This window comes from Silene latifolia, chromosome 11, assembly GCF_048544455.1.
Source record: "Silene latifolia isolate original U9 population chromosome 11, ASM4854445v1, whole genome shotgun sequence".
Classification (NCBI taxonomy): domain Eukaryota; kingdom Viridiplantae; phylum Streptophyta; class Magnoliopsida; order Caryophyllales; family Caryophyllaceae; genus Silene; species Silene latifolia.
In genome coordinates, this window is record NC_133536.1 from 163728989 (window position 1) to 163801077 (window position 72089).

Genomic DNA, 72089 nt, shown 5'->3' on the forward strand with positions numbered 1-72089 from the left:
ATACGACACATATCTCACCTCTCACCTAGCCCACATATCAAGCTATAATTCCAAGTCCTTTCCCATGCAACCCACGTCCAAACTCCTTCACAAACGTCACGCAACAAGCAGCCCCCCATTTTTCGTTCTCCAAACCCAGCCCAATCAAACACTTCCAAACCCGCTCCAAACGGCTACCAAACCCGTTCCCATGACCACCCATCTACACTTGACTATCCTAAACATATTATCATGCCTTGTCCACCAAGAAAACACACCCTAAACAATCGAAAAAGCTGCTGGACAGCAGCTATGCGAAACAGACCCAAGCTGTTGTTCACCCTTCGAAACCCTACTTTAACTCCCTATAAATACCTCCCCTCTGCCATACATTCATTCCTCTAAGTTCTCCCCACATCATACTGCAAATAACAACCATCAATCATCCAAAAAAACCCTAAACTAAAGCCGTGACAGCCGCTTGAAAACAGGGACACAAATCTTGTTTTCGAGTTTCTGTCATGGTCTTTGGCCTTGATTCTCATGTACAAATCCTATTAAAACTTCTGGTTTATTTCCATATTCACAAAGTTCAGTCTTTCTAGTTTCCAAAACATCTTTCGGATTGAAAAATCGTTGAGAAACGAAGTCGTGGTGAGTGATTGAAAATCGCTGCTCAAGTCTGCCTTTTGAACGTGTTGTTTCGTGATTTCAAAATTCTATTTCAATTGTCTTCGTCGACGACGGCCCCTCGAGATAAAATCTACGATCGATTATGATCCAAGACGGTGTCAACGATACATGTAGGTTGAGGGTGCATCAAATCTTCCTTCTTGCCCTTTTTATTTTGTTATTTTTATTTGTTTTTCTATCGCTTATTTTATATATTATACATCGGCTAACATCATTAATCAATCTAACTTAGTTTTAGCCTTTTTGTTTACATTTATTTTATTTGTTAAGTCATAATAGTTTAAGTTGTTTTTTGTTAGTTTGTATTGTAATTTTGTATCATGTATATAGGTTTTATTTTAATTGAGTCAAAATAATTTCGATAGTTGTTGTAATTAGATCGAGTTGTAATTTATTTCTCGTTGTGTCGGCATGAAATGCCTGGGTTGTAATAGGATAGATCCCAATGGCTCCCCCATTCCTCCTAAGCCGTGTTTGCGCAACTTTTATTTCAAATCAACCAACATGCTAAAACAACTTTGACAAAGTCAGTATTCATGCATTAAACGACATAGAAATTATTGTCACATGTTAGGGTTTTAAAACGATGTTTGCATATCATATATCGTAGTAGCTACGACCTTGTTTGAAATCCGATACTTGACTTAATAGAGGCCGTTATTGACGGGCGGGGTTAGGTGTCCTTATGGGCTTCCTAACACGTACCCTCACCCCTTACTCAAAATCTATGGTTTGTGGATCCGTCTAAATACCATTGGATTACGAGAGTCATTCAAATCAAGTGATATAGGGTACAAGTCCTTATCTTTAATCACTCGTAGTCGATTGGCTTTATGCTTTTCGATGAAAGGTGTAAAGTTGACTTGAACGGTTCCAAGTTCCCATAAAACTTGGTGGCGACTCTAATTTGTCTTAATTCGATTCGAAAGAACCTCGAGTCGATAATGCCTAGTGTGGATCCCGCGGGCGTTGTCCACAGGTACGCAGACCAGAGATCAACCGAGTTTGTTCTCGTCATTTCCCTTAACCCATTTTTCATATTTGTAATCGGTTTTTACCATTTCAAGTATTTTCGAAACCCTTTTGTTTCATTTCACATGTTTTAACCATAAAGCATTTTTCACCCTTGGTTCTTCATACCATGACGGTTAAATCCGTGTTTCGGTGATAATATTTGGTTAATGACATTTAAGAGGTATTTTAAAGCCTTTTATTTCATTTCATTACATTTTTCAAACAAACATATTAGTCACCAACACAAAATCATCCTTGGATCCATATACCATGCCGGATTTTAACCCGGGTACGATGACGAGTATCGACTAATTACATTCAAAATGGACTTAAAACAATTAGTCCATAATCATTTTCAAAACTATTCATGTCAAGCTTGTCAAAACCGAGCCCGACACCGAATATTATCAAATAATGATGGTTATTCGAGTCTAGTTCTTCAAATCAACAAATACGGTCTAAACGACCCTTTCAAAATCAAACCGGGTTCAAATGCCCACTTTTAACACGTTTTATAACGTTTTCTAAATAGTCAGAACACGGCATACAGCCGTTGGCTAACCCGCGCCTCAAGCAGGCCTTTTCTTTCTCATTTTCAAAACCAGAGGGAGGCCCCTTACACCGCCGGCTAGCTCGCGCCTCTTATAGCCGTCTGGTACAGGGCCTGTTCCCTTCCAGCATTAGTCTAGGACTATCCCGACTCCGGTTAACCCGGATATAGGACGTATCAGATGACTATTCAACCCACATTTGCAAAATGCCTTACTAAGACAAATGGATCGTATTATGCACCCTAAACCTAATACGGTAAATGGATGTTTAATTTCCGTCTTGCATGCAAATCAATCATTAATCCAACTCGACATCTTATACTTGATACTTGGATTAAATTAACCGACTTAGAAAGCTCTCACATGTTAGGTTTAATTCATTAGATGCGCATTCATGCATTTAAACCGTTTTATCAACTTTTGCATTCAACCAACCAAGATCGATCAGTAGAGGCCGCTAAACGCGGGCGGGATTGGGTGTCTGATTAAAGGGCTTCCCAATACGTACCTTCACCTCTTACTCAGAAACTTTGGATAGTGGACGACCTTATCCAGGGCGTACGAGAGTCATTCTAGAGATAGGATGCTAAAGAGGGACGATTTCCTTATCTTTAGTACGTATGTCAAAACGCTGCTTTGTTCTTCGATTTGACCGAGGTATAAAGTGGAATTCGAACGGGTTCCAGGCATCCCACAAATGCTTGGTGGCGACTCCGAACATCTCTAATCGTTTCGAGACCCTTACCGAGACAAAACCGACCGATCTAAAAACGATCCGGTCGAAAGCACCTTTACGCCGCCGAGCGTGGCTTTCAAAAAGACCGATGCACGTCCGCAGATCGAACCGGACCTGCAAGTGGGCCATGTCCACAGATTGGCGACTCCGCTGGGGAGAACTAGGACACTTACGTCTTTGTGATCCCTAGATGGTGAGACTCGAACGAGGTCTTGGTTGGAATGCATTAATTGATATTACGGTCACGGTCGGGTTCCTTGTCCGGGCCCACAACCTAACCCTTTTCGACCAATTGGCTCGTCCCGTCGGCGTGAGTTTTCTCATCCCCGCGTTTCGAATCCCGATTGAGTCAAGCATACCATTGACGTTACACATTTCTGTTTCATCAAAGAGCTTTCATCACTTTCGAGCACGAGGCTAAGGCACCTTCCTTACACATTTTGTTTGGATTGGTATCCCTCTCGCAAATCGGGGTTTGATTGCTTGGTGTGTAACCCACCCTTTTAAGCCAAAACCCGTATCAGCATGATGCATAATATAATGAAACTGTGAGTGCTTATGTGCTACTTGATCATAAGTCCTTCTGTGTCATTTGCAAACTTTCGACATCACCTTTTTGCGCCGTTATAATGGCCATTTCAAACCTCGGTCTTTCGCCGACCGATGCACGCCTTTCTAGGCCGTCGTAATGACGATTTTCAAACTCGGTTTTGTATAACCATTTCAACACACCTTTCTAGGCCGTCGTAATGACGATTTTCAAACTCGGTTTTGTATAACCATTTCAACACGCCTTTCTAGGCCGTCGTAATGACGATTTTCAAACTCGGTTTTGTATAACCATTTCAACACACCTTTCTAGGCCGTCGTAATGATGATTTTCAAACTCGGCTTTGTATAACCATTTCAACACGCCTTTCTAGGCCGTCGTAATGACAATTTTCAAACTCGGTTTTGTATAACCATTTCAACACACTTTTCTAGGCCGTCGTAATGACGATTTTCAAACTCGGTTTTGTATAACCATTTCAACATGCCTTTCTAGGCCGTCGTAATGACGATTTTCAAACTCGGTTTTGTATAACCATTTCAACACGCCTTTCTAAGCCGTCGTAATGACGATTTTCAAACTCGGTTTTGTATAATCATTTCAACACGCCTTTCTAGGCCGTCATAATGACGATTTTTCAAACCCGGTGTTGTATAACCATTTCAAATCACTTTTTTTACTCCGTTATAATCGCCGCGTCTAGACACGGATTTTAACCCGTTTCGCGCCGACAATGCCTCTTTCAAAACCCGAGAAAAGCACACACCCTTTTCTCGAGACACTTTCGGGATCCCGAGGACCATGCACCGTCCCCGAGACCTCTTCAAGCATTTCAAACTCGATTTTCAAAACATACAATTTTGAATTTCAAAACCGTCTTGGGAAACAATATACTGTTTTCCGAGCCGACTCAAACTCAAACCGTCTTTTGCAAATAAACTTAAGACAACCCTTTTCAACTGATCGACTTGCAGAGATCTCTATCTTCGGAAGCCGCCCTTTAAAGCGACAAATGAATCTTTTGAAAATTTCTATTTTCGAAAACTTCAGTCCACCATTCCAATTCCGCCTCGTGTCTATCGAGTCAAAGCAAACGTACTTATGGGTCTTTACTTATGAGTCGTCTCACCACGAGACCCGTCCAATGGCGTCACGCCGTCATGTTGGAACCGTGTCAAAGGTTCGGTCAAACACCGTCTGATCGATGCCATTTCGTGTTCACAATTAAACATATGTGGTCGTTGGTCAATGGTCGATACAAAACACAATTTATACTTCACAAACAACTCTACAATTAGTAAAGAGGCAAGTAAAGGTCGGATCCCAAGGGACGGGTATTGAAATGAGAATTCTATTGTAACTAGTAGTGTCTAAGGGGTGTCACAAATTGGGTTGATGTAGAAGGTTACTAAACTAAAATAGCAATGAAAATAAACTAGCAAGATGAATAAAATAAGGGGTGTAAACAATTGATTAAAAGCACTAGGGTGTCATGGGTTCATAGGGGAATCATGGGATATGATCATACAAACATGTTCTCAAATTATAAGCAAGCAATTATTGTTGTGATGGATTGAGTTGGGTTATATCTTACAATCCTAGGAAAGTTTGGGTCCCGGAGCCGAATCGATTAGATTGTACAACACCTACAAGTCGACTTAATCTTTCCTACTCAACACATGCATGGTCTAACAAGACTCGAGTTGGGTTATGTCTTACAAGTCAAGTTGAAGGGATAGAAGATGATAGTAAATGCAAGGATTCATAGGCTTAGCATTTCATCAAATATAACATGTGCATGTATTAAGATCAAAACAAGCAAGCAAATAAGATATGAAAGCATATTAATTTAAGCATGAATCATTCCCCATGTTGGTTTCCCCTAATCACCCATTAAACCCTAGCTAAGAGACTACTCACTCATTATCATATTGATCATGCTAGAAAGGTTGTCAATCATACTAACATAATGAAACATGATGAATAAATGAAAGTAATTAGCAATAATTATAAAGGGATTAAGAGATTATACCTACTAATGATTTCAATAATAAAGCAAGAATAATAGAAGTACTTGAATCCTAGATTGAGAGGTTGTCAATCTCCCAATAATAACCCAAATAATCTTCAATTACCCAAAATAAAGTAAGAACAAGAAAGAGATTAAAGAACTAAAACTTGGATTAAAACTTGATTAATACTTGATTACAATATTGAAGAGAGATTTGATTGATATTAACTACACTAATTATTGATAATAAGAACATGCCCCTCTAATTAGACTAATGGGGTATTTATAGTGAAAATTAGGGAGGATGCATTAGGGTTAACTAAGGGCTAAACTAGTAATTACACTTTTTAAGTTGAGCAAGGAGACTCCGGTATTTTCTGAGAGAAGGGCTTCTCTAATCGTAGCTTGAAGAATGAAAACGTGCTGTACTGAAATCCGTGCGGATGGGAGTCGGGACGGCCGGATCTGGGCTGAGGAATCCGAGCGGATCCTTGGGTAAGACGCTCGGATTGGCGAGGGGGAATCCGAGCGGATTCCTTTGAGGGACGCTCGGATTGGGCTGGAAGGACGGGCGGATTGTATACAATCCGTTCGGATTGTCTGGCAGCGTCAATTCTTCTTCTTTTCTTCCCTTTTCTTCATGAATTCCTTGGGGATTTCCTTGGGGACTCAAGGATCCTTTTCTCAACATTTCTCTTCTACTATGCTATGTACAAAGGCCTTCTAGTCTTGTCTCTCCTTGATGCTTGGTCATTGAATACAATCAGTTTAGCCTCGTTTTGCCATGAAAATGCAAGATTCTTACTCCTTTCCTACCAAGGGATCAAAATCTCAAAGAATATGCAAAACAAAGAACTAAAGATAAGAAATGACCCAAATAGGCACTAAAAAGCATGCAAACAATGGTAATTCGGGGGCTAAATATGCGCCAATTATGGTCACATCAAATATCCCCAAACCGAACCTTTGCTCGTCCCGAGTAAAGAGGTGACAAAGACTAGGACCAATACTAACCTAACCTAATAATAATAGCCGATATGAGACAATTAGCGGGTCTCACTCCGCCCCTTCAACTCACAACAAGACAACCATGAGGTAGGATGCCTTCTTGCAAGGCAAAGTGGGTCTTGCCAAAATGGCGACACATCCAAACATTAAGCACACAAAAATCACATAATGGATGCATCTACAAAAAGAATAGCCACTTTCCTCATCTAAGTGGCGGAAATTATCTACAAGGGAAGCAATTCAAGGGTACACAATCCTTCATAGATGCAATTTGTTCAAACTACTAGGCCTAGAAGGATACCAATAAATCACCTCCAAAAGGTGTCAAGCTAGGGTACCTTTGTCCTCAATCGTTAAATGCTTTTGTCAAGAGTAGACTCCCTTTGGTGTTAGAAACACTGGAGGATCGCGGAATTCCCCCTCTTGCCTAGACAAGAAGAAGGGTCGTCCCCTCTCTACCATGCACAAAAATGGATACGATGGATAAAGGGATCGATAGTAATTTGAGTTTCCTTTTGGGAGTTTGCTTTCATTTTTGTTTTTCCCCCCAATTTCATTTGGCATTTGACATTTGAGAACACTTTCTTGCCATTTCTTTTTGATTTTTGGCTTTTCAATACTTGACAACTTTTTTGCATTTCTTTTTGAACATTTTCAAAGTCACCCCAATTAGTAACGAGGGTGCCTTGTATTTGAAGCTTAGGAGTTCTATTTTGCTCCTCTTTTCATTTGATGTATTTTTGCAAACTTTCTTTCACTTTTCATTTCATTGAACTCAAATTGATTTCTTTTTGTGCCCATTCCCTTTGATGACAAAAATGTGGTAGAACATGGATGAATGATAGAAGTATGCATGGTTTCAAGGGTCACCTTGGAATAAACGGTAGCCAAGGAGTTATCACACCACAAGGTACTCTTGACTAGGCCTTAAACCATGGGTCAAAGGATACTAGCATGACACATCCTAGGGTGTTTTACAAGCATTCTAACAAGCAAAGTCTTAAGAATAAAAAGCATCTACTAGGGCCTATATACACTTGTCAAGCTTCCCAAATAGACGGTTTCACAAAATTTTTCTAACATGCAAACTACATGCCATGATGCAACTAACATATACACATCCTAATGCAAATGATTCTACCAACTAGTATGACATATAATCTAAGTGCAAGTCCTAAGTTCACATTGTTTTTACCGCATCAATCAAAATAAAGCCACATAGTCATTAACATAAAGAGGAAAAAGGAGATTGGAAAGATCATACCATGCGGTCTTCAATATCCTCATGTCTCGGATGTGGCGTAGTCAATCAAAGTGAACAAGGATAAACAAACACAATATATACAAGACAATATATACAAAGGAAATGAACTTGTTTTTGGTTTTTCAATTTTTCAAATTTTTATGATTTTTTTTTTGAAATTTTTCAATTTTTATGGTTTTTGAATAAAAGTTAAGTGTTAGAATTCCCATCCCCACACTAATATGGGCATTGTCCTCAATGGCCAAAATGATGGAAATTATGCAAAGATGATGCATGATTTCTATACTAAATGCAATTCTACACTAAGCTATACTACATGATGCATGGTTTTTGTTAAGACGGAGAGGATAATTTAGATTACCTCCCGTTGTGTATGCATTAACTTCCCCAAACCGAATAAGACACTATTGCTAATGTCAAAGCATGGGTATAGTTCATGCACACACAATGCTATGCATGAAACTAGATTGTCATTTTGGATTTTCAAAAATGGGAACAATAAAGAACACCTCAATGGAACCGAGGTGTGAGTCCTTTGATGTTGCTAGGACTAAACCAACAATGATCAAAATGAAATAAAATACAAAGAGATATAGACAAACCGTGGGAGAGTAGGAGTCTCCAAGGCTAGTCTTCCATCATGCTATTATCATCACCACTTCCCTCATGAGAAGCGGTCACATTGCCACTTTCCTTGGCACTTTCTTTATCACTTTCTCCATCATCATCTTCATCATTATCTTCACCATCTCTTTCTTCATCTCCACTTGCTTCTTCCTCAATATTATCATCAATTTCTTCATCATTTCCAACAACCTCATTGTCTTCCACCACGTCCCTTGATGCACCCGGAAATAAGGCTTCTCTATCCGCCCAACTAGGCAAAGGACAAGATGGATCGAGGAGTCCTTGCCTAGCTAGATGTAAGAGGGGAGGATATTGAGCCAAATAAGCATTCTTCCGATCTTCATAAGCTTGCTTGTGCATGGCTTGCATAAGAAGAGTTACATAGTCTTTCCCAATTTCAACTCCTTGCGGTTTGAACTCTTCATACACAAAGGGGTAAGGCGGTATAACAATGGAAGAGGAGGGAGTTTCATGATCACCCTTTTGTTGTTGAATGATGTACTCGGCTTCCTTGGATAGGGGAAGTAAATAGTTGGTCCGGTGGACACTAAGACGGCAAATCTTTGCGGGTAAAGTAAATGATCGAGCCTCACTAGTAAGCCACCCATACTTGGTATCAAGGGGATTGTGAGCAACCCACTTAAACTTGTTGATCATGATGGACATATCAATAAGATGGCCACCTTCCTTTGCCTTGTACTTGTTATCCTTATTGAAATTAGGATCAAAGTGCTTGGCTAGGACCGTGACAAGGCCGCCATTAACAATAACGGTTGTACCCTTCTTCCCACTATCTACATGGAGCCATCTATCAACCAATAGCCTCAAAGAGTTGTAAGGCTTGGTATGAATTCTTCCAATATTCAAAGTTGATTCAAGGAGAATAAAATCGAGTCCTGTGAAATGATTGGTGTCTTTCCTAGCAATTATGGTATTTCCCACAACTTTGTGCCATACTCTTATGCCCGGATGATGGACCAAAAGAGCACGACAAGCATGAAAATCTTCAAATTTCTTCCCGGAGATTGCCTCCCAAAGAGGCTCGGGGGCATACTTCCCATATTGCTTATAAAATTTCGGTTCATCGCTAAGACCCAAAATTTCACCCAATTCCGGAAAGGTAATGCGTCTACTAGTGTTAGCTAGACGAAACTCAATATTTTCCCTATTCTCAACTTTTGTCACTTTTAAAGAACTTAAGAATTCCAAGACAAGGGAGGGGTATGTTACTTCCTTCATTTCAAACAATTTCTTCAAACCCATGGCATTGAAAAAGGCTTTTGTTTGTTCAAGAACACCCAATTTCTCCAAAGCATCTTTACATATGAATTTGGTGGATTGAATTTGTTTCATAGCAAACTTGACAAATGTATTTCTATGGGTATCGGAAATGAAAGTTACCTCCGGAAAATGCAAGAGTTGATCGATTACCGGAGTAGAAGGTGATGCTTCCATAGAAATTTGTTGTTGTTGTTGCACTTCCAAGTTTGGTGTTGATACCACCATTGCCAAAGCTTTCTTTGCTTGTAGAGCTTTTTGCCTTTGAGAGAGAGCCTTTGCTTTTGGTGCCTTTGTTGCCTTTGTTGCTCCCTTTGTTCTTGCCATTTGATGAACTAACCAAGTAAAGAGTCAAAAATCTTCAATTTGTAGAATGCCCAAATCGATTTGAAGGTGAAAGGCTTTTCCTTTATGAAATCAAAAATCGACTCAAAGGTGAAGATTTTGTTCTTGGTTTTGATTGTTATTGAAGATGGAGTGATTGATTTGTTGTTTGAAGGATGGTTTGATTTGATTTTGGTGGATTTTGTTGAGGGTTTTTGTTTTTGAAATGGAGAGGATGAGGGTTTTGATGTTGTGGGTAGTGTTTACGAATGAATGAATGAATGAATGAAGGTGGGATGGGTTATAAAGAAGTCGAGATTTTTCAAGACGCAGGGACAATCCGTGCGGATTAGGCGCAATCCGTGCGGATTCTACAGCTTCAAAATTTTCAAAATCCCGCCTAGAGACGGGCGGATTACGGGAATCCGCTCGGATTCTTCCGTGATGGGACGGGCGGATTTCGTGCGGACGGACGGATTCTAGTCCGAGATTTTTCTTTGTTTTTCTTCACCGCAAGACGGGCGGATTGTTCACAAGATGGACGGATTACGTGAGAGACGGCGTCTTTCCGTAAATCCGCTCGGATTCTTTGACGATCAAGAATTTTTGCAATTTCAGCTCACTCGGGACGGACGTCTTCTCGGCAGGACGCTCGGATCTTCTTTCGACGGGCGGATTCACGAATCCGCTCGGATTGGTCCTTGTGTACACGGATTGATTCCCATCCGTGCACAAACGCATTCCCTTATCCTTCTTTCTTTCTTTCTTTCAAATCTTGTGTTCTTCATTGTGGGGGCACTACTAAGGCATGAATAGCCTAGGCAATTGCCATCCCCACACTAAGGTAAAGCACTACACATCAATTAAAATTGTTAATCCCTCCCTCACTTCTCTCTTTTCATGACAATTATTTTGATCAAAGTAAATAAAAATCCAAAAATGACAAAAATGCAATACAAAAATTGAAAAGTAAGTTAGGGAGTTAGAAATATTTACAAGTGGTGGTTTAGGGAGGACTCCACCAAACTCTCATTCTTGATGAGATGTCAAGGGGGCATGTTCAAGGTGTTGTTGATGTTGCTCAACACCTTGAAGAAGTAATCAAAAGCTTGTTCATTGTTATGGTAGAGGTCCTCAATAGACCGTGGCCCTTGTTGTTGATCATGATCGATGGCATGCCCAATGTAGGGATTAAAGATCCCTTCAAATTCGTCGTCCCAAAGACCACAAACTTCATTGAGTTGATCATTGAAAATCTCTTGCTTAGATGGAGACAACTCTCCCAATTTCTTCTCTTGGCCAATGAGGCCATCATCTTCTTCCTTGGTTGATTTTGATGAGCTTTGCAAGCTCTCCTTGTCACAATTCACTTGCTCTTTGAATGGAGCATCTTCAATTTTCTTCCTCCATTGGAGTTCCGATTTCTTCCTTTCATCTTTCCGGCTATAATGATCGATCATGAAACATGGCTCATGCAAACGAGGAGCTCTCATGGTCTTGTCAAGATTAAAAGTTATGCTTTCATCTCCCACTTCTAGAGTGAGCTCTCCATGTTTCACATCAATCACCGCACCCGCGGTGTGTAGGAAAGGTCTTCCTAAGATGATTGGAATGTTGGAATCTTCCTCCATATCAACAATGACAAAGTCCACCGGGATGAAAAACTTCCCAATTCGCACGGGGACATCTTCCCATATCCCTAATGGTGTCTTCGTCGATCTATCGGCCATTTGAAGAGTGATATTGGTGCATTTAAGCTCTCCCATTCCCAACCTTTTACTCACCGAGTACGGCATGACACTCACACTAGCCCCTAGATCACATAAGGCTTTGTTGATCGTTGTGTCGCCAATGGTACACGGTATTGAGAAGCTTCCCGGATCCTTTAACTTTGGAGGTGAACTTCCTTGAAGTATTGCACTACTCACCTTAGTGAAGGCGATAGTCTCAAGTTTCCGGATCGACTTCTTCTTTGTGAGGATATCTTTCATGTACTTTGCATAGGCCGGAACGTGATTGATTAATTCCGTGAAAGGAATTGAGACTTCTAAGTTCTTCACAATTTCCATGAACTTTCCAAGTTGATCATCAAATTTGGGCTTGGCTTGACGACTTGGAAAAGGAAGTCTAATCACAATGGGCTCCTTCTCTTTGGCTTTGTCTTCATTTTTCTTTGAACTTTCTTCCTTTGATGATTCCCCTTCTTTGGGACTTTGCACAATTTCTTCCTTTTCACTAGCTTTCACAACTTCATCCTCAACTTGCTTCTTCGGTGCCTCATATCTTGTACCACTTCTCAAGTGAATGGCACTAACCGTTTCATGTCTAGGGGGATTACTTTGAGGTGGTAATTGCCCCTTTTGTCTTTGTGAGCTTGAAGATGCTAGTTGAGTCAATTGTGTTTCCAACATCTTGGTGTGAGCTAGAATGTTGTTGATGGTGGTGTCTTTTGCTTGGCTATCTTTTTGCATTTGGGTGAAAAATTCTTGTTGATTCTTTTGCATTTGGAGGACCGCTTTTTGGACATCAAAACCTTGGTCATTGTGGTGATTGTATGGATTTTGATTTTGGTAGCCTTGGTTTTGATTGTAAAAGGGTCTTTGATTTTGATTTCTCATGGGTGGTGGAGTGTATGTTGTTTGAGGGTTTTGAACATTTTGGCTTTTGTATGAGAGATTTGGATGGAACTTGGTGTTTTCATTGTAAAAATTTGAATAAGGGGTACCACTTTTGTAAGCTTGGAAAGCATTAACTTGTTCGGTTGTTCCCCTACACTCACTTGAGTCATGACCCAAGGTTCCACAATTCTCACATATCCCACTTGGGATTGATGAGGATGCCGTCATGGCATTGACATGATGCTTCGATGATTTTGAGTTTTCCTCAAGTCTAGCCATTGCTTGTTCAAACTTCAAGTTGATTGTGTCAATGTGAGCACTAAGTTGAGCACCCAATTGAGTAACGGAGTCCACTTCATACTTTCCTCCTCTAGTAGCCTTGCGAGGTCTACTATATTGTGAATTATGGACCGCCATTTCCTCAATCTTGTTCCATGTTTGATTGTCATCAACTTCGGTGAACATTCCATTTGATCCCATATTGAGAATGTTCCTTGAATCTTCATATAAACCATTCCAAAATTGTTGCACTAAAAACCATTCGCTAATTCCATGGTGAGGACATGAGCGACAAATACCTTTGAACCGCTCCCAAGCTTCATACAAAGATTCTTCATCCCTTTGCTTAAAACCCGTAATTTGAGCTCTTAGCATGTTAGTCTTTTCCGGTGGGTAGAATTTTTTGTAGAAAGCTAGAGCTAACTTCTTCCAAGAATCTATTCCAAGGGTGGCCTTATCAAGGCCCTTCAACCATTGCTTTGCGGTGCCGATTAACGAAAAAGGAAATAAGACCCATCTTATTTGGTCTTGAGTCACGCCCGTTTGAGAGATAGCTTCACAATAATCGCAAAAGGTTTCCATATGAGAATGAGGGTCCTCACTAGGCATTCCCCCTAATTGGCTCCTCTCAACTAGTTGGATGAAGGCGGACTTGGCAATAAAGTTTCCGGTAAGATGTTGTGGTGTAGGAGTACCATTTGGTAAATCCTCCTCGGTGGGTATAGAGTGTGACGAGAATTTAGGCATTGTAGGTGGATTTTGTGTGGTATTGTTTAATGGGTTCTCTTCTCCTTCTATTGCGAAAGGATTGACAAACTCACTAGTGGGTTGAACAACTTCACCAACACCTCCCAAATTCCTCCTAACAAGTCTCCTATTATTCGTCAAGGTTCTTTCGATTTCACGGTCAAAAGGTAACAAATCTCTTTGTAACCTTCTAGACATGCAAAATATCAAACAACTAGAAAACAATTAGAACAAACCTTGAGGAGTTTTACTTCCCAAGGTGAAAAAGACACAACTAAAAACAATAAAAGAAATCTTAAATCAATTAAACACCGTCCAAACAACGGCGCCATTTTTGATCGATGCCATTTCGTGTTCACAATTAAACATATGTGGTCGTTGGTCAATGGTCGATACAAAACACAATTTATACTTCACAAACAACTCTACAATTAGTAAAGAGGCAAGTAAAGGTCGGATCCCAAGGGACGGGTATTGAAATGAGAATTCTATTGTAACTAGTAGTGTCTAAGGGGTGTCACAAATTGGGTTGATGTAGAAGGTTACTAAACTAAAATAGCAATGAAAATAAACTAGCATGATGAATAAAATAAGGGGTGTAAACAATTGATTAAAAGCACTAGGGTGTCATGGGTTCATAGGGGAATCATGGGATATGATCATACAAACATGTTCTCAAATTATAAGCAAGCAATTATTGTTGTGATGGATTGAGTTGGGTTATATCTTACAATACTAGGAAAGTTTGGGTCCCGGAGCCGAATCGATTAGATTGTACAACACCTACAAGTCGACTTAATCTTTCCTACTCAACACATGCATGGTCTAACAAGACTCGAGTTGGGTTATGTCTTACAAGTCAAGTTGAAGGGATAGAAGATGATAGTAAATGCAAGGATTCATAGGCTTAGCATTTCATCAAATATAACATGTGCATGTATTAAGATCAAAACAAGCAAGCAAATAAGATATGAAAGCATATTAATTTAAGCATGAATCATTCCCCATGTTGGTTTCCCCTAATCACCCATTAAACCCTAGCTAAGAGACTACTCACTCATTATCATATTGATCATGCTAGAAAGGTTGTCAATCATACTAACATAATGAAACATGATGAATAAATGAAAGTAATTAGCAATAATTATAAAGGGATTAAGAGATTATACCTACTAATGATTCCAATAATAAAGCAAGAATAATAGAAGTACTTGAATCCTAGATTGAGAGGTTGTCAATCTCCCAATAATAACCCAAATAATCTTCAATTACCCAAAATAAAGTAAGAACAAGAGAGAGATTAAAGAACTAAAACTTGGATTAAAACTTGATTAATACTTGATTACAATATTGAAGAGAGATTTGATTGATATTAACTACACTAATTATTGATAATAAGAACATGCCCCTCTAATTAGACTAATGGGGTATTTATAGTGAAAATTAGGGAGGATGCATTAGGGTTAACTAAGGGCTAAACTAGTAATTACACTTTTTAAGTTGAGCAAGGAGACTCGGTATTTTTACGAGAGAAGGGCTTCTCTAATCGTAGCTTGAAGAATGAAAACGTCTTTGTCTTGAAATCCGTGCGGATGGGAGTCGGGACGGCCGGATCTGGGATGAGGAATCCGAGCGGATCCTTGGGCAAGACGCTCGGATTGGCGAGGGGGAATCCGAGCGGATTCCTTTGAGGGACGCTCGGATTGGGCTGGACGGACGGGCGGATTGTATACAATCCGTTCGGATTGTCTGCGCAGTCAATTCTTCTTCTTTTCTTCCCTTTTCTTCATGAATTCCTTGGGGATTTCCTTGGGGACTCAAGGATCCTTTTCTCAACATTGCTCTTCTACTATGCTATGTACAAAGGCCTTCTAGTCTTGTCTCTCCTTGATGCTTGGTCATTGAATACAATCAATTTAGCCTCGTTTTGCCATGAAAATGCAAGATTCTTACTCCTTTCCTACCAAGGGATCAAAATCTCAAAGAATATGCAAAACAAAGAACTAAAGATAAGAAATGACCCAAATAGGCACTAAAAAGCATGGAAACAATGGTAATTCGGGGGCTAAATATGCGCCAATTATGGTCACATCACCGTCACGTCATAAATCGAGTCAGCACCGAGGGACCATACACGGTCACCCCGTCTTGTTGAGTCGATCTTGGTCTCGTCCTCTGTGTCGTCTGCGTTCAGTCTTGGAACTGTGTCGGATTGAGTTGTAATGTGAGCCGTTTTTTTTCTGTCTCAGAGCTATGGCCCCGTCTTCAGCTTCGTCCAACAACAACAATGATAACAACAGGGATGTCACGACTGATCAGCTAGCCAGCCTACTTACCGCTCTTAAGGTCACCCTGGATCGCGTCGAGACCCGTATCGACGCATTGGAGAATAAGGAAATCGGGGAACATAATACCCCACCTCTGACTGAGACTGAGAAGAGGCTGAAACTTTTGGAAGAACAACTCCTAGCCCGGGGTAACAACATCCACTTTGAAAATAACCGAAGGTTCGAACCTGTTGGGGACCAGTTACCCGACAACTTCACCCTGACTGATGTGCCTAAGTTCAAGGGAGTGGAGGACCCACTCAACCACATCCGTGCTTTCAAAGACTACATGGCCATTAAGGGGGTCAAACAGGAACGTTTTACCAGGATCTTCCCATCCTCTTTGGAGCCAATTCCTCGCCAATGGTACTACTCCTTGGACCCGGAAAACCTTACCACCTGGGATGAAATCGCAGTTGAGTTTGCCAAATAGTATGCCGACAATGTCGAGATCCAGGCCAACAACTATACTCTCGAGGTGTTAACCCAAAACGAAAAGGAGGGGTTCACTGAGTTCCTAACCCGTTGGAGGATGGTGAGTACTCAGTTGGTCAGTAAGCCGAGTGAATCAACGCTGGTGGAAAAAATTTTCAACAACCTCCGCCTAGTTTATGCCAACCTGCTGAGGTATCAAAATATCAAAACTTTTCAAGATCTGCAGATTCTGGGGACACGTATTGAGGACGACCTCCGAAAGGGTGTCTTAGCAAAGACCACAGGTAGGGGTTATCAAGGATCCACCTCAACCGGATCTCGCCCTTACGGTCAGACAAACAAGATTGATGAGGTCAACCTCGTCGAACCATCCGCCAAGAAAATTGAACGCCCCCAGAGAGTGTTCACCAACATAGGGTCAACTTATGCAAGTGCCTTGAAAAGGCTCATGGACTAAGGGAAGCTACAACCGATCGGGCCCACCCCGGACCCGGCCGACGCCAAGAAATCCCAATTTTGGAACCCCAACGAAAATTGCTTCAAACTCAAGCACCTCATTCAAGACATGATTGAGAAGGGAGATTTGCCTATACCCCCACCAACTAAGCCAAACAACAAAACTAATCTTATGGGAATTCACGCCATCTCTGACGATGAGCCGACCCTAGATTGCTCTCATCTCATCTTGCCAATTGACGACGAGGTGAATGTTCTGGAAAAGGATCCTTCAGACGGAGTGTTCGTATTCAGTGCTGCCACTATGCTCACTATGTTTCACCAAGTTGAGGAGGCCATTGCCAGCCTTTCTGAGAGAATCACCCAACTCGACGACGCCTACCGTCGACTCATCTTCAATCCCCCAGCACCACGTCCGAGGGAGAATTCCCCAAGCATTCAAAACTACCCACCCCAGGATGGATTGCTCCCGCGACCATTCTGGCATAGGCCCCACGAAAACCACCTTCAAAATAACCACCTTCACGAGAATTACCCTCAAAATAACTACCCCCACAAAAATCGCCCTCACAAAAATATTCCCCACAAGAATTACCCACCGAAGAATACCCCTCCAAGGTATCCTCGAGACCCTGAAATTAACGGCATATGGCGGGATGATGTTGAGGATGTCTATGTCGTCCCGGGGAAGGAAAAGCGGACGAAGGAAATCAGACATCTCACCCGGTCCGGACGTCCCTATCAGAATCCGAGCAACCCAGCGGCCGTTCCAACAACGAATGACCAAATCGTCCCAGAAACGGACACTCAACCAAAGGCTCCCGAGAACTCAATCCTGAAACAGCTTCAGAAAGCGAAGGCCGAGATCTCAATTTGGCAACTGATCGCAACGTCTTTTGAGCATCGACAGGCCTTGCTGCAGGCCTTGGGAAAATTAATCGTGCCCTCCACCTCTTCCCCAGAAGAAACAGTGGCACACATGACAAGAGACCCCCCCTGATCTGAGCAACCAGGTCGTCTTCTCCGACGAGGATATCCCCCTGTTCGGAGCCAACCATAACCTGGCCCTGTACATCACTGTGCAATGCCTCCAAAAGAACATACCAATGGTCCTCGTGGATGACGGTTCCGCCGTGAATGTCATTCCTCTCAAAACTGCCCACAGGCTGGGTATTAAGGAATCTGATTTAATCCCAACGAATCAAGGAGTACGCGCCTACAACGGCACTCGTCGCAAGGTCGCCGGGCTTATCACTCTAGCCGTCGCAACCGGGCCACTAGAAAGACAAACCAGTTTCCAAGTGGTCGACATCGACGCATCCTTCAACATGCTCCTGGAACGTCCCTGGATTCACGCCGTCAAGGCGGTCACCTCAACGCTCCACCAAAATATCAGGGTCCCCTTCAACGGGAAAACGATCACGATCCCTGCTTCCCCAATCAAAGCAGTCATGAGAAGAGGGGTAGCCTCCCAAGCCATTGAGGAGGACGACAATGAAATGTGGGGTTTCCAAGCCGTGAACGCCATAACTGATGAACTAACAACCTCTGAATGTGACCCGTTCGCCAGCCTCACGATCAACCGTATCATGATGCGTCAGGGTTATTTCCCGGGTTTGCCGCTCAATCCGTTAAAAGGCCCATTGCCTCCCTTGAAACAGGCTAAGGTCCCCAACATTACCTTTGGGCTAGGATACGAACCTACTGACAAAGACATCCAGGAGATGAACCTCCTAATCCGAAAACACAAGAAGCACGGAGTCATCCTCCGTCCCTACCACCTGACTCTCAACGGATACTTTGTCCCCGAGGGAGAGTCTGAACTCTACCACGACTTTCCGGATCCTATCTATGACTCTGTGGCGAAGGCTAGATACCCGGGAGTGAAAGTCTTCCAGGACTGCTACTTTATTCCCGACAACATCGAAGCTGCATCAACCGAGTCCAAACCGTCACCATGCCTCGACGGACAAGCTGTCACACTACTCTTTGGGGAAGATAACATCAAACGCCTCAACTATGAGGAAATCATCAACATCACCCTGAAAGACAATCAGTTTGATCCAACCGCCTTGATCTCCGATACTGACCCGGAGAAAGCCACCCAGGGCTGGAGGAAAACCATCAAGTGGACCGATCACCTAGGCCGCATTCTTAAGATAACAACTAGAGAAGGCCTTATGTTCAAGGAGGGAGGTGATGAAGGATCCGAGTCTGAGTCCGAGTCGGAGTCAGAGTCTGTTATAGCTCCTAACACTCCAGATGTCCCAGTCGAGGTCCCCTTCCCACTGTTTTATCACAAAGTCGTGGCTGATTCAGAGGCTGAGTCTACTAAGGTCACCCCCATTCCAATGAAAGGTTACAACCTGGAGCCTGTTCCAGGGGCCACTTCCTCTGTCGTGTTGCCTCTGACTGACCACGAGATGTCTGTCCTTTCCGAGCTTTTCGCTCGTGTCAACTTAATGAACGCTAAGTTTGCTTATGACTCGTCTCATTTTAACTGCAATGCAATTATGAATGATTATGAGGAATTTGACTTGAGTGATTACCCACCTCACTTAGCCAAAGAACTTGACAAACGGGAAACCAGAACCCCCATCATTGAGGAAACCGAGCCTATTAACGTAGGAACCGACAATACACCTCAAGAACTTAGGATAGGGACAACCCTGGACCTCTCGGAAAGACAACAGTTCATTGACCTCCTCCACGAATACAAGGACGTGTTCGCCTGGTCTTATAGAGACATGCAGGATTGACAGAGAAATTGCGAGCACCGGATACCCATCAAACCCGGTCTAAACCTCGTGAAATGGCTACGCCGGATGCGTCCGGAGTGGGCCTTAAAAATCAAAGAAGAGGTGGACAAACATTCAAGGTCAATTTGGGTTCATCAAAGTGTCCGAATACTCTGACTGGGTGGCCAACATTGTGCCGGTACCAAAGAAAGACGGGCGAATTCGGGTTTGCGTCGACTTCAGGGATCTGAACAAGGCAAGTCCAAAAGACGACTTCCCTTTGCCGCATGTTGACATTCTGGTAGACAACACTGCCGAACATGCTCTCCTATCATTCATAGACGGGTATGCCGGGTACAACCAGATTAAAATGGCTGAGGAAGACATGCACATGACTGCGTTCACTACACAGTGGGGTACATATTGCTACACGGTCATGCCTTTCGGCCTCATCAACGCCGGAGCGACCTATCAAAGAACCGCTACCACTCTCCTACATGATATGATGCACAAGGAGGTAGAGGTATATATCGATGACATGATCGTCAAATCAAAAGAACGGGACGACCACATCTATGCCCTTCGGAAATTCTTCGCTCGTCTGCGAAAATATAACATGAGACTAAATCCTCATAAGTGTGCATTCGGGGTCACCTCCGGAAAACTCTTGGGACATGTCGTCAGCAAAAGAGGCATCGAGATTGATCCAACCAAAATCAACGCCCTTCAACAAATGCCTCGGCCTAAGAACGAGAAGGAGATTCGGGGATTTCTCGGTCAGGTCCAGTACATCAGCCGATTCATCGCCAAGCTCACTATGATTTGTGAACCGATATTCAAGAAGCTTCGCTCCTCCGATCACACCGATTGGGACGACGACTGTCAGAAGGCGTTCGACAGGATAAAGGAAATCCTATCCAAACCTCGTGTCCTCATGCCACCTCAACCGGGGATTCCTCTATCCCTGTACCTGACTGTTACTAACACAGCCATGGGAGCAATGCTAGCACAAACAAATGGCAACGAGGAGCGAGCCATCTACTACATCATCAAAAAGTTCATTGAGTACGAAACAAGGTATACCGAGCTGGAAAACATGCTCAGCTACTCGGTCCACATCTACTCCAAGATGGACCCAGTCAAATACATCTTCGGAAAACCCGTACTAAACGGAAGGCTGTCTAGATGGACACTCATGCTGTCTGAATTCGATCTCAAGTTTGTACCTCTCAAGGTTATCAAGGGAAGAGCAGTCGCCGACTTCCTAGCAGAAAATCCCGTCAGCGAGGATCCAACGACCGACACATGGTCACTTCCTGACGAGGACATCCTTTGTGCCGACTCCGACGCATGGGACCTATACTTCGATGGTGCATCTAATCTGAGAGGCTTCGGGGTAGGAATCCTTCTAATATCACTAGAGGGAGAACATGTTCCGATCTCGGTCAAGCTAGACTTCGCCGTCACCAACAATGCCGCTGAATATGAAGCATGTCTCATCGGCCTACAAGCAGCCATCACACTTGGCATCAAGAGACTGAGGGTCCATGGCGATTCCTCACTCATCATCAATCAGGTATCCGGATCATGGAAAATCTGATCTGACAGCTTGGCTCCCTACCAAGCAAAGATCAGTCAAGAGGCCGAATTCTTCGACCAAGTCGACTAATTCCACTTGCCGCGAGAGGAAAATCAATTTGCTGATGCCCTGGCAAAACTTGCCGCGCTCGTCAACATACCGGACGACATGACATCGATGCCCCTATGTGTCGAGAGAAGGAGCGAGCCAACACACATTTGTGCTATTATCGACGACGAGGAAGACCATGATGAACCTTGGTACCAAGCCATCCTCAATTATTAAACCAAAAACGAATTCCCTCCTAACTCTGATCAAAGGGGACAAAGAGCCATCCGTTTACTTGCATCACAATTCGTGATAAACCAAAATCAACTCTACAAAAGAACACCCCAAGGAATTCTCCTCCTTTGCATTGACCATCACAAAGCCAAAAAAAGTCATGGGAGAGGTTCGCGACGGAGAATGTGGCCCTCACATGAGTGCAATGATGCTTACACGGAAAATCATGCGGCTAGGTTACTACTGGACAACCATGGAAGCCGATTGCCGTAACTACGTCAAACATTGCCACGATTGCCAAATCTTCGCCAACATACAACACATACCACCGTCCCTTTTATACACCATGACATCACCCTGGCCATTCTCAACCTGGGGCATCGACATCATCGGGAAAGTCAACCCGATAGGCACCAAGCGACATTGCTTCGTCCTCGTCGCCATCGAATACTTCACCAAATGGGTGGAAGCACAGTCATATGCAGTCTTGACCGCCAAACAAGTGGCCAAGTTCATTCAAAACAGCATCATCTGCCGATATGGGGTACCCCATGAAATCATCAGCGATCAAGGCTCTCACTTCCGGGCGGAAACGTAAGCCTTGCTGGACAAATACAAGATCAAACGACATCGATCATCCCCCTACCGTCCCCAAACCAACGGAGCGGTGGAGACAGCGAACAAGACTCTTGTTACCATTATCAAGAAGATGCAAGATGATACTGTCGTTTCGTACCAAAAATAAATACCTAAGTACTACTAACAGAAGTCAGCGGTAAGTAGGGTCGATCTCCACAGGGAGGCGGTTTACTATCTACTTGTCTATTTTATCTGTCTAATGTCACTAGTTGGGAGTTTGATTGATTTGGACTAACTAAACTACTGAAGCTAAAGGCAAGAGAAAAGGGGATAAAGGAAATTAACAATAAGAGAAAGGAAATATGCTAGGAATCGGTCGACCGTGGCAGCTATACTATCGTGTATACTGAGACGATTAAACTATTGATAAGAAGAGCTATGGTCGTCACCTTTCGGTCCTTAAACCGCCCTAGAGCGTAAATAGCTTAGCTTTTGCCCTCACTACAATACCCTATTGTAATTAAGCAAGCCTTCCCTTCCAATCTTTCGATCCAGGTCGGGGTTAACTACTTTTATAAATTGGTCTCCTGCATGCATACATTCAACCTAATAACAATTATATTGCCTAATACAATTCTCATCGCAAGGCTAATCTATTCAAGTCAATTATAACATGTTGCTACCACGGCTTCCCTCATCCTAACATACTAAGGGGATTTAGCTAGACATGGAAATAAGGAAAACTAGAGTAAAAGAAATAAGAACAATAAACATTAAATTAAAGAGAGAAGGGAAGAAAGAATTACTAAATTAAAAGATCCGGAAATGAAGAACAAAAGTAACGGTAGCAAAAGTAGCAGTAATAGAAGTGTCATATCCAAAGGAGAGGAGAAGAGAGAGAGTAAATGACGTCCTAATCTTCCTATTTATAAGAAAATAGGATTTATTAACCTAATTGACGGAATTTAAGCTAAAAAGCCCAACCCATCAGCGAAACCACTCGATCGAGTGATTTAAAACCACTCGATCGAGTAACTAAAGCTTAAACCACTCGATCGAGTGAAATAACCACTCGATCGAGTAAATCAAAAAGTGCAACTACTCGATCGAGTAGAAAAAGGACTCGATCGAGCACAATTTCATGCTTCGCGCACTGAACTTCAAACGGCTGCCATTTCTTCGTTACTTGGGCAAACAGGATGATTCCGGTGGCATTGGAAAGCTAAAAGGACAAAATTTCATCTCCAATTAGAATCACCTGAATATCTGTTGTAGAACCCGAGATATGGCTCTTCAAAGTAGTCACTAGCAATTTGAAGTTCTTCCTTTGCTCGCCTAGCTATCTTTCTTCTTTGCGCATCTCAAAATAGCTACATTCCCGCTCCAAATTCACTCTTCCTCCAAATGCATGCTAAACGGATGGTAAAAGGCTCGATTTCACTATTTTCTGGTCCATTCCTGCAAATAAGACAAAATAAACCAAAGTAGCATATTCGGGGCATTTCGTAGCATAAAACTACGATAAAAGCATGGAAATACGTGCATGAAAAGGCCTAAAAAGACTATATAAAATGCACGTATCACAAGACAACTACCGCGATTGGCCGAGCAAACTCCCATTCGCACTCTGGAGATACTGAACCTCCATTCGAACACCGACAGGCGCCACACCCTTCTACCTAGCATACGGTATGGAGGCGGTTCAACCGGTAGAGTTAGAGGTCCCTTTTCTACGCATCCTACTGGAGAGTCAAGTCCCCGAGGCGGAATGGACCCGTCGAAGGTACGAACAGCTCACTCTTCTAGACGAACGGCGACTCAACGCCTTGCACAACGTCCAGCTATACCAACGACGTATACAACGGGCATTCAACAAGAAGGTTAAACCCAGAAACATCCAGGAGGGCGACTTGGTCCTCAAGTCAGTTCGAGCACCATTGCCCGTCGATCCGAGGGGAAAATTCAAACCCAACTGGGCCGGGCCATACCTGGTCAAGAAAATACTTTCGGGGGGCGTGGTGAGACTGAGTGACCTAGATGGGGAGGACTTTACAAACCCGACCAACCTAGACCAACTCAAAAAATACTACCCTTGAGCCCTATCAACCAGCAACCTAGCCTAGTTTTTGCAACTAGCAATCACCTCAACCCTTTTCAAGTCAAGTTCCTCAATATGTTCTAATTTGAAATTGCATGTTTTATCGAGTCTAAGCTGCGGCACCTTGCCCGTTTCGAATGTCCTTTGATCCGTCAAAGGCAACGTCCATTAGCACTACAAAAACAAACCCGCTGAACTACGAGCATGGTTTGATTTCACCTCTTCAGGTGAATACGTAGGCAGTCCCTCTTATGCTTGAGGGATACAACCACGAAACCCAATTCAAATTCACAAAACCCCCTGAACTACGAGCATGGTTTGATTTCACCTCTTCAGGTGGATACGTAGGCAGTCCTTTATTACACAAGAAGGATACAACCATTCCCACAATCAAAAACAAAACATCACCATCAAAAAAGAGAAAGGGAAAACCATTCCCTTTCACACAAAAATACAAAAAATGAGCCTTTCTCCCTTCCCACAAAATACCACTTTCCCAAGTGCAATTGTTTAGGACGATTCAAATCGAATTGCCTTCACAAAATGGATGGAAGAAACAAGCATTCACAATTTTCGACACGAGCAATCCTCTTATTTAATTACTAACGGGAAGGATTACAATTTCAACAACAAATAAGGCTCGATGAGTCTACAACTTGTCAAGGCTAAGGTGTCCACTAACACACCCCACATAGTAAAACTTGCACAAAACACACAACAACTAGCTAGTACAACATAATAAAAACTCACAACAATAATACAACATAATAATAAAGTGGGTAATGGAGGTCGTCACTCTTCCATTCTACCCTTGCCTTTTCCCTTGGGGTACATCTTCCCCTTGTTCTTCTTGTTGGCCCGCCTAGCATGGACTTCCTCCTCGGAACGGATCCTAAACGGATCTAAGACGGCGACGGCCTCCGGTCTAGCACAAGACCTCATGTTTGACCCAAGACGAGCCAATGCACGGCCCACCATACTCTTGGGGCCGGAACTCCTCCTCTTTGGTGGTCTCATCACATCGGGAGTAGCTCCATCAACATACTCCTCAAGGAAGGCACGGTTTGCCTTGCCAACCTCTCGGTACTTCAAGTCGACAACCTCGTCCTTACGGAATTTGGATCTCTCTTCCAAGGACGGAGCACGTGACCACTTGACATAAGCGGGAGTCACCCATGTCGTGGCAACGGGGTTTGGCACCTCCCAAAGCGGCCGAGTGGCCCACCACCTTTCGAAGAATTCCACAAGCTCGGAGTTCCGGAGAACATTCTCTTGGACAAGATTATCTTGAGCGGGCACCTTTTGTTGACGCCCCATTTGCCTCATGAGCCTTTCGGGATAAATGAAGGAAACAACCTTCAAACCCACAACCATTAAAGAACGAGGACTAGCACCCGAAGCGGGCAACCCCGTGAAGGACCTCAAGTGCCACCACGGCACCACCCAACGGATATGAGGACCACCCTCCTCCGCCAATCTTGCGGCCCAATAGGCCTCGGTGGAAGCAAAACTATCCGGGTACAACTTCTTCCGCATGGTAAGGTGACGGAAGAGAAGGATTAACCGGAGTCTCTACATACCTTAGCCTCTCCAATAGCCACACTTGGAGGATACTTGGCGAACCAAAAGAGGGAGCTTCTCCACAAGTGCCTTCCTTGTCGAAAGCTCGGATAATCTCTCCAAGCACCAACCATGATGGATCTCTACCATGCTCCATTTGCTCAATCACATGGATAAGGGTCATGCTACCATGGCATCTCGGCCCCTCCTTCTTCAAGACATCAAAAAAAAGGTACACATGGACAAGGCAGAATACAAGAGCCCTTCTCCTAGCAACCTCCGAGACATTAGCATCTAACCGATTCCAGAAGATGTTGATAAGGGCCAACATATCCACACCATGTGGAGCAAGAAGAAAGTTGACTTGGCTTGTTGATAAGCCCAACATAGAACGGAATTTCTCCTTGTAGCACACCCGAGTCGGAGGAAGCACCGGAGCACAACCCGGCCACCCACCAATGACTCCAACTTCTTCGGCAAGAGGACAAAGCTCGCCCTTCGGGAAAACGAAAACATGATGTTTCGAATCCCAAAATCGAGAATACGCTTCAAGAAACGAAGGTTGCACCTTGACTTGACGAAGCACCAACAATTGGCCAACTCCCATGCAATCGAGTTGATACTTCTCGGGAGGCGACAAATCCTGGCACCATTGTCGCAATGCATTCTCGAAAGCATCCATGAAATATTTTTGTGGAAGAAGAGGAGGTATTGTAGAGATGTTTTTGTGTTTCGGATGCTGAAACAATGAAGCGCAAACATCCCTATTTATACAAAATGATCAGCGCGTTTTTCAGAAAAATAGGAGAGCCGGCTTCCATCGCCAAGATGCTCGCGCCTCTTTGAGGCTTCTCCAGGATTCCCGCTATTAACTTGTCTCTTTCAACATGTGTTTTCTCCTGACACCTCAAACCTCCCGCCATGAACCTCGCGCCTCTTCAGGATGATCTGGGAAATTTTGTGTTTCTTCACACTCACATTTCCTTGTTTTCGCGTTTTACGAAATCCGACACGGTTTCCATGACGCAGCTTTAAACATACGGATTTTTTCTTTCTTTTTTTAAGGGGGGGAAGGGCTAGTCGCCCCGATCCGCGACGGATCGTTTCCATGTCAGTTAAAATTCCAAAAAAATTTCGCTTTTTCGCAACACAAAAATCAAAATCGAAAATTGATAACACGACATCAATTTTTCCTCAAAATTCAAGCACTCACAAATCCGAGTCTTGACCTCAAAAGCCAAATATACTCGCAAAAATCCTTTTCCAAAATTCTTTCCTGACGGTTTGAGTTTTATATTTTTTCGAGTCAATTTCAAAAATTTCGATGCAATTTAATTCACGACACGAGTTAATTGCTCAAATTTTCAAATCAATTCCTTTTGAATTCCAAACGTGACGATTCGGTCACGGAATTTTCAAAATTCGTTTCAAAATTTTTAATTTTAACTTCAAGTCATCTTGGTTAATTTTGATTTTCAAACAAATGCTTTACGTGATTTTCAATCAAATGCTTTTACGTGTTTACGCTTATGCCTACGTGCTATCTGTTGCCTGTTTTCTACACTAACGATGCAGGAACTGGTGCAAAGCAAAAGGAGAATCAACAGCCGACAGCGCTCCTCCGAAACACAACACAAAAAAGCCAAAAATCACAAAACAAACCACAATCCAAAAACACATATATACAAACCGCCTTACGCAAAATACATCAATAAACGTCTATCATACAGACACTGGCCTAAAACAAACGTCTATCATACAGACACTGGCCTAAAACAAACGTCTATCATACAAACACTGGCCTAAAACAAACGTCTATCATACAGACACTGGCCTAAAACAAACGTCTATCATACAGAGACTGGCCTAAGATAACGAACTGGGGGCTAACCGCCACCTACCGAACTACCTCTCAAAAGGAAAAGAAAGAGAGCAACAGGGGAAACAGAGGAGCAACAGTGAAAGCAGAGGAGGTTACCATGACGATAACCCTCCGCTCCTGCTCCATGACAAAAAAGAAGACAGTGTCTTGCAGATTTTGGACAATACGACAACCAGGGACCGTAGCTTAGCATGCTACCCCAATGTTGGACCCCACTCAGCTGAACTCAACTGCGATTAAGGTCAACAACAGGGGATAACACACTCGTACTGACCCCCAATCATCAGTCATCCTGTCCATGAGCCACGACGAAAAGGACAAACCGGCCATATTAGCCGCCTATCCGGATCTCTGCAGAGAACGACCAACGATCGATACCCGATCGTTGGCCGGACAAAGGCTGCCAGGGAGAAACACAACCAAGCCTGTAACAAAAAACAGTCGACTCTCCCCCTCAGGGATCGACTTCCTCCTACAAAGCCTCAACAACGGATCCCATAGGACCCAAACGATACCCTGCGATCAAAAAGAAAAACAACAACAAAAAAAAAACGTCAGCCGAAATTTCGGCATTACGACGGCATGAAATGGATAAACCCAAAAACAACAAAAACAACCTGCAATACAAAAAACAAGGACAATCCCGCCCAAAATCCAACCAAACAAAACGGTTCACAACAAACAAACAAAAACGACTCGCCCCTCTTTTCAAGCAAAAGACGAGTCAAAATCACAAAAACGACATTTCAAGACCCATACAAGGTCTGCCAACAACCCAAAATACATTCCCGACACAATGGGGATTTTTCTACGGCTCAAAAAGGCAATTCATACGCTAATTTGAGCCCAAACCGGTCAAAATTCAAAAACGACCGCAAAAAGGCAAACGTGATTTTATCACGCCTCAGGGTGACCTAAAATACCAATAAGGTCCATTTCAAGGCAAACTGACTCAATTCAAGCCCAAACAAGCGCTTATTTTGTCAGACATAAGACCGACGCAAAAGGCAAAAATTCAATTTTGCCCACAAACATCCAATGAAGGTCCTTAAATGGCAAACACGGGTTTTCCCAACTACAATGCAACCTAGTGGGACCCACTACCCAAGCAAATAAACTTGGCATTGTGAAATGAGACGGTTTCTCGCCTCAATCACGTTTTTCGAGCATAGGGAGCAGGAACGGGGAACAAAATACAAACTAAAAGCACCCCTATACTCCTAAACAGGTTTCTAACCTAATGCAAACATCAATTTCACTCGAAATTGGCTCAATCAAAAACGCCCAATTCGATTTTTTAGGGCAAAATTTCGCCCTAATCGAATCAAGCTAAATCGACAAATTTGAAAGGATTCAAGAGGAAATACTTACCTTGAGATGACATTTGTTGATAATGGCACGAGCAAAAGCAAACTTGAAGGTCCTTTAATGGCGATTTTGCGGGATTTTGAGGTTGAAGATGAATATTCATCCGCAACTCAACCTCGCGTCTTTTTAACAAAAATAGGGAAGCCGGCTTACATCGCCAGGTGGCTCGCGCCTAAACCATGCCTCCCCTTTCCTTTTCCAGCGAAACTTGGGCTTTGGCCCAATTTCCCATGACAAATTCGAATTTTCATTGACGATATTGAATGTCGTCATTTCCTCGAAAAACAAACAAAACCAAATAGTGAAAATTTAAAACTCGCTATTTTCAAGCAAACGGCGATCAAAACCGCCAACTTCAAAAAATAATAGCGAAAATTCGAAAACCGCTATTTTCTCCAAATTTCGAGCAAACGGCGGTCAAAACCGTCAATTTCAAAATAATAGTTGGAAATTGAATTCCACTATTTTCACCACACATGTCAACGCCGGCACATAAACCGTCACTTCAATCAATAATGAAGATTCCAAATTCACTATTTCTGTCAAAATGTCAACGGCGGCACATAAACCGTCACTTCAATTAATTGTGAAGATTCCAAATTCACTATTTCTTTCAAGATGTCAACGGCGGCACATAAACCGTCACTTCAAACGCTATAGCAAAACTCAAATTTGCTGTAAGAACAAACGGCGATCCAAACCGCCACTGCAAATTCAAACCGAATGGTGAAGATTCCAAATTCACTATTCCTTCAAATACCAGCAGGGGGCTTCCTCGCGTAACCCGCTCATTCCAAAAATAGTGATAGTGAGAATCCATACTCGCTATTTCCCCAGCGACATCACGAGTTCGCTACTTTCGTAACAAGCCCATTCGACGCGGCTATTCCCATGGTCCATTAACCGACCATACCATTGGCTGGCGAGCCTTTATCCGCAAACATTCAAGGACAGATCCCGAAGATGCCTCGGGTACATTTCCTTACCATTGGCTGGCGAGCCTTTGTCCGTACCCTTTCAAGGACAGATCCCGAAGATGCCTCGGGTACATTTCCTTACCATTGGCTGGCGAGCCTTTGTCCGCAAACATTCAAGGACAGATCCCGAAGATGCCTCGGGTACATTTCCTTACCATTGGCTGGCGAACCTTTGTCCGCAAACATTCAAGGACAGATCCCAAAGATGCCTCGGGTACATTTCCTTACCATTGGCTGGCGAGCCTTACAACGCACCGCGGCTGGCGAGCCTTACAACGTAGCACTGCTGGCGAGCCTTATAACGCACCGCGGCTGGCGAGCCTTACAACGCACCGCGGCTTTCGAGCCTTACAACGCACAGCGGCTTGTGAGCCTTACATCGCACCGCGGCTGGCGAGCCTTACAACGCACCGCGGCTAGCGAGCCTTACAACGCACCGTGGCTGGCGAGCCTTACAACGCACCGCGGCTGGCGATCCTTACAACGCACCGCGGCTGGCGAGCCTTACAACGCATCATGGCTGGCGAGCCTTACAACGCACCGCGGCTAGCGAGTCTTACTTACATACGCATCGCAGCTGGCTAGCATTCATCCGCAAACATGCAAAGACATATCCGAAGATGCCTCAGGTATGACTCCTTCTTATGGCTGGCGAGCCTTCGTACGTAGTCTAATGGACTTTAAACGACCCGCACGGACAGTCGACAGACTCTAAACTGTTCCCGACGATAGGTGCTGGACTCTTACCCTCGAGTCGCCTTGGCGTCGTCCTTCCCGACGGCAGGTCCTTGGCCCGAATCCTTTCGAGCCGCCTCGACGTCGCTTGGGTCTTCAGGTTGTAATCTTCGATTGACCGGGGGACTCTACTTTGACTTTCGCCCTGTCCAAGCCTCAGTCAAAGTGGGGGCTCTGTAGATACCTGGTATCTACTGAGAGTCCAACAAACACCCGATGATTATCGGACTACAACATGTTTTGGGATCGCAGCGTTTGATCGACAGTTTGTGTACAACTTTACGTCGGAAAACATAAAACGATTTCGAAAACAAAACATTTCAAAACATTTCAAAACATTTCAAAAATACCTGGAGTGTTTAATGCACAACGACGGGGTCGCGATGACACTAACTAGAGTCAAAACCGACACCGAGCCAAAAAACCGACTCGAAAATTCAAAATCCCGACTCCAACAACGAGTCAAACCGAGTTAACCACAAAAACAAAATATCTCAAGCCTTCTATACTAAGTTTTCCCGGATTCATGAATGGTCAAGTACCAAACATGTGACTACAAAACCTAGGATAGAACAAATCATGATTGCGTTTGTTGTGATAGTGACAACACAACTCGAAGACCCGTGGCATGGCTCGCGCCTCTTTGCGCAGCCCAGGTGGCCACGTCGCTCAAAACTCACACAAGCACTCATTCTCCTATAAATACCCCTCAAATGCCACCCATTTAAAAGTTACGCGAGTGTCCGCCCCCTCTTTTCTCCCTTAAAATTCTCGACTCGACTTCTAAAGTCACAATCCGACGCGTGTTTACGACCTACCGATCGTAAACACGAGTCTTACACATTGTTTGGTACCGTCATCGTGCATTAAACCACTTGTCCGACCACTTTGACCACTACACCATCACTAAACTTTTAAAACACTCTTTTACTTACCAAAACGGTTTTAAACCGAGTTTTTTCCGATCAAACAAGTTGTTACACTTACGTCGGTCACTCGCCATAACCAAACACGTAAGTATGAGGGTGTAAAAATCCTCTTTTATTATGTTTTCATTTGTTTCATGACTTTAACATGCTAAAACATGCATAACATGAACCAAAGCATGGAATAAACGAGCCAAAACTGATTTTTGGTCTGAGGCAGAAGCCCCTTAGGTCGCCAACAGGCTCGCGCCTGAATGGGGTACTCAGACCAGAGATCAACCGTATTTGTTCTCGTCATTTCCCTTAACCCATTTTTCATATTTGTAATCGGTTTTTACCATTTCAAGTATTTTCGAAACCCTTTTGTTTCATTTCAGATGTTTTAACCATAAAGCATTTTTCACCCTAGGTTCTTCATACCATGACGGTTAAATCCGTGTTTCGGTGATAATATTTGGTTAATGACATTTATGAGGTATTTTAAGGCCTTTTATTTCTATTCTTTACATTTTTCAAACAAACATATTAGTCACCAACACAAAATCATCCTTGGTTCCATATACCATGCCGGATTTTAACCCGGGTACGATGACGAGTATCGAATAATTACATTCAAAATGGACTTAAAACAATTAGTCCATAATCATTTTCAAAACTATTCATGTCAAGCTTGTCAAAACCGAGCCCGACACCGAATATTATCAAATAATGATGATTATTCGAGTCTAGTTCTTCAAATCAACAAATGCGGTCTAAACGACCCTTTCAAAATCAAATCGGGTTCAAATGCCCACTTTTAACACGTTTTATAACGTTTTCTAAACAGTCAGAACACGGCATACAGCCGTTGGCTAACCCGCGCCTCAAGCAGGCCTTTTCTTTCTCATTTTCAAAACCAGAGGGAGGCCCCTTACACCGCCGGCTGGCTCGCGCCTCTTATAGCCGTCTGGTACAGGGCCTGTTCCCTTCCAGTATTAGTCTAGGACGAACCCGACTCCGGTTAACCCAGATATAGGACGGATCGGATGACTATTCAACCCATATTTGCAAAATGCCTTACTAAGACAAATGGATCATGTTATGCACCCTAAACCTAATACGGTAAATGGATGTTTAATTTCCGTCTTGCACGCAAATCAATCATTAATCCAACTCGACATCTTATACTTGATACTTGGATTAAATCAACCGACTTAGAAAGCTCTCACATGTTAGGTTTAAATCATTGGATGCACATTCATGCATTTAAACCGTTTTATCAACTTTTGCATTCAACCAACCAAGATTGGGTGTCTGATTAAAGGGCTTCCCAATACCTATCTTCACCTCTTACTCAGAAACTTTGGATAGTGGACGACCTTATCCAGGGCGTACGAGAGTCATTCTAGAGATAGGATGCTAAAGAGGGACGATTTCCTTATCTTTAGTACCTATGTCAAAACGCTGCTTTGTACTTCGATTTGACCAAGGTATAAAGTGGAATTCGAACGGGTTCCAGGCATCCCACAAATGCTTGGTGGCGACTCCGAACATCTCTAATCGTTTCAAGACCCTTACCGAGATGAAACCGACCGATCTAAAAACGATCCGGTTGAAAGCACCTTTACGCCGCCGAGCGTGGCTTTCAAAAAGACCGCTGCACGTCCGCAGATCGAACCGGACCTGCAGGTGGGCCATGTCCACAATATCATGTGGATTTATCTACATAAATCTAGATATTAAAGATGTATTATATTACTCCAAAAGTCTTAAATCATTCGCAATGATCAATATGTCATCCACATATAAGACTAATTAAAATTTCCGTAACTCCCACTAAACTTCATGTATAAACACAACTTCTCGACTTATCGGGAAAAATTTATACCATGATCAAATCATTGATTCCAACTCATTGATGTCTTACTTAAGACCCTCTCTTAAGTTTCACATTATTTTAGGATTGCAAGAATCTACAAAACTCAAGACATGTATTGAATACATTTCTTCCAATTGAAGAAGTAGGTTTTAGATTCACTCGCTATGTATTTCATAATAATGAAACACATTCCCTAAGAAGATCCAAATAGACTTAAGCATTTCAACCAGTGCAAAACTCTTTGCCACCAATCAAGCCTTTTTATTTCGGATTTTCATGGCTCTAAGCCTTGTATTGAGTTGTGACTTAAACATTCTCATGTAAGTCATATGTTCATTACTTTCCAGAAGTAATCAACTTGAATCAAACAATTTCTTTTGTAAGTTATAAGCTCTTTACTTTCTTAAAAGTAGCATGAATTCATCATTTTCAACAAGTGACGAATTTAACCTCCTAGGTTTTAAAAAAACAATGTCTTACACAAATTGTCCCATGTAGCCAAGGAAGACCAGTTTCTTGCGACATAACATTCTTTATGGCTCTTGAATAATTTCTCCCACTCTGTCTTTTAGAAATAAACTTGTATTTTAGAAAGACAGTTTCACGAGCCACAAAGCCGTTGTACTCGTGATTATAAGAAGGAAAAATGAGCATTTGTTTCTTGTGAAAACTTACAAATTTGGTACTCTACCATTTCATATCTCATATGAATCGTTTTAGATTTAGTGGAAAAATAATTTAGACAAAATGATAAAATCCCCAAAAGGATCAAGTAACTCAAAGTAACTTGATTGAAGTCCAAACCATATCGAATAGCGTTTGAATTCTTATCCAAACACACATTATTCCATAATGCGTGCTAAAAGAGATTAACTTGTGATACTATATCACATTTCCTTTGGCTTATATCAAAGTCTTCACTTTGATAATCCCATCACGACTAAATCGTGATTCCTTGAACTCTTTGAACTTCTTCAAAGATTTCTTTATTTATCTTATTAAGTGAACACATTAGTGTCAACTTAAATCGTTAATAAAAGTAAATGATCATCCTATACTGTATCAATGATTTACATTCTTGATCTCCTTTTCAACCAAAAGGCACGAGACATCTTGCTTTGAATACAAGATACGCATATACCATAAGATCTAATGGTTTCAAGAGTACTCGATAACTCTTTGTGTTCATCATTCCAGAATCTAAGGTTCAATCTTGGGTTACCAATTTCAGTCTTGCATCATCTACATGATTTATCATTCTATTTTGGTTTAGAATATAATCACCTTGATAATGGGCAAGCCATACATCAAATCATGGTGTATCGGGTCACAAAAGTGAAACCTCTTTTGTATCTTAACAAGTTTATATTCTTATTTAGAGTTTATGCACTTAATAGTCATAATTAAGTACAACTATAAACCCAAAAATAGATTGATTACACAATGACTATATCTCTCGATATTATTTGATGCTAGTCGTCATATTCTAATCATCCTATGTATCGCATATAATGATGAAAACCTCCACTGGTTTCTAATACTGACGAAGTAGTACTAGCAAAATTTATGTCAATCAAATAAACATTTAAAGAAGAAGATCCCATTAGATGTCCCACAACTAACTTGTTGATTCTTCAATAATTTGGGATAGTTTCCTTTCTAGTGTCCAACATTTAAGACAATGGAAACTTTATCGGTCGGGATTGATAGGTTTAGTGTCGTTATTCTCAATAACTTTACTTTTAACATTACCTTGTATCAATTCCATTATAATCTTTACTTCTTGAACCTCGTCCTCATCTTAACGGTTTAAGAGAATGCTCCCACTCATTTCAATGTGTCTTTGCTTTTAGAAGCAAAATTGAATTCATGAAGATTACTCTTCATTTGTTCGTTTTAGTCTTAAAACTTTCATTGAAGTGGTTGCGTTATTTTGGTCAATTACGAATTTTGACAAATCTAATTACCAAAACAATTTATCGCTTCAAGGTACTTAATTCAATTAAGTATATGAATGACAATACATTGTAAGTAGATGTGTTAGTCAAGAATCAAAAACCTGTTTGATAATGAATAACTTTTATCTATACTCTTTACAAGAGATCCTTAGCAATGGTTCATTTGAGGTTTTAGAAGCAAATTCATATTTTGTCTTTAGTTACGATGTTTTAATGGAGATTTGAACTAGAATCGAAATGATATCGTATATGATTGTGGTAAAGAAATAGAATAATATGATAACGGAATAGTGGAAAACTTAACATTTATCGTTTTATTAATACTTGTAAATAACAAGTAAAGCATTTACATAGTGACCTCTACCCAACTATGATAAATGATTCCAAGATCCAAATTCATATTAACTTGGGCACGGGATAGCCGATGAAACCCTTATCAATATAACTCGGTGGATTAACTCTTTAATCGATTCTACTTTTAGAACTCTTGGTCGATAAAATTACTCTAATATTTATCAATAGCCCGGAAGACATGCAACTACGGTCACGAATACTTCCGTGGAGGTCAATCCAAATTTCAAATAAATGTGTCCATGATCCAAATTCACATCAACTTGGGCACGGGATAGCCGATGAAACCCTCATCAACACGAATTCAGTGGATAGACATTTATCACCCACTTCCCCTACGTAACAAGGTTTGTACCCCGGGATGGCCGAGTGCACTCCCTCGCGAAATAGGTTTTCATGGTTTCTACTTTTTGGTAAGGCTATGTCTCAATTGTTTATTTTTTAGCGAGAGGTCATGTCAATTTATTATCTATCACGTTTTAAGTGAACTAAAGCGGTGAACTACGATAATTCTAATTGACACGTCAAAAAACTCGATTAAAATGACAATGCATGTTTTAGTTATGGCGATTTAGCGATTCATGTGATATATAAATAAAATGCAAAGCATAAAATAAATCCTAGTATGGCCTTCCTAAAATAGAAAATCTAATTAACTATTACATATTCGGAAACCAACTCCATTGGTCCCTTGAACTTCGGTTTAGGCGCGCATCTCGAGGTAACACCGTCTTTATGTATCGTCTTCCTTGAGTGACACCGTCTTCAAGGAACTCCGAAATAATAAAATTACATAACAAATTACATAATTTCCTATTATACATTTGTAATTAAAATAAAAATAAATCTATTAAATTACAAAACGGTGATACGAGATCACAATAAATTACAACCGAATCGATATTCCCATACATTTCGGGTAATACCAATTAAAAACTAAGGTCATACTAATTAAAAATTACATAATTCAAAATTACATAAAATAAAATTATGACAATCATAAATAAAATGCAGCATTATAATATGTATGAACATGCCCAATTTTATGCTAAATCGCCTTTAAGGAGCCAATATCGTATATTAAACGGTTTTTACGGATTTGCGTGATTCAACCTTTTAAAATCACAATAAAATACATAAATTCATATTTATGCACAAGTTAATTACCCTAACCTCTTAAGACTCAAAATTAGTCTCCACTAACTATTTGACCATAATTAACTCATATTTCTAAAATTGTTCATTAATGGACCAAAAATTACAATAAAAATGCTCTAAACTTCAAATAAATCACAAAAATTTCAAATAAATTCAAAATATGAAATTTAAATTTATGAACATTCTAGAAAAATACCATGACACTCATAATGTTCAAAAAACTTAGGTCAAAAATTTCGAAAATTTATCGGGAAAACAATGTTGCGGTTTATCGGATTTATCAATTAAAATCATAAAAACATGCGAAAAATTATATTCATCAACTTTTCAATTTTAGATCTGAAAAAGATAATAAAATGCAACATGCGACTTTTTCCTTAGTCATGAAGTATTTTTAGCAATTATTCACTAATTAGGTCACTATTTATGCTATTTTTCATCAAAAATTCATAAATCATGCATGAAGACTTCATTATAGCCTATTATTTTACACACATCTTGTAAAATTGCATGTGACAACATACTAAATTTCTATTACCAGATTCGAAATTTATCTCATATTAACCTATTTTTCATCTAAATTCGATTTTTATCATGAAAAATCCATATTTCGAGCATAAAAACTCCAAAAATTCTAAAAATTTCCAGATCATCTAAAAATAATATATGTGAAAACATATCCAAAAACCACCTGACAATTCGAAGTTTAGCTAATTTTTGTCCAAAAATGACATTTTTATCATAAAAAATCACATTTTAATGCCAATATTATATAAAATGAACAATAAAATCCATAAATTAACCAAAAAATCCTGAATACATTTTAGGACCAGAAACTTTAACATGCATAATAAATTTCGTGATATATCATAATAAACACAAATTTATAAGTTTTATATGTTAATCGTATAACTCGGAAAAACTATAACCGATTTGCATGCAAACAACCTTGTGCTCTTGATACCGCTTGTAAGAAATATATATCTCATTATTTAACATATTTATATATGTTTCAAATTAATTTAATCATAAAATTAATTACAAATCTTATGCATGCAAACTAAATAAGAAGAGATAAGAAAATCAATTTCTCACCATCTAAATTTTGGTCAAATGGGCACAAACAAGATCTCCTTCTTGTTAGTTCTTGAGCTTTCCAATATTGGATGAACATTCATGGCTTCAAAATAGAAGCCCTCCAATTAGTAGCACCCAAGACTATCCCTTAATCCCACAAACTAATATGTACTAGATATTTGTAATGTGGTTTACCTTAAAATTGATTACTAATACTCATATACTACTATTAGTATTATTAGTTATTGATTCATACAAATTAGATTCATCATACTTGATTTTATGATGAACAAGAGAGAGAAGTTTATGTTTTTCTTAAAACATGAGAGAATAGGAAAAATTAAGAGAAAAACTCTCTAAAAACCCTCACAAAACCGGTGGCCTCTTATGGTTTTTAGACCATAATTATTTTTCTTTTTGTCTTCACAAGCCAAATGTGTAAGCCTTTGTCCATAGTCATGTCACTATCAAGCATATTGGACAAATGAATAAGACAAATGGAAAAGGACAAAACTTCTCACAATGCCCATCAATTTCGGTTTATATGTGTAATATGGAGTCCATTTTATTTTTGTCAATTGTAGAATTGTATGTCATGTGACATGTGACATGTGACATGTCTTATGTCATGTTTTAATTTAAAATGCATATTTAACAAATTAAATATCATTTACAAATTAAATAAATCACATTTAATAAATTGACTAGTAATACAAAATTACTTTCACATAAAATGGTCATTTAATTACTAGTTAGTATAATTCACAACATCTTGTAATTATAACCAACTTATCATTCTCATCTCGCGTGTTTCGCAAACACCGATTAATTTTAGTAATATAACTTCTTAAATTACTAAATAAAATCTTATTTAATCACATTATAATAAGATGTCATTTTCTCTCTTATGATAATAATTTGTTCAATTTTAAGGAATTAATTAATCAGACGACATACAATTAATTAACCTTTTCAATTAAGGGAATCGTCCTTTAGGTCGACCTCAAGGATCAATCGATCACCACCGTCGACGACAGTAATGTCAAACTCTAGCCAGCCAATCATTACCGATATGTGTGGACCAGTTGACTATGTATGTAATATATCATCCCTTTCGTATTCTTGGTATGAGATTTAAATATGTGATCAATATGATCAACAATTGTGGTCGCATTATTGTCGGGGACACTTACTCCAACAAAGAGTTAGACCTGCTGCAAACAAAAGAGTGCCCTAACAAGTTGTGAGAGCCCGTTAGAAACATTCTAGGGCGAATAGAGATCTAAAGGACCTTTTCATTACCCTACAAACCGTTTTATGACTGATCTTTGACCCGAGACTGGACCGTTGCTTTTCCATGGTGAATCGATGTCCTAACTATTTCTCTTTTTATACTTAATATCATTTTCTACTCTTTATTTCTATTTTCTTTCACTACTTTAGATTAGCAAACAAATAAAACAACCTCCATTTGTTACCTAGACGGACAATACTTTTAGCAAATAGAATAACAATTGTCTCGCTGTGGATACGATCCTGACTCCCCTAGCTATATTAATTAGAGACGGTAGGGTTATTTTTTATAGGTGCGCGATAGCCTGTCACACATGTCCTCTCTCATCCCGGCCTACACACTACTACGACACTCACCCCAACCTCCTCTATGACTCCCGCATCAACATTTATTTTGCACATCCCCTACCAGGTCTCGTCCATTTAGCTTCGCTAAACCCTTCCTTCCTTCCTCCTTCTCCCGCCTGCATATCTTGGCCTCTCCATCCATTTGAACTCCTAGAAGCATCCCCCCGCAGCCCACCTATGCTCTCCTCCCTTCTTCGTCATCCGCATCTCCTCTACCAACGACAACACCCTCTTAACAATCGCATGCTCATTTCCTGCCACCCCCTCAAAAATAAACTTGTTCCTACGCTCCCAAATAGCACCACATGTCATCATAAACACCACACAATCGTCCTCTCTTAGCTCTCTCAAAACCCCTTCTACTCACTCCATCACCCGCTCAATCCCGTCTTCCATATTTGTCTCCATCCTTAATCCCTCTTAAATCCATTCCACCCATGATCCCTTAAAATATGGAGACAAGTCTCCATATTATTGAAATATAAATGGTAAGCCATGTCATCGCTACTCAACCGCTTAGCGGTATTTTGCCTCGTGGTTAGCGCATCATGACACATTTGCCCAAAGAAAACCTTAATCTGGGGAATCACGGGTGTCTGCCAAATTTTGCTCTAAATTCATTTATCCCAATCACAATTCGATTTCTCTGCATTCCTATCCAAACCGGTGAGAAGCTTGTTGGCAGATTTTACCGAATTATCACCATCTTTCTCTAAATCCCAACACCACTCATCCGGAGGCTTTGTGACACTAATCTGAATCCCTCGGTTTATGTCTTGTTCGAAAGGAAGAAAGAGGGCATTTAGCTTCTCCTCGTACCAGGTCATACAATTCTCGTTTAAGAGCTCAACAACGCATAATCCACTATCACTACCAAACCGAGGAGAAATAATGCGTCGTGACTGGGTTCCACGGATCCATAGATCCGTCCACACATGAGTGCTTCAACAGTCCTCAATACGTTTTCTTGCCCCTAGCTTGACAACCTCTTTAGCTTCCCAAATCCTTTGCGAAGTGTAGCTCGGCCTACATAACCGATTTATCCCCGAAATACTTGCCTTTTAGAACATGAGCCATAAGGCAACTCTTATTCGTGAGCAAGTGCCAAACTTGCTAACCCAATAACGCATGCTTAAACTTCCCATAGTCTCTAAAACCCAAGCCCCCACGACATTTAGACAAACATATCTTGTTCTAGGCCACCCAATGGATCTTCCTCCGCCCATTCTTCACACCCAACTAAACTTTCGACACCATCGAATAGAGCTCATCACATAAATTTGCTAGGATCTTGAAAATGCTTATAGCATATGTCGGGAGGGCTTATACAACCGCTTTAATCAGTGTATCCTTACCTACCTTGCTCAAAAGTAACCTTTTCCAACCTTGTAATCTCTTGCTTAGCTTATCCCGAACAATCATGGTGAGCACCCTCTTCGACCAGCTAATAACAGTTGGAAGGCCCAAGTAACAGTCCTGAACCGTGACTTCACTAACCACAAGGAGGCTCACAATACTCAACCGTCGGTCATCAGTTCATCACTTGTTCCTTTACTGAAAGAAATAAACGTGTTAGTAAGACTCACAAGTTGCCGAGAAGATCTCTGATATTTTTCTAATATCTCCTTCACAACTCGAGCCTCCCTCACTTCAGCACGGATAAAAACTATACTATTGTCAGTAAATAGTAAATGTGAGACCATAGGTACCGAATGGGCCACCCTTATCCCATGAATACTCCCAACTTTCATCGCTCTTCTAAGCATGCTAGACAATACCTCAGCGTAAAGAATAAACAAGTATGGCGAGAGCGGATCACCTTGTCTTAGTTCCCTCTTCGGCAAGAATGCTTGAGTAGTCGTCCGGCTAATAAGAATATCAAATCGAACCAGTCTGGACATATGCCGTCACCCTATTAATCAAATGCCTATCAAACCCCATCATATCTAAGACCCGCTTAAGAAATGACCACTCCACGCGGCCGTAAGCCTTTGTCATACCAATTTCAATGTTAAATGACCTTCATTACTTATCGAATTTTCCATATGATGGAACAACTATAACACCCTCCTTGTTAGGGACCCGTTTACTGACCTATTGACCATGTGAGACCCTTAGTAGGGATGGAAGAGGGAGTTATATGACATTCTTTACTGAATACTTGACCTAGTAAGGCTCACTCAGCCGAGTAGTGTTGGTACTCAACCTAGTGCAGTACTCGGCCGAGTATGTTCCATACTCGACCGAGTACACGTCGGACATTGTGTTATTGTATAACACGGAGGTTACGAATTAAATCATTTCTGAGATACGTTTCATCATAAGTTAACCTTGAACCCTAATGTAACACCACCACTTACCAAGGAGCCTTAATTCTAACAAGACCTTCCCAAATAAGTAAGGGTGTTACCAACTCGGTTGCCCGAGGTAATGTATATCAAATAGACCATAAAAGAACATTTATTAATTGGATTCTTAATGTGTATACAAAACATAACCACAAAGAGATACAACTCCGAAAAAACTGAAAAGCATAACTAAAGTATAAGTGATAGCGGCAACTAGCTTGACAGCGTGATGACCCGATCCCATCCATATCCCGCAAGCAACATCAACATCCAATACCTGCTAAGCCAACTGTTCACCATCCCCGAATGGATCACCGCAGTTTTTGAAACAATAAACGGGGTCAGTACACTGTACAATCGAAACAAGAAATCACAAAAACAAACCGATATACAATCCAATCCAGCTGTAGTAACCATCCTCTAAACTCCAATAGTAACCAGTAACCGACTACACACCGAAGTGTGTACCCCTGTCAGGTTACCCATCGCAACAAGTAACCCTCGCCGCTAGTGGGGGCCGTAGTATACCATCTAAACTCCGCTCATTGCAACAAGCGACCCCAGATCATTAATGTGCACATTCCCTTTGTGACGGGAGCCACAAGAAGCGAACATGGGGTTGGAACCATCTCCTGAAAATGGTACAAAAACAACAGTACCAATCAACAATACAATCTCAACCAAATCTCAATCCAAAGAAACATGTTATACAATAAATCACAATCAATATTAAATCAATTATACAATCAACTGAGTAGGGAAACCCTACCTTTTCGCAAATCCATTGAACGCATCAATCACACCACGTTAAGCAAGACTCCATATCGTATCCTACAAACAACAACCGTACTCTATCACTAAGCTACTCAAGATGTACTGCTAAATACATAATTATTCACAAAATCACCTGGAAGAACAACCGATGCCGCTGACGGCGACAACCCAACTCAATGACCTCATGCGTAGACCGTCTCCCTTCCCGGAATAGTGTTCAAGGCTACCCGGATGTGTATAGTGATATGAGAGAATTGGGATAGAGAGAGAGAGAGAGAGAGAGAGAGAGAGAGAGAGAGAGTTTAGGTTTTAGAAATGATAAAATGAAAAAATAATTATGTTTTGGTCAATGCGTTTTATAATAACACGCTGTCAGACGAGGTACTCGGTCGAGTATAGACATATTAGCGGAGTACGCGGCACTCGGTTGAGTACCCCAGGTACTCGGCCGAGTGACTCCTACTAGGTCAAGTATCAAGTCATGATGACTGCCTAGTCTTCCTTACGATGTGCCTCCTAAGGTCAACGGGTCAGTTAACGGATCCCTAAACAGGGCGGGTTTTACAGTCTTCCCCCCCTTAAAAGAAATTTCGACCCTGAAGTTCATCCCACACTTCAATCGTAAGACGACAAGGCAACATGAAAGATCAGGTAGAACTTGCAATCATTACATACCTACCACCATAAGGTTATCGTGACTTGATTATAACTACCATAAACCGATGTTTGCCAAAAGTACAATTAGCATTTACCCAAACGACTACATTACTACCATACCCTTCCACCAAATTGTTTAGAACACAAAGCTGATGAAATTAAAATTGTTTAAAAGTTTTTAGAACAACAGTTTAAAGAATTAAAAGCAGTCATCAACCATTAAGGTTTTGCAATTTCTTTTGCCGCGATGTTATCTAATATTCTGAAAAGGAACTTCGTCCCCGAAGTTCACTCAAAACTATAAAAGTATGGTATAAATGTTTGAAACACAACGATTAACGGAACCAATTATTACCTTTTCTAACAATTAAGAACATGCACGAAACAGATGTAATGTGGCCATACTTGTATAAAGTGGAAATAAATTAACTTGAAAATCACAATGCTAGAAAAGACGTATGCAATACACAACACCAACTAGTACCATATGATTACTATGCTTCCAACCGCACCAACTCGCATATCACGTCCGTCTCAATTCCAACCTAAATTGTTGTACCATTGCAAAATTCGTCACACAGATACCATGCTAGAAAAGACGTATGCAATACACAACACCAACTAGTACCATATGATTACTATATTTCCATCCGCACCAACTCGCATATCACATCTGTCTCAATTCCAACCCAAATTGTTGTACCATTGCAAAATTCGTCACACAGATACCATACCACTCATACATCGATACCAAGAACATCATCAAGATACGCACACCAAAACTTAACAACTCATCCAACCAAGCAACGACTTATAAATCAAAACATGGACTCAAACCAAGGGTACTCGGCCGAGTGCGTGGTACTTGGTCGAGTATTCATTATTCGGTCGAGTTCCTGGAGGCAGAACTTAATTTTTCTCTCGATTAACACCTTGAAACCGTAAAAACTACCTGCAATATAAGGTTCAACCACCGAACAAGACAAGAAATCAAGTCTCTAACTATAAGGCAACATAGAAAAGTAAAGTATTGGACTTATGGCCCGATTACAGTTATCCAAATAAATCCAAAAGTTTAAAGAGTACGAACAAATCCTCAACAAACATCAAACAATCAACAACAAAATAAACGGAGATCAAGGGTCAATGCCCACATCCTCGTCCATGTCCCCTCCACCGCCTGTGCCTAAAGTCCCCATTCTCTGATATGCTCCAGCTGCGTGGTCACAAACAACCCATCTCCCCGCATCATCCAGCTGACTATTGTAGTTGTCTCCCTACGACCCTGCAAGGCAACCATACTCACGGTCTTCCGGAGCTCTCCAAGTAGTGCGGTCTACCCCGTAGTTGTGGAACACCTTACTATCACCTCCTACTCCACTCCACCATGACGGCTGAGCAAGACCGGTCCCCACATTCTGTAGATGTGTCATCTCGTGCATGTTCCTTAGCACTTAAGTGGTGGATATCCTCTCAGTAAGCTCACTAATATTCATCCTAAGGTCAAGGACCGTAGGATAAGATGGGTACTGGTGTGGGTACAAGTTCTGTGGGATATAAGGAGGCTCGGTCTCCACCTCTATAGTGAACCTCACTCCACGGTGCTCACGAGGTGCCGGGACAGGCCTCTGCTTACCATAAGCTATGATCGGCTCGGGTATGTCTAGGAGGATCTTGGGAAGATAAGGTAAAAATGTGGCTGGGGCTTGGATTCCCCACTCCTGGGGTCATACTCAGACAAGTGGTCTATCACAGGAAGGTTCTCAGCGCAGGCAAAACCATCCACCTAAATCCCTTTACCCTCCATGCCAAGGATCCATCGTCCAACTTCCTCACCCACTTCACATGGCACAAGTAAGCCTCATCTATGGTAGGGGCAGTCTCAAACAGGGCAGAAGTCGACTCAACTGGGGCTTCAAAGTCGGTCAAGCACTGAGCCAAACGGGTCACTATGGCCCCACAACTAAGTCAGCGGTTCTTGGAACACACCACACCGGGAGCACTATAGTATAATCGCTCCCCCCGAAAGGGTTTGAGGTAGGACATCAAGAGCATCACCTCATGGGAGTTTAACTTGCTTGCGTCATTCCGACTATAAAGCAAACAAGTCAACATCCTCAAGAAGATGCGAAGGGTCATATGTTGGACATCATTAACTAACATAGCACTAGAGGTAGGGGCGGGTCGGCCCATGATGTAAGGGAGATAGTTAGGAGCCCCGCTCTCTGTCGCCACATCAGTCAAATACCCCTCCTGCTGAGGCTCAACCCCCAAATGCTCGCCAAACAGGTCAAGGGTCAAGGCATGGTCGATGTTCAAGAGGCGGAAACTAACGGTCTTCCCACCCACATTATACTTGATTGAACTCATAAATTCCAGGGTAAGAAAGGGATAAGACTTCTTACGCGGTTGATACAACCCCTCCATTCCCAAGATTTCAAATATATACAGTATATCTGATTCGATACCCAAGTCTCTCAAGTCCCCCGGATCCACACATCTAGTCATTCTCATAATACGACTCATTAAGTCTATAAAAGCATCCAAGTGCGCAAAGTCAGCAAATATTACCGTCGGGTATTTGTCAACCGGTGGAACAAGCGGCTCCGCACCAGATTATCCTTGCTCCATCACGTTATTGTGCGGGTTCTCTTCTTAGGAGGTACCCTGGTTCAAGCGGTCTTCGGCATCCTGCAAGAATACAAGTTCAACAAGCTTTTTCGGAATTTTCACAATATGAAGAGGGATTTTTTAGTTTTGGTCCCTTTTAAGATGGAGTTTAAGACGAATTTTTCTATCAAAAGGCACAAGATATACACTTAGTATTGCATTGCTAGTATCAATAGAACTCTTATAAGCATCCTAAAAGCATCTAAGTGACCAAAAAATGAATTTTGGGGCAAAACCCTAGAAATTTTCGGTATAAAAATCAGAAATTTTGGGCTTAGAAATCATCTTTTGCATATGTAAATCGATTAATGAAGAATGGAAGTAATTATTAACAAATTAAAAACATAAAAACCTGAATCTTTGAATTAAAAGAGTAGAAATCTTCAGTTTGGGGCAACTTACACAATTGATTTGATAAAAGCAAGAAGTTTTGAGAGATGCATTACCTTAGTTCGGAAATTGGTCGAAAGAGTGAAAGACGAGAGGATGATTTCGAGGGCAAGATGGTCAAGAATCACCAAGGATCCCTTTGTGAGAGAATGTTTTGAGAAAAATTGAGTATAAAAAGAGAGATATGAGTCGTGAAATAGGGTAGATGTATGTTTATAAGGTTCGGAAAAACTAGAGTTGAACCGCGAATTTTTGGGGTACTCGGTCGAGTACTGGACATACTCGATCGAGTAGCCTCTACTCGGTCGAGTAATTGCGCCTACTCGGTCGAGTACTCAGATTTGTAAAATATCACAGCTAATGCCTTCTGAGTACTCGGACTAGCGCCAACATACTCGGTCGAGTAATGCGTACTCGGTCGAGTACCCTATGTACTCAGTCGTCTACCCTCGCACAGTAACGGAATTGAGATTTTTGCATATAGTCTTCCCTACAAAACAATAAGCATTGTTCGAAGTCCAAGCTTATTCGGAATTCGTCACATTTAGGCCCTACTTCTATCATACACCAAGCAAATTACCAAATACGCAAATCCATACAACCTAATTGAACATCGTACATCGTACTCCGTGTAATTATTTCAACAGAAAGTAACCATGTTACATCCACATATAGCTTATTCAAGCTCGATTACATCTCCAACCATGTCATATGCAATGTCATACGCATACAAGTATCTACTCTGTTTACTTGATAAACCTCTTTCTTAAGTCATTAACACATCATCATATAATACATTTACATGCCATACCATTGAAATCTCACATCGCTTCCTTTGTCACGACCAACATATGTAGAATTCTAGGCCAACCACACAAACTCATTCATGTGCACAACCACACATCATCTCTTCCATCATAACTAATTCAACTTTTATACCAAACATAATATGACACCCAAGAAGACCACACATCTCACATTCAGCACACACACATAATCCTATACGCTTACCCCACGCGAAGTTACTGACTTAAGCATGTTGGGACCGGGATTCTGAGATGAGGGCGCCTTCTCACCCAAAACCAACATAAGAGGGCTCCCAACACACATACACCAGGTTCATTTTATTTTGACACCCTACATTCATTTGGTTCATTGGTTCAGGTTCCAAAATCGTCGCTCTGATACCACTTTGTAACACCTCCACTTACTAAGGAGCCTTAACAAGACCTTCCCTAATAAGTAAGGGCGTTACCATCTCGGTTGCCCGAGGTAATGTATATCAAATAGACCATAAAAAACATTTATTAATTGGATTCTTATTGTGTATACAAAACATAACCACAAAGAGATACAACTCCGAAACAACTGAATAGAATAACTAAAGTATAAGTGACAGCGGCAGCTAGCTAGACAACGTGATGACTCGATCACATCCATATCTCGCAAGCAATATCAACATCCAGTACTTGCTAAGCCAACTGCTCACCATCCCCGAATGGATCACCACAATTTTGAAAACAATTAACGGGGTCAGTACTCTGTACAATCGAAACACGAAATCACAAATACAAACCGATATACAATCCAATCCAGTTATAGTAACCATTCTCCAAACTCCAATAGTAACTAGTTGTTAGAAATCTATATCTCATTATAATACATATTCATATATGTGATGATTTAATTTAGTCATAAAAATAAACATTGATCTTATGCATGCAAACAATAAAGAAAATAAGGAAGAAATCATCAACCCTTACATTGATTATTTGGGATTATTGGGCACAAGTAAGATCTCCTTCTTACTTGCTCTTTAGCACTCCAAAATGGAAGAACAAGGATTTAAGTGTAGAATCCCTCCCAAGGATTTATACCCAAGGTAAACTCTTAACAAAATTAATATTATTATTACTAGAACAATATTATTTAAATAAAAATGACCCAAAAATATTTATTTTGGTTCTCTTAATTTGGCTAATAGGAGGAAGAAAAGGAAAGATTTTTATCTCTCTAAAACTCTTATTTTAGACGTGTAGAATGAATAATAATGCACTAGTTTCTCATGTAGTGTATAAGGTAAATTATATAGCAAAAGACCCTTGGCCTTGCTCTTGAAAAAGTGGTAGAGAGGGGGGGGGGGGGGGAGGGGTGGAAATAGCCAATGCATGATCAAGGTTCTCTTCACAAAGACAAGTAGGTTTGCATGGCTATTCCTTAGGTTAATGATTGTGTTTTCCATATAAAATAATCAACACAATATTTTGCCTAATACACCCTAAATTTCGGTACATATAGATAAAATGGGCTCCATTTTATTTTTGTCAATTTGTCATATGTCACATGTCACATAAAATTGTTATGTATTTTTAACATATTAAAAATCAACGCATTAATAAAAATACGTCATATACAAAATCGACTTAGTAATTCATAATTACTTGTACCAAAATATTTTACCAATTATAAATCACAATATCTTGTATTTATAATAATTTATTCATTCAAATGCAATTGTTTCCTTAAACAATAATTTCATCTAAGTAATAAAACAATTCGATTACTTAGACCGTATCTTATTTAATCAAATTACAATGAGACACGTAAATATTACTTTCAAAATCGTCCGTCAATTTTAAGTAATTTAATTGGCCCGTATCGTCATACGATCAATTAAATGATCAATTAAGAGTGTTACTCTTTAGGTATGACCTAAGGGGATCAACTGGTCACCACCGTCTCACGACGATGTGTCAAACTCTAGTCGACCAATCATTACCGATATGTGTGGACCAGTTGACAGTAAAATATTACTTCCCAATTGTATTCTTTAAAATGAGATTTAAATATGTGATCATCATGATCAACAGTTGTGATCGCATTATTGTCGGAGGACACATATTCCAACAATCTCCCACTTGTCCTCGACAAGTGTGCGTCATTAATACTCTTGTCCCATTACTATCTCCCACTCAATGCAAGGTGTCTTTCAGGTCGTACTTGCAAGTGATCATATCGAGAGTGGTTTCCTCGATCTGGAGAATAACTGATTGACCGGATTTATCCACCATGGATACATTCCGAGCGTGGCCACGCATTTCCAGTTCATTACTCCTCGAGTGGCCCTGAGATATTGTTATAACCTTGACTAGGGGTGGACAATTCCTATCGCACTTATTCCCTTCGACTAGCCACAGCCATCATAACCCAAAATATGCCCATTTGACCCCATTTACGAAGGTCGTAGTAACACAAATCAAAGTTAATCTGAAACTGTGACATCTTAGGCGAATAGTCTTTAGTCAAAAGAATCGACTCATTAGAATACTATAGTAGCTCTCGCCACGACCAGGCTATATAAATTTGCCAGAACTCTATAAGCGGTCATAAGGCCCGACAAGGTGTTCTTAACAGTCTGTCTATGTGATCGACTAGTCATTCTCATATGACTCCATGGCACTTGAACTTGCCATCAATCGCATCACACTCTAGTTACTTCGAGACGTCACCTCATATAAGTAACTATGGGCGAATACAATGCTAATCCGTGTTCACTTTAACGGGGTTCAATTGTCTCTACAACCCGTTTGGATGTAACAAAGTAAAAGGTGAGTTAAAATAACTCAAACGACAAATGTCGACATCACATTCGGGTAGTCAATACCGTATTACAACCTTGTGTTGCATATCGTAAGTGTATAAACACCAGACGATTGTAATGGAAGTTTAACATACCATGTGTCCACGTGTTCAAACTTCTTAATCGCATTTTCCTTTACATTCATGTTATCTCTTATAGCATGAACCTTACCAAGTACACATATAGGTTCCCAACCTCGGTTTGGGTTATTTATCTTGAAAGAACTTCCCTGTCGATTATCACATAACCAATGAATTTTTGGTGAATGATATAACTTGCACTGATCAAGTACTCCACCCACTCACAACGCACTAGGTAAATGTTTTGTAGAGTCTTGTAACAATTGTCAAGATGGTTTAGCCTAGCACTTCTAACAAGTCCTAGCATATTAGAAAATATTAGTTTTGAGTAACTTCTTACTTCAACTAAGTACCTTTCCAAACTTCTTATTTCTCCTTCTAGCTTGAAGAGCTTAGGATTTTCATAAATCCTTACATGTGTTCGAACTTTAATATGTGCAACCTCTTGACACATAATAGAGTCTTTTGTCCAACACTGAAATCGCTCATCGGTTCTCCTCGAGAATTCATGACGTTTCTTCTATGGCTTGCCAATGATTCATCATGCTCTTATGCATATGATTCATTATTGGACATGTGCATGATTATTCTAATGGCGGAAATATTAGTAACTAATAATCATGTATCAACCATTCTTAGGTTCAACGAACGACCATGACTGCTAATGGCAATTCCATTTTCATTGACATGAATAACCTATGTTTCTCGTTGATTCGATGTGTATATCTCAATACTTATCCAACATCTCATGATGTGATTGGATTCATCATAGTTCATTTTCATCCAGAATTGAAAACTCAAATACTTCTTTGTGAAAGAAAGTATTAGCTCGTCATTCTCAATGAGTAATGAGTTATAAACTTTTACAAGATGATTGCTCCCACTAAATTCCATGTCTTCACATGATAATTTCCAACTCCCACTTAATTCCACATGTTTCGTAATTGACTACTCAATTGAAACATTTCAAGAATTGAAATATATTTTGCTTTGCTAAGTTATTAAGATAAAACCATATATGTTCCCATCATATCCTTTCAAAATACCTATTTTGAAGAGGTCTCATCTTAACCTTATGGAAAGAGATTTTAATCTCTAATTCATTCATTTTATAATGATGCGTAGCAATGTCATTATTTAAATATGAATAATATCTAATACACGTCCTTCAAAATACCATTTTCGGAAGGAGGTTTAACCATTTAATTATCATAATGAGGTTAAGTACTGACATTAGCGTGGTTAATACTTAACTTAGCTATTGTGGATATCGGTATATCAATCCCTGCAACTTCTAGTCATAAATCTCATTCATTTTCTAGGATGTAACTTTGATTCATTTAGGCTCTTATGTAAATATCAGTATTGAAACTATTGGTCAAAAATATCATAAACTAGTCAATTAAGACTTTACATTAGTCATTCTTATTCCAAAACTTTCTTTTGGTCTCCTCGTGTAGTTATCTTTAGAACATATTCTTTTGATTACTTCATTTGGTATCTTTTGTCATGTAGATCTATTCGAGACCATAGATCTCATCTATTCGTGTATACTATATAAATAGATATACCTTTATTCAAATCATTCTTCCTTGCGTAGATCTTATTTACACAAGTACACAAATTTATCTTGGTGTTCTTTGTGTCTTCATTTTTCTCACACTCTATCTTTAGAATGAATACACTAGAAATTCAAAGATAGCTTATGAGACACAAATAATGATTTTGAAGTAGAAGGAGGACTATCTCATAGGTTGACTAATTGTTTTAAATTTGATAAGTGTACTTGGTGATTGACATTCCTTTAAGAGAGTTCATCAACTCAATATGACTTTATAATTGATCATATACAAGCCTTAAGCTTGTGGACATATAATGAATCCCATCATTATAGTTGTCTATTAGATCACTTTAAGTGAATGATCATATGTTTCTATGAGCAAGCGGATAAAGACGAATTTTAGAACAAAGATAAAATACGATAAAAAGGGTGACTTGGGTTGCAAACCAAGCCACCATTATCCAAAATACAACCAATATCCAAAATACATTTCCATGTCGAACACGGAAATCAAAAGGTTCTAAAATCCGAAACATAAATTAAAATAAGACAATAAAAAGACAAGCTTCATGGAAGCTACTCCTAGCTTCTCGATGGTTTCTCAAGCTTGCTTTTCTTTTCCCTTGTCCTTTCTTGGTGGAGGCCCTATTTACAATAAAAGGGGGATACATTATCACAACTTTGTATCACAATACCATAGTTGAAATAGAAACATAAAAGAAAGGATAGTCATTTACCTACTAGAGTGATCTTTCCAGCTTTAATGTCACCAAGGTATTTGGAACAATTTTTTTTTCCAATGTCCAACACCATTACAATAATGGCATTTATCAAGAGGACCCTTCTTGATTTTGGAAGTGCTCGCTTCATAAGTCTTAACTTTGGTGAAAGTGGGAGCTTGCTTCTTACCTTTCTTCCCATTCTTTTTGAACTTCCCCTTACTCTTGGTGCTTATGTTAAGCACATCCTTGGGTGGGTTAACATTTAACCCCATATCTCTTTCGGCTTGCACAAGTAACTTGTGCAACTCTTCAAGAGACACGTCCTTGTCTTGTATGTTAAAATTCACCCGGAATTGAACATATGCCTTGACTTTTGATAAGGAGTGTAGAATCCTATCTACAATGAGTTCTTTGGGGATTTCAACTTTTTGAATCTTCAAAGTCTCGACTAGCTCCATTAATTTGAGCACATGAGGGCTAACCTTTTGTCCCTCTTTAAAGTCGAGATCAAAGAATGCCGCGGCCGCCTCATATTGGACGATCCGCGGAGTTTGTGAAAACATTGTCACAAGCTTGGAATAGATTTCATTAGCGGTGCCCATCTTAAAGGCTCTCCTTTGGAGATCCGCCTCCATCGCAAAGATCAACACATTTTTCATTGCGGCGGACTCCTTATGGTAAGCCTCATATGCTTCCCTAGTGGCGGCACTCGACCTAGCATTAGGTTCGGGTGGAGAGGCCTCGGTGAGGTAACGAAGCTTGTCGTCACCTTGGGCGGCTAATTTGAGTTGGGTATCCCAATCGGAGAAATTTGACCCATTCTTTTCAAGTTTACAACGATCCATGAAGGATCGGAGCCATGAAGTATTTGTGAGAGGTGTGGCGTTTGGGTTTGGAGTAGCCATTTGTTATGAGAAATAGAAGTGGTCTACAAAATAAAATATAGAAGGAATAAAACATATGTCGTTTTCATAATAATAATACTCGTAAAAATATTAATTTAAACAAGTTTTATTGCATTTTTCTAGTGACCTCTACCCAACTAGATAAATGATTCCAAGACCCAAATTCATATTAACTTGGGCACGGTGTGGCCGATGAAACCCTTATCAATATAACTCGGTGGATTAACTCTTTAATCGATTCTACTTTCTCTTGGTCGATAAAATTACATTAACATTTTATCTTTAGCCCAAACACATCCGACAAGGGCACGGTGTGGCCGATAAAACCCTTATCAAAAACTTTTGTTGAGTTCAATCCAAATTTCGAATAAATGTGTCCATGATCCAAACCCACGTTAACTTGGGCACGGTGTGGCCGATGAAACCCTCATCAACATGAATTCGGTGGATAGACATTTATCACCCACTTCCCCTACGTAACAAGGTTTGTACCCCGGTGTGGCCGAGTGCACTCCCTCACGAAATAGGTTTTCATGGTTTCTACTTTTTGGTAAGGCTATGTCTCAATTGATTATTTTTGCGAGAGGTCATGTCAATTTATTATCTATCACGTTTTAAGTGAACTAAAGCGGTGAACTACGATAATTTTAATTGAAACGGTCGATAAACTCGATAAAATGATGATGCATGTTTTAGTTATGGCGATTTAGCGATGCATGCGACATATAAATAAAATGCAAAGCATAAAAAATAAATCCTAGTATGGCCTTCCTAAAATAGAAAATCTAATTAACTATTACATATTCGGAAACCAACTCCATTGGTCCCTTGAACTTCGGTTTTAGCACGCATCTCGAGGTAACACCGTCTTTATGTATCGCCTTCTTGAGTGACACCGTCTTTAAGGAACTCCGGAATAAATAAATAAATAAATTACATAATTTCCTATTATACATTTGTAATTAAAATAAAATAAATATATTAAATTACAAAACGGTGATATGAGATCACAATAAATTACAACCGAATCGATATTCCCATACATTTCGGGTAATACCAATTAAAAACTAAGGCCATACTAAGTAAAAATTACATAATTCAAAAATTACATAAAATGAAATTATGACAATCATAGATAAAATGAAGCATTATAATATGTATGAACATGCCCAATTTTATGCTAAATCGCCTTTAAGGAGCCAATATCGTATATTAAACGGTTTTTACGGATTTGCGTGATTCAACCTTTTAGAATGACAATAAATTACATAAAATCATATTTATGCACAAGTTAATTACCCTAACCAACTTAGGACTCAAAATTAGTCTCCACTAACTATTTGACTATAATTAACTTATATTTCTTAAAATTGTTCATTAACGGACTCAAAATTACAATAAAATGCTATAAACTTCAAATAAATCACAAAAATTTCAAATAAATTCAAAATTTGAAATTTAAACTTATGAACATTCTGGAAAAGTACCATGACACTCATAATGTTCAAAAACTTAGGTTAAAATTTCGAAATTTATCGGGAAAACAATGTTGCGGTTTATCGAATTATTAATTATAATCATAAAAACACGAGGAAAAATAAATTCATCAACTTTACAATTTCAGATCTGAAAAAAATAATAAAATGAAACATGTGACATTTTTCCCTAGTCATGAAGTATGTTTTAGCAATTATTCACTAATTAAGTCACTATTTATGCTATTTTTCATCAAAAATTCATAAATCATGCATAAAGACTTCATTATAGCCTATAATTTTACACACATCTTGTAAAATTGCATGTGACAACATACTAAATTTATATGACCAGATTCGAAATATTTCTCATATTAACCTATTTTTCATTTAAATTCGATTTTTATCATGAAAAATCCATATTTCGAGCATAAAAACTCCAAAAATTCTGAAAATATACAGGTCATCTAAAAATAATATATGTAAAAACATATCCAAAAACCATTGTAAAATTCGAAGTTTAGCTAATTTTAGTCCGAAAATGACATTTTAATCATAAAATCACATTTTTAATGCCATTGTTATATAAGATGAACAATAAAAATCCATAAATTAACCAAAATATCCTAAATACATTTTAGGATCAGAAACTTTAACATGCATAAATTATTTCGTGATATATCATAATAACACAAATTTACAAGTTTTATATGTTAATCGTATAACTCGGAAAAACTATAACCGATTTGCATGCAAACAACCAAGGCTCTGATACCACTTGTTAGACATCTATATCTCATTATAATGCATATTCATATATGTGATGATTTAATTTAGTCATAAAATTAAACATTGATCTTATGCATGCAAACAATAAAGAAAATAAGGAAGAAATCATCAACCCTTACATTGATTATTTCGGATTATTGGGCACAAGTAAGATCTCCTTCTTACTTGTTCTTGAGCACTCCAAAATGGAAGAACAAGGATTCAAGTGTATAATCCCTCCCAAGGATTTATACCCAAGGTAAACTCTTAACAAAATTAATATTATTATTACTAGAACAATATTAATTTAAATAAAAATGACCCAAAAATATTTATTTTGGTTCTCTTAATTCGGCTAAGAGGAGGAAGAAAAGGGAAGCTTTTTATCTCTCTAAAACTCTTATTTTAGATGTGTAGAATGAATAATAATGCACTAGTTTCTCAAAGACCCTTGGCCTTGCTCTTGAAAAACCGGGTAAAGGGGGAGGGGGGGTGGGTGGAAATAGCCAATGCATGATCAATGTTCTCTTCACAAAGACAAGTAGGTTTGCATGGCTATTCCTTAGGTTAATGATTGTGTTTTCCATATAAAATAATCAACACAATATTTTGCCTTATACACCCTAAATTTCGGTACATATAGATAAAATGGACTCCATTTTATTTTTGTCAATTTGTCACATGTCACATGTCACATAAAATTGTTATGTATTTTTAACATATTAAAAATCAACGCATTAATAAAAATACGTCATATACAAAATCGACTTAGTAATTCATAATTACTTGTACCAAAATATTTTACCAATTATAAATCACAACATCTTGTATTTATAATAATTTATTCATTCAAATGCAATTGTTTCCTTAAACAATAACTTCATCTAAGTAATAAAACAATTCGATTACTTAGACCGTATCTTATTTAATCAAATTACACTGAGACACGTAAATATTACTTCCAAAATCGTCCGTCAATTTTAAGTAATTTAATTGACCCGTATCGTCATACAATCAATTAAATGATCAATTAAGAGTGTTACCCTTTAGGTATGACCTAAGGGGATTAACTGGTCACCACCGTCTCACGACAGTAATGTCAAACTCTAGTCAGCCAATCATTACCGATATGTGTGGACCAGTTGACAGTAAAATATTACTTCCCAATTGTACTCTTTAAAATGAGATTTAAACATGTGATCATCATGATCAACAGTTGTGATCGCATTATTGTCGGAGGGCACATATTCCAACACTAGAAACCGACTACACACCGGAGTGTGTAGTCCTGCCAAGTTACCTATCGCAACAAGTAACCCTCGATGCCAGTGGGGACCGTAGCCATACCACCTAAACTCCGCTCATCACAACGAACGAAACCAGATCATTAATATGCATATCCCTTTGTAACGGGAGCCACATGAGGCGAACATGGGCTTGGAACCATATCCCGAAAATGGTCCCAAAACACCAGTACCAATCAACAATACAGTATCAACCAAATCTCAATCCAATCAAACATGTTATATAATCAATCACAATCTATCTTAAATCAATTGTACAATCAACTGAGTAGGGAAACCCTATGTTTCTGCAAATCTATAGAATGCATCAATCACATCACGTCAAGCAAAACTCCATATCGTATCCTACAAACAACAACCATACCCTATCACTAAGCTATTCAAGATTTACTACGAAATACACAATTATTCACAAACTCACCTTGAAGAAAAACCGATGCCGCTGGCGGCGACAACCCGACTCGATGACCTCATGCATAGACCGTCTCCCTTCCCGAATTAGTGTTCAAGGCTACCCAGATGTGTAGAGTGAGATGAGAGAATTGAGAGCGAGAGAGAGAGAGAGAGAGAGAGAGAGAGAGAGAGAGAGAGAGAGAGAGAGAGAGAGAGAGAGAGAGAGAGAGAGAGAGAGAGAGATAGATTTTAGGTTTTAGAAAGGATAAAATGAACCGTCAAAAATAATTATGTTTTGATCACCGTGTTTTATAATAACACGCTGTCAAACGAGGTAATTTGTCGAGTATGGACATACTCGTCCAAGTACGCCGCACTCGGTCGAGTACCCCAGATACTTGGCCGAGTGGCTCTTACTAGGCCGAGTATCGAGTCATGATGACTGCCTAGTCTTCCTTACGGTTTTCCTCCCAAGGTCAACGAGTCTGTCAATGGATCCCTAAATAGGGCGGGTATTACGCCTATTCCGGAGAGGCAAATAGCCTATGCCTGGAGTCATCGAGTTGGGTCATCGTCGTCGTCGGCATCTGATTAGTCTTCAAGGTGAGTTGGTGGATATTTTATTATCGTTTAGTCAATCTTAATAGAATAGTGATATGGTATAATTATTGATTGTTGGGTATGATGTGGATTCTTGTTAGGCGTCGATATGATTTATGCGATTGCTAAGAAGTGGCGAAAAGGTCGGGTTTCCCTACTTAGTTCAGTTCATGGTTGTTTTTTTAATCGTGTTATATAGTTACCATTGTTGTGAGTACCTTGTAGTGTTAGTTCAGTTACAGTATTGAGATGATGATGATGGTGTTGTTGATGTTACTTGTATTGGATTGTGGAGCCATTGTCGGGAGATTGTCTTAACTCCCATATTCGCCCCTTGTGCCTCTCATCATAAGGGGGTGTGCACATTAATGATCTGGGTTCGCTCGTTGCGATGAGCGGGGCTTAGGTGGAAAGGTTGTGGTCTCCCACCAGCGGTGCGGGTTACCTGTTGCGATGGGAACCATTGGATACTATGGATTTGATATGCTTGAGTTCGGCAGTCGTGGACATGAGTTGTACTGTTTCATTGGATTGCTTTGTTTTGCCGTTATTAAATCCTGTTACTGACTTGCATGGTGTGTTTCTTGTGTTTCTTCTTCTGTTTGTGCCTCCGGTGATCCATTTGATATTACCGGTAAATGGTGAGCAGTGAGACGTTTCAGGTTACTTTGGTTGTCGTCTCGATGTAGCTGTTGGGTTGGAGATGTTGGAGTATGTGTCCTCAACAATAGTGCGATCACATTATTAAAACTCATGATAAGAATAAATGAAGGGCTGATTCATTTTTATACGTCAACTGATCAACATTAATCGGTAATGATTGGTTGACTAGAGTTTGACACTACTGTCGTTTGACGGTGGTGATCGGTTGATCGCTTAAGGTCACACCTAAAGAACGATTCCCTTAATAGATAAATTAATTAATTGTATATTGATACAGATTAATTAATTCCTTAAAATTGAACAATTTATATAAGTGAATAAGAATATATATATATATATATATATATATATATATATATATATATATATATATATATATATATATATAGAGAGAGAGAGAGAGAGAGAGAGAGAGAGAGAAAGGATCAACTAAGGCCACTTATATATTTGAGTTCATAAGTCCTTCTAAGGGCCATTGGATCAAGGCAATGGAAGGCTAGGATTTGATGTAAATATGTGGCTACAAATTAATCCCTCCACCTTTTTCTCTAATTAACTCATCAATTCAATAAACCAACCTCACTAATCATTTATCATTTCATTATCACAACTCCTCCTCCTCTCTCTACATCTCACTTTTCTCTTCTCTCTAAAAAAACCACAAAATCCCAAAAAATCAAAACCCAAATAAATAACCCACTCCTCTCATGTTCATTCACCACCACCCACCACCACCCCACCCGACACCAACTCACCACCCACCACCGCCGCCACCCCACCGCCGCCACCGCACCGCTACCACATCTCACTTTTTTTTCACCTCGGTTTTTTCGGTTTTTTTTTGTTTTTTGTTTTTTGTTTTTTGTTTTTTGTTTTTTTTTTCTTTTGGTGTTTATTTTTATGTTTTGAGTTCTTTTTTCCATTCTTTTTTTTTGTTGTCTTTTATTTTCTTTTATTTTGTTACTTCTCATTTTTTATTAATTTTCTCAAATCTCTTCTTGTTATACTTTTTTTTTAAGATTTCGGGTTTTAAATCTCGTTTTTTTTATTGAGGTTTTTTTATTGTACTTTTTTGACTTATTGGTTTTTTTAATATCATCTTCTTATGTGTTGTTTCAAATTTGAATTTATTGTTCTAAAGTTATACAAATTTGGACTAAAGTTATACAAAAAATGACTGAAGTTATACAAATAAGGATTAAAGTTATACAAAAAATTGGACTAAAGTTATACAAAAATGAACCAAAGTTATACAAAAATGAACCAAAGTTTTACAAAAATGAACCAAAGTTATACAAAAATGGATTAAAGTTATACAAATATGGATTAAAGTTATACAAATATGGACTAAAGTTATACAAAAATTGGACTAAAGTTATACAAAAATGAACCAAAGTTATACAAAAATGGACTAAAGTTATACAAATATGGATTAAAGTTATACAAATATGGACTAAAGTTATACAAAAATGAACCAAAGTTATACAAAAATTGGACTAAAGTTATACAAAAATTTTGTATAACTTTGGTTCATTTTTGTATAACTTTGGTTCATTTTTGTATAACTTTAGTCCAATTTTTTGTATAACTTTAGTCCAATTTTTGTATAACTTTAGTCTTTTTTTGTATAACTTTGGTCTATTTTTGTATAACTTTGGTTCATTTTTGTATAACTTTAGTCCATTTTTGTATAACTTTGGTTCATTTTTGTATAACTTTAGTCCAATTTTTTGTATAACTTTAGTCCAATTTTTGTATAATTTAGTCTTTTTTTGTATAACTTTGGTCTATTTTTGTTTAACTTTAGTCCATTGTTGTATGACTTTAGTCCAATTTTTGTATAACTTTAGTCTTTTTTTGTATAACTTTGGTCTATTTTTGTATAACTTTGGTTCATTTTTGTATAACTTTAGTCCATTTTTGTATAACTTTGGTCCATTTTTGTATAACTTTGGTTCATTTTTGTATAACTTTGGTCCAATTTTTTGTATAACTTTAGTCCAATTTTTGTATAACTTTGGTCTTATTTTGTATAACTTTGGTCTATTTTTGTTTAACTTTAGTCCATTTTTGTATAACTTTAGTCCATATTTGTATAACTTTAATCCATATTTGTATAACTTTAGTCCATTTTTGTATAACTTTGGTTCATTTTTGTATAACTTTGTTTCATTTTTGTATAACTTTAGTCCAATTTTTTGTATAACTTTAATCCTTATTTGAATAACTTCAGTCATATTTTGTATAACTTTAGTCCAAATTTGTATAACTTTAGAACTATAAATTCAAATTTGAAACAACACATAAGAAGATGATATTAAAAAAACCAATAAGTCAAAAAAGTACAATAAAAAAACTTCAATAACAATAATAAAAAATTAACCAATAATTAAAAAAAAAACAAATAACAAAAAAAAAATCAAATAACAAAAAAAAAACCAAAACCAAACCAAACAAAAAAACCAACAAAACCAAAAACAATATATACAAAATCTGAAATAAATGATCACTGTAGTTGCACATAAGGGCATTGAAGTTGTACACAATAACCGCTGAAGTTGTACGAAATCTGAAATAACAAAAAAAATTATATATCGTGTGTATAACTTTAATGCACGCAGTGTATAATTTTAATAGACAAGATGTATAACTTTAGTTCAAAATTTGTGTAACTTCAATTTATACAATGTATAACTTTTAGACATTAACAGTATAACTCTATTTTGATTATTGTATAACTTTAGCCCAAAATTTGAAATTTAAAAAAAACTTGAAAAATAACAAATAAGAAATTCAAAACAACAAAGATCAAAAATTAAGGAAATACAATACAATACAATAACAATAATTGAAATAAAAAAACGTCAGTGAACAATAACAACCAAATAACAATAACCAAATATCTAAAAATTTAAATATCGAGTGTATAACTTTAATGCACGCAGTGTATAACTTTAATAGACAAGATGTATAACTTTAGTCCAAAAAATCAAATAACAATAACAAAACCAAATAACAATAACAAAATAAAAAAAATAACAAAAACAAAAAACAAAACGAAAAAGTAAATCTGAAAAAATGAACAACAAAGAATTTGAGGAGGGAGGTGAGGCGTGAAAGGAGGACGGGTATGGCGGTGAAATATACAACAAACACAACCGCAACAACCACCACCATTTCGACCTTCCCCTTCCGCCGCTGCCGCCCCCTAACGCCACCAACACCAACGACATCAACACCAACGACAACACCAACGAAAAAAGCCTAAAAAACCAACAACAACAAACAAAAAAACCAATTAAAAGAACAAAAAAAAACCAAACGAAAAAAGACAAACAAAAAAAAACCAAATAAAACAACAAAACCCATCGAAATCCAAAGCAAGGACAACAAATTAAAATAAACAAAGAAACCAAAGCAAAGGAGGTGCGGTTCAGAGGTGCGTGCGGTGTTGGTGAGGTAGTCGGGGGTAGTGGGGGTCGATCTGTCGGGTGGAGGGAGGTGGCCGTGGGGTTGTCGGGTGAGGTAGTCGGGGGTAGTGGGGGTCGATCTGTCGGGTGAGGTAGTCGGGGGTAGTGGGGGTCGATCTGGTGCGGAGATGGGGTGGTTGGCGGCAGGAGGAAGGACAAAGGGGATATTTGGCGGTGTTTTGTATTTGTAACACCCCCATTTATTTAAGGGCCTGGACTAGGACTCCTCAGATAAAGAAGGGTGTTACCATCTCGGAAACCCGAGGCAGTAGATTACAAAGGAAAAATAAACAGTACTTTAAATTGAAAGTTATAAATGTTTACAACTCAAATGGAACATGTCTCAAAACTGTAAATAAAGTCTGATAGCTAAACTGAAAATAAAAGTAGGCTAGCTCTAAGTCAGGTGATCCATGCTCTCTCTCCTGCCAGCTCTATATGTCTCAACAACCTGTCAATCTGCTCCCCAGTAAATGGATCATCATAGGCATACACGAATACACAGGGTCAACCGCGAGGTTGAGTAGGTAATACGATATAATAAAGAATGCAATGATATGATCCTCCAATCTCAACTCCATCATACACATCCCCGGAACGCCCAGCCATACCGATCCCCGACAGGCTAATCAAATCGACCGTCGTCGATATACCAGCTCGTAGCTGAGGACACCAGGGCAAGTCCTGCAGAACCCGCCTGGGCCTTAATCACGATAATCTCATCTCCTCCAACTCCAACTCCAATGCATAAGAAATGTATAAAACGTATGAAACAATAATGCTCAACGAGGTAAATAAGATAAACAGATATGTCATATAATCATCGAACATGCCAACTCTTTATAATCGTAAGAACTCAATCAGTGTATTCCCCTACCTCAGTACTGCAGTCAAATGGGTAGATGCTCAATAATATTCCACAACAAATTCGCCCTCTGAAAGATAAATAAACGATAGATGATTACTTAACTATTCCCGTTCCCAAAATAGAAGGTTACTAAAAATAGAAACTTCCTAAAATGGAAAGTTTCCTTAAATGGAAACTTCCCCGATATAGCAGTTTTCCATTTTAACCAACCCGACTCAAAACCCGTCTCTAATTATTTAAATAACTCGGGAATTAAATTAAATAACTAATACGATAAATAAAAGATTAAACGAATTATACGATTAAGAAAAAAAAACGAAACAAACATTGAACAATCCTAACAACCCAACTCCCACAACCCATGACTTCACACTCGCCCAAACCCCTCACGCGCCGCCTGAACCACCACGACAACCACCAGGCCTGTTCCCCAGTTCGACCCAACCACCAACAACCGACCCCAACCTGGTCGACTGCCGCCGGCGAGTCGAACCAGGGCTGCCAACAGCCCTGACACACCGCCTAGCAGGGGTTGCCGCCACTAACAGCCTCCCCTTGCAACCCTATAACCACCACCGTCGTCAACATCATCCTATGCTACCACCACCCCTCTACTCGCCGTCACTCAACGTACACAGACGCCGTGGCGCCGCCGTCTCGACCTCCCCCGAGTCCACGGTGGCACCACCCCAATTTTAATCGTCTAAACCCGCCTGAAAACCCCTGCTTAAACCCGTTTGATTGTCCCTGTCGATAACGCCTCTCACCGCCAATTCCACCGCCTAAAACCTCCCTAACCGCCACCAATAGGGGCGACACAAACCACCCAGTACCATATCCCCGACACCAACCACCATTATCCACTCCCTGTGACACACGGTGACAACAACTACAACCCGACAAACCACAAAAACGAAAAAGAAAGGATGACTGCTTACCTAAACTGCCACGTAAACCACCACTCAGGCCGCCTCAAAGCGTCGACAACCACCCTCTGCTCTTCCCTGCTGTGATGTCACTACCCATTTTCAAACTCTCCCTCTCGATTTGTGTGATTGTGGAAATGCGTGCCGTCGAAGTGAGGGAGGCGGGTGAGAGGGGAGTGTTTTGTAGAGCTAGGGTAAAATTAGGTTAAAAATTAGGTTAGATGGTAAATGGGTCATGGGTAAACGTGCCTGGGTAAATGGGTAAGCGTCATGGGTCAGCGTGGTTGGTAAATGGACTAGCTAACGTGACTTCGTTCAGTTAAACCCGTCTCCACAAGTTTACGAATAACTCGATCTTACGATATCAATACGACTAAACAATTAACTCGACTCAATTAGCGATATAAAATACAGAGTATTACAGTCTTCTCCCCTTAAAATGAACTTCGTCCCGAAGTTCGCTCATCTATCAAACCTCCAAGCATCACCGTGGGTACCAAAACAGATTTTCTAATGTAGATAACTCATGGATTTAGGCCCATAAAACAAAATGTTACATTCTACCCTCCTAAAAAGAAAGTTACGTCCCGGAACTTACCTCATGTTAACAGGTGTGGATAGCTTTCCTTCATGGAAAGCTCAGTCTCCCATGTAGCTTCCTCAACATTGTGGTTAGTCCACAAGACTTTCACCAAAGCTGTCTCTCCATTCATGGTCTTCCTCACTTTCCTGTCCAAAATCTCCTTAGGTGTCTCCAGATAGGACAACTGCTCATCCACCTCGATCACCTCAGTACTCAACACATGTGATGGATCGCTCAAGTACCTCCGCAACTGAGAAACATGAAAGACATTGTGAACTCTGGCTAACGCTGGTGGCAAAGCTAAACGGTATGCCACCTCTCCAACTCTGTCCAAAATCTCATAAGGTCCGATGAATTTCTGACTCAGCTTTCCTCGCTTCCCGAACCTCATAACTCCCTTCATCGGCGACACTTTGAGTAGTACCTTCTCTCCCACCTCGAAAGAAATGTCACTTCTCTTCACAAGATAGCTCTTACATCTCGTCTCCGGGAAGCTCTCATCTTTTGCCTAATAATCTGTACCTGTTCAACCATCTCCTGAATCATCTCTGGCCCCAAAACTACAGCGTCAGATCGATCATCCCAACACACAGGACTCCTGCATTTCCTACCATAAAGTGCCTCGAATGGTGCCATCCCAATGCTAGCGTGATAACTGTTGTTGTAAGAAAACTCGATCAACCCCAGTCTGTCCTCCCAAGATCCGCCAAACTCTAGAACACAAGCTCTCAACATATCCTCGAGGGTCTGAATAGTCCTCTCTGTCTGGCCGTCATTAGCAGGATAAAAAGCGGTGCTCATCTTCAGTTGAGTACCCATCAATGACTGCAATTCCTGCCAGAACTTGGATAGAAACCTGGAATCTCTGTCGGAGACGATATCTTTAGGCACACCATGCAACTTTACCACGTACTGAACATAAGCCTTAGCCAACTCAGCCTTACTCCAAGTAACCTTCATGGGAATAAAGTGAGCTGACTTGGTCAACCTGTCGACGATCACCCAAATCATATTGTTACCTCTTTGAGTCCGAGGCAACCCGACGATGAAGTCCATGGATATACTCTCCCACTTCCACTCTGGTACATCTAGCGGCTGAACCTTCCCCTGCGGTCTCTTGTGTTCACCCTTCACCCTTTGGCATGTCAAACATCGAGACACGAACTCAGCAACTTCCTTCTTCATATTAGGCCACCAAAAAGTCTTCTTGAGGTCCTTGTATAACTTATCCCCTCCAGGATGTACAGAATAAGGAGTAGCATGTGCCTCCGTAAGAATTTTCCTCTTCAATTCCTCATTAGCTGGCACACATCACCTCTGTCAAAACCTCAAGCTCCCATCTGAATGAATACTGAATTTAGAGTAAGGTTCTGCACCTGCCTGTTCCACTACACTGCGCCATTTCTGAACTCTAGCATCCTCTTTCTGTAACTCTCGAATCTCCTCGTACAACTGTCATATCTCCAATAGTCTCGCCTCGTCGGATCATGTAAATCCCCATCTTCCTTAGCTCACCTAACATCCTCACTCTGGATCTGGCACTGATCAGGGCATGGATAGACTTCCGACTCAAAGCATCAGCTACGACATTCGCCTTCCCTTCATGATAGAGTAAGTCCATGTCATAGTCACCAATCAACTCGATCCATCTCCTCTGTCTCATGTTCAGCTCCTTCTGAGTATAGATATACTTCAGACTCTTGTGGTCAGAAAATACCTTGAAAGTTGCTCCATAGAGATAATGTCGCCACAACTTGAGAGCAAACACTACGGATCCCAACTCCAGGTCATGGGTAGGGTAGTTCTCCTCATAGGTCTTCAATTGTCAAGAAGCGTAAGCGATTAACTTCCCGTTCTGCATCAACATACACCCCAACCCTTTCTTGGAAGCATCAGTATATACTTCGAAGTTATCATTCCCATCTGGCAAGGCAAGGATAGGAGCTGTGGTTAGGCGCTCTTTGAGGGTCAAGAAAACCTTCTCACAACTCTCATCCCAGACAAACCTGTTCTCTTTCCTCATTAGTGATGTCAAAGGTTTTTCTATCTTCGAAAAATCTTTGACAAACCTCCTGTAGTATCCGGCTAGTCCCAAGAAGCTTCGAATTTCGCCCACATTCTTTGGGCTCTGCCATCTAGTCACAGCCTCGATCTTGCTAGGATCCACTGACACCCCTTCCTTGGAAATCACATGCCCCAGAAAGGCTTTCTTCAACCAGAACTCGCACTTACTCAATTTGGCATACAACTGATTCTCTGCCAAAGTTCTCAACACTATCCTCAGATGTTCCTCGTGCTCTTCCTCATTCTTGGAGTAAACCAATATATCATCAATGAATACAACCATAAACTTGTCCAGATAAGGACTGAACACCCGATTCATTAGGTCCATAAACACAGCTGGCGCGTTGGTCAATCCGAAGGGCATGACCACGAACTCATAGTGTCCATATCTGGTTCTGAATGCAGTCTTAGGAATATCCTCGTTCTTTATCCTCAGTTGGTGATAACCCGACCTCAGATCAATCTTCGAGAACACTCCAGCTCCACTCAGTTGGTCAAACAGATCATCGATCCTTGGCAAAGGATAACGGTTCTTGATAGTCACATTATTCAACTCTCGGTAATCCACACACAGCCTCAAACTTCCATCCTTTTTCTTGACAAATAGCACAGGTGCTCCCCAAGGTGATACACTGGGTCGAATATATCCCTTCTCAGCCAATTCATCCAATTGCTTCTTCAATTCCTCTATCTCTTTTGGTCCCATACGATATGATGGCTTAGAAATAGGCCCAGCTCCCGACTTTAGATCTATGGAAAAGTCAACGTCGCGCCTAGGTGGTAGCCCAGGAATCTCTTCCGGGAATACCCCCTCAAAGTCTCTCACCACAGGTATCTCAGAAATCCTAGGGGTCTCGGACTCTCTATCCCACATCTGACACAAGATCAACTGGTCTCCCTTCCTCAGACTCGATTTTAGGGTATTCACAGAAATAAATTTGACTCTGGGTTTGACCATGTATCCCTTGTAGGTTACTCTGACTCCCTTAGGTCCTCTCAGTGATATTTTCTTTTGGTAACAGTCAATAAAAGCTTTGTACTTTCCCAGCCAATCCATCCCTAGAATCACCTCGAATCCACCCAATGGGAACTCTATAAGGTCACAGTGAAAGACAACCTCCCCAATCTGAATAGGTACACTAGTATAGATCCTATCACAAGACACAGAATCTCCCGAGGGTACTATATTAGAATCAACGACTCTATCATATGCAGTAAGGTTCAAGGTTCTAACATGCTCCCTAGATATGAATGAATGTGTGGCACCAGAATCGAATAACACGAATGTGGGTTTAGAATTGACAAGAAATGTACCAGTCACGACATGGGCATCCTCCTTTGCTGCTTCCTTTCCCATGGCAAAGAGCTTGCCACTGGACTTAGCTTCAGACTGACTCGATGAAGCGGTATTGGGTTGCTTGTTCCCCTCGTTCTGGTTGCTCTGGAAGTTACCACCCCCGCTGAGCTGGTTTTGCTGGCTACGGTTCTGATAGTTGTTGTAGCTTCCTTGATAATTGTTACTTGCCCCAGATCGGGCACCTCCTCCATAGCCAGTGTTAGGAGCACGGTAGTTGTTGTACCCTAATCCCGCTGTACGAGATCCGCTGTATCCAGATGTAGGTGTCCGGAAACCCCCAGCTTGGTTTTCTCCAGAACTTCTGCATTCCCACTTCTTGTGTCCCAACTTTCCACACCATAACAGGTGACCCCAGGCGCGTTACCTCCACTACTAGTACCTCAGAATCGCCTCCGCTTTGATTCCTCGGCCCCAGAGCACTATTGGTGGAGTATCCACCAAACTTGCCTGAATTCTGCTTCTTGGCCCCAGTATTATCACTGACAGTTTCCGGCTTCCTCTTCTCAGCTTTTCCTTTTTTATCCTCTTTGATCTGCTCGGAGAGCCTCTCAGCAGCAGTGCAGCACCTGCCCTCAGGTAGATGTCCTGAACGGTGGTAGGTGGAGCTGCCGTGAGCCTCTTATTGATATCCACCGTCAGTCGTCAGTCCCCTCTCAAACCTCATAGCCAGCATGGTCTCTTCCCTAGCAAATTCGTCGATGTATGACGCCAACAGTCGGAATTTCCTGTGATAAGTGTCCACTGTCATGTCCTCTGTCATCCGAAATGTATCAAAATCCTCCCTGAGCTTAGCTTTCCGAACTCGGCATGAATCGGTCTGTCGGTAAGACGCTGGAACTCTAACCAAGACACATAACCCTCCTCGATGTCCCTAGCAACATGTCGGATCTCCGCCTTGTTCCCGATCCACCGAGTCTCCGTAGTGGCCCTAAGATAGTGGGCGCTGGTCCACTTACAGCTCCTCCGGACAAGCAATCAACTCAAAAAGGTTGGTGAATTCCCGACATCACTCACCCAGCAAGTGAGGTTCCCCTTCCCTAGTGAAGATGGTAGGATTATGCCTCGCCACTGTGGTACTCATCTTAGCAGGATCAATTCTTTTGGCCTTTAGGGCCTCATTCTCAGCCCGTAGCTGATCTAACTCTGCCTGGGTGATGTTTACAGCTGTGTCCCTTCTTCAAGGCATGACTATAAGAAAATTTTAGGAATTAGCTGCAACACAAAATCACATTGGCAACTCTAGCCAATTCTATCACTTCTCACCCTACTTGTCTACCTAGCATGGTTTAGGGATCATATAACCGCATATCACTAGACATAGCCTTCTAACACAAACTTTATAGAGACATAAGTATGAATCAACTTTAAAACATGCAATGTATCATGCCACAACCTCCCATCAACTCTTCTATGCAACAAGTAAAATATCAATCAGTTAACACTTAGGCAACGATATATGAATTCATGCTCAACATCATGCAACTTTTTCTACCCTTTCTCTCATATACACTCGGGGTTCCCGGGTCAAACTGAGAGGGCCAATGGTTCGGTGTGAGGGGGCCCCTAACTCATCCCTTACCTTTAGTGTGCTCCTAAAATTTCTATCCCGGGGGTTCATTTTATTTAGACTCTTCCTATGTTCATTGGATTCATTGGCTTAGGCCTGAGGATCGTTCGCTCCGATACCACTTTGTAACACCCCCATTTATTTAAGGGCCTGGACTAGGACTCCTCAGATAAAGAAGGGTGTTACCATCTCCGAAACCCGAGGCAGTAGATAACAAAGGAAAAATAAACAGTACTTTAAATTGAAAGTTATAAATGTTTACAACTCAAATGGAACATGTCTCAAAACTGTAAATAAAGTCTGATAGCTAAACTGAAAATAAAAGTGGGCTAGCTGTAAGTCAGGTGATCCACGCTCTCTCCCCTGCTAGCTCCATATGTCTCAACAACCTGTCAATCTGCTCCCCAGTAAATGGATCATCACAGGCGTACACGAATACACAGGGTCAACCGCGAGGTTGAGTAGGTAATACGATATAATAAAGAATGCAATGATATGATCCTCCAATCTCAACTCCATCACACACATCCCCGGAATGCCCAGCCATACCGATCCCCGGCAGACTAATCAAATCGACCATCGTCGATATACCAGCTCGTAGCTGAGGACACCAGGGCAAGTCCTGCAGAACCCGCCTGGGCCTTAATCACGATAATCTCATCTCCTCCAACTCCAACTCCAATGCATAAGAAATGTATAAAACGTATGAAACAGTAATGCTCAACGAGGTAAATAAGATAAACAGATATGTCATATAATCACCGAACATGCCAACTCTTTATAATCGTAAGAACTCAATCAGTGTATTCCCCTACCTCAGTACTGCAGTCAAATGGGTAGATGCTCAATAATATTCCATAACAAATTCGCCCTCTGAAAGATAAATAAATGATAGATGATTACTTAACTATTCCCGTTCCCAAAATAGAAGGTTACTAAAAATAGAAACTTCCTAAAATGGAAAGTTCCCTTAAATGGAAACTTCCCCGATATAGCAGTTTTCCATTTTAACCAACCCGACTCAAAACCCGTCTCTAATTATTTAAATAACTCGGGAATTAAATTAAATAACTAATACGATAAATAAAAGATTAAACGAATTATACGATTAAGAAAAAAAAAACGAAACAAACATTGAACAATCCTAACAACCCGACTCCCACAACCCGTGACTTCACACTCGCCCAAACCCCTCACGCGCCGCCTGAACCACCACGACAACCACCAGGCCTGTTCCCCAGTTCGACCCAACCACCAACAACCGACCCCAACCTGGTCGATCGCACCGCGAGTCGAACCGTGGCTGCCAACAACGACGACACACCGCCTAGCAGGGGTTGCAGCCACCAACAGCCTCCCCTTGCAACCCTATAGCCACCACCGTCGTCAACATCATCCTATGCTACCACCACCCCTCTTCTCGCCGTCACTCAATGTACACAGACGCCGTGGCGCCGCCGTTTCGACCTCCCCCGATTCCACGGTGGCACCACCCCAATTCTAATCGTCTAAACCCGCCTGAAAACCCCTGCTTAAACCCGTTTGATTTTTCCTGTCGATAACGCCTCTCACCGCCAATTCCACCGCCTAAAACCTCCCTAACCGCCACCAATAGGGGTGACACAAACCACCCAGTACCATATCCCCGACACCAACCACCATTATCACCTCCCTGTGACACACGGTGACAACAACTACAACCCGACAAACCACAAAAACGAAAAAGAAAGGATGACTGCTGTGGACAAGGCCCTCGGGAACTGCGTCCGCGGGATCCACACTAGGCAATATCGACTCGAGGTTCTTTCGAATCGAATTAAGACAAATTAGAGTCGCCACCAAGTTTTATGGGAACTTGGAACCGTTCAAGTCAACTTTACACCTTTCATCGAAAAGCATAAAGCCAATCGACTACGAGTGATTAAAGATAAAGACTTGTACCCTATATCACTCGATTTGAATGACTCTCGTAATCCAATGGTATTTAGACGGATCCAATAACCATAGATCTTGAGTAAGGGGTGAGGGTACGTGTTAGGAAGCCCATAAGGACACCTAACCCCTCCCGTCGATAACGGCCTCTACTAAGTCAAGTATCGGATTTCAAATAAGGTCGTAGCTACTGCGATATATGATATGCAAACATCGTTTTAAAACCTTAACATGTGAGGTTTCTATGTCGATTTAGATGCAACTAAACTAACTTTGTCAAAGTTGTAATTTAGCATGTGGGTTGATTGATCTAACAACACATAAAACAGAGCAAACAAGGCTTAAGGGGAATGGGGGAGCCGTTGGGATCTACCCTATTACAACCCAGGCATTTCATGCCGACACAACGAGAAATTAGAGATACAACTCGATCTAAATACAATTGCTATATACGACACCATACACGACACATGGCCATTCGGCCTAGGAAAACGTGCACAAAGGGGTGGCCCACGGTTTACATAACTCACGGCCTTGGGTCACTCCTCGGAATGCGTGCTTTCGCTTAATCTTATCGAATTAGACATTAGGCCACACACCAAAGCATGCATTAGCATAAATCGGGCCATGTCGCTTTAAACAACATGCGATTTACTACGTTCCTACATGAATTGGAGTACAACTATCTAACCAAATAAGACTAAGGTT

The 72089-nt window shown here is 40.4% G+C and overlaps 1 protein-coding gene and 1 non-coding gene across 2 annotated transcripts; one reads left to right on the plus strand and one right to left on the minus strand.

Annotated features, from left to right (window-relative positions):
• The first annotated feature begins 13200 nt into the window (after window positions 1–13200).
• Window positions 13201–13307, plus strand: LOC141616355 (small nucleolar RNA R71). The gene has a single exon (XR_012530708.1). It is a non-coding gene; the product is annotated as a small nucleolar RNA R71 (small nucleolar RNA).
• A 51170-nt stretch (window positions 13308–64477) lies between these two features.
• On the minus strand, window positions 64478–65097 carry LOC141614277 (uncharacterized). Its single transcript, XM_074433036.1, has 2 exons — window positions 64984–65097; window positions 64478–64711 (listed from the first exon to the last, which is right to left on the minus strand). The coding sequence occupies exons 1-2, from the start codon at window positions 65095–65097 to the stop codon at window positions 64478–64480; spliced, it is 348 nt and encodes a 115-aa protein (XP_074289137.1).
• Window positions 65098–72089: the final 6992 nt, after the last annotated feature.

Excerpts from the sequence above, each read along its gene's own strand:
- LOC141614277 (XM_074433036.1), bottom strand. The coding sequence starts at position 65,097 with ATGGCACCATTCGAGGCACTTTATGGTAGGAAATGCAGGAGTCCTGTG. Across the intron at positions 64,712-64,983 it reads TTCAGGAGATGGTTGAACAG|TTGCGGAGGTACTTGAGCGA; the intron begins GTACAGATTATT and ends CATGTTTCTCAG.